The 72089-nt window shown below is 39.0% G+C and overlaps 3 protein-coding genes across 3 annotated transcripts in view; all 3 read right to left on the bottom strand.

Moving 5' to 3' along the window:
• Positions 1-395, bottom strand: part of LOC107806440 (bidirectional sugar transporter SWEET1-like) — a 2458-nt gene extending 2063 nt beyond the window's left edge. The window contains exons 1-2 of the mRNA XM_016630597.2: positions 177-395; positions 18-54 (exon numbers count right to left, since the gene is read on the bottom strand). Of these exons, the coding sequence (XP_016486083.1) occupies positions 18-54; positions 177-219 (80 nt within the window). The 5' untranslated portion in view covers positions 220-395. The remainder of the gene's footprint in view (positions 1-17; positions 55-176) is intronic.
• A 36353-nt stretch (positions 396-36748) lies between these two features.
• LOC142167154 (uncharacterized) lies at positions 36749-63188 on the bottom strand. The gene is made up of 8 exons (XM_075227314.1): positions 63173-63188; positions 62989-63051; positions 62714-62809; positions 48962-49175; positions 47965-48511; positions 47378-47808; positions 47146-47269; positions 36749-37087 (listed from the first exon to the last, which is right to left on the bottom strand). Exons 1-8 carry the CDS (start codon positions 63186-63188, stop codon positions 36749-36751), a joined length of 1830 nt encoding a protein of 609 aa, XP_075083415.1.
• Positions 63189-65615: 2427 nt separating this feature from the next.
• Positions 65616-68733, bottom strand: LOC107806439 (bidirectional sugar transporter SWEET1). The gene is made up of 6 exons (XM_016630596.1): positions 68483-68733; positions 68318-68354; positions 68031-68126; positions 66615-66894; positions 66136-66255; positions 65616-65985 (listed from the first exon to the last, which is right to left on the bottom strand). Exons 1-6 carry the CDS (start codon positions 68523-68525, stop codon positions 65800-65802), a joined length of 762 nt encoding a protein of 253 aa, XP_016486082.1. The 5' UTR covers positions 68526-68733; the 3' UTR covers positions 65616-65799.
• Between the last annotated feature and the right edge of the window lie 3356 nt (positions 68734-72089).

Here is a 72089-nt window from a genome sequence, read left to right as displayed (position 1 = left end):
ATTGAGAATGCTCTCACATTGGTGCCAAGAAGAGAAACAGAGCAGTGGCATTTCCTGCAGAGAAGAGAAACAGAGCAGTGGAAATTGAAAGTCAAAACACAAAGCTGAGAATGTTATACTACAGAAAATGAAAGATAAAGAATGAAAAAGGTTCAAGAAGAGTGAAAAGAACTCACCAAATATCCCAAAAACAAAATGCAGAGTATGAACAACACCCATGGCTTCACTCTTTGCAGTAGTAGTTCACAGCAATTTGTTTGATTCAGAGATCAAAAAGACTGGTTTTTGAAGAAAACCCAAATGAAGAAACCTACAAAACTCTTCAAGAATTTCAACAGAGTGGATACCCAAAAGAGAAAACTGAGCAAGAGTTCGAAAAAAGAGACGTTTCTTTTGGAAAATACAGTCATACTGAAGGGTTTATATAGGGCCCAAACTCCAAAGGAAGGGCGATAACTGCTAAAAGACACTCAATTGTATTTAGTTTTTCTTTTTCTTTTTCCACTCCTTTTTATTTTGTCACTATCTTCCTATCGCTTGACTCATACTGTCGCAGTTGAATCTCTTTCTGGCGATGCAGACCATTTCTGTGTGCGAGAAAATTTATCAGGAATTTTGAGCTTTTATATTTTTCTTATTCTTACTTATGTAACATTAGCCATTTCTTCAATGTGATAAAAGTTTTATTGGATGATAATTGGTTTTTATAAGTTGAGTTATAGTTGGATTTTAGGTTAAAAGTGGAAAAATAATTTCTTCTAGAGGTACATACTTTTTTTGCTAATCATGTCCTGAATTTACTATCCTTGACTAATTTGAATTTCTACTTCTAACGCTGTAGAAAGCTTATTATGAGAGTTCTAACACTTCCTACAAGTAGAAACTCTATTAAGACCGGAATTCGAGATTTCTGGTTAGGAGTAGAAGAATGTATACCAATCTACCATACTCCTTGGGTGTGATGAAATGATCTCCTATCCAATTACTATCCTCTACGGTGTCAAATTTGGCCAAACTCAAATGATCTGTCCAACCCGCTTAACGTTGGGCTAGTTATTGACCCACTCATTTATTAAACTCAGTCTATTTTGATCCAACTCATTTAAAGTTAGGCTAATTTTTAGTCCAAATTGATCCATGAATAACTTTGACAAAATATCTTTAAAATAATTTTTTTTTTTGATATGTTATATATAACAATAACAAAAGAAAAAAAGTCTTATTTAGTAATCAAACAATTCATAAGAAAGCAACATGTATTAATTAAAGAGAAAATGACCCTCTATAGACCCTCAAAATTTTAATAGCCCATATTTTTCTCCATTGACACGAAATATCCCTTCGGCCCAAACATATTACATCTAATATCCCGAAATGTCTATTTTGTATATTTTTTGTATAGTGACAGTCTATTTTGTAAATATTTTATATAGTAACAGTCTATTGTATATAAATTGTATAGTGACAGTCTATTTTGTATAGTTTTTATATAGTGACAGTCTATTTTGTATATATTTTATATAGTGACAGTCTATTGTATATAAATTGTATAGTGACAGTCTATTTAGTATATTTTTTGTATAGTGACAGTCTATTTTGTATATATTTTGTATAGTGACATTCTATTTTATATAAATTATATAGTGACACCCTATTTTGTATATTGTTTGTATAGTGACAATCTATTTTTGTATATATTTTGTATAGGAGAATTTGGTAAGGTAAGATGAAATTTTTTATAAAATAAAAATAGAAGTGGCAGAATAAAAAAAAGTGTTGGCCTGAAAAGAAGCACTGAGAGTTTGTATTATTGATTTTTACTACAATTTCTTTTTCTCATTGGTGAATGATTTGTTTTTCAGAAGAAGATACGAGAGCGAAGATTGGTAGAGCTGTTGTGAACGAGATAAATTGGAAGAAGAGGAAAGAATGTAAGAAAATTTTGGACTTTGGCTACTAAGGAGGACAGGGCGGCATGAGAAATTTTATCATGTGTGAGACATGATACGTAATACTTGTGTGAGAATAATTTTCTTGTGTGAGAAAAAAAAAAAAAAAAAGAAGTTTGCTGGCGAAGTTGACGGAGTAGTGACAAATTTTTGTTGTGGAAGATAAAATGGTTTGAACTTTGAAGTACAAGGAAGAAAGAAGGTGTTTAAATTTTTTTTCAAAGAAGAAAGAAAGTTTTATTTTGAAGTAGGAGATTGCAAAAAGTTAATAAAGTGACACCATAGGACCCACTTTTCCATTTGTTAAAATTTAAGAGGAGTCTCACACATAGACCAAACGTAAAAATTTTCGGGCAGCACAAATATGTTGGTTAACATATTTTATTTATTTTTGGCTACAAGTTGTAATATGGAATTGTAGGCTAGGCGGCTGTTTATAGTTTCTGCCGAGCGGCTAATTTTGTCAAAAGCTCTTAATTAAAGCATGGTAAGAGTTGGGCGGGGTTGGGCTATGACCCAAATTTTAACCCATCTTGATTCAGCCCATCTTGGTCCAAATAACTTTTTGACAGGTCATTGACCCGTCCAATTAATGACTCAGCCTATTTTGACCCGCACAAAATCGGTTCAACCTGCCCATCTGACACCCCTGCTATCCTCCACTTCAATTTATGCAACACCAAAAGAACCAAATCTCAGTTTGATGGTAGAGGTAGATGTATATTATCATTCATTTCAATTTGTGTGACACTATTTTTTTTATTAGTTCGTTCCAAAAAGAACGACACGTGTTTATATTTGGAAACCACACTTTTCATTTACCCATTTTATCCTAAATGAGAAGCTTTTAGAGTCATACAAATTAAAGGCCCCGCAAAATCTATTACCCTTTTAAACTTTTAAGACCACATATTTCAAAAATTATTTTTTCTTAAACTCTATATCAATTCAAACCACGTCACATAAATTGAAAGAGAAAGTACTAGTACTCTTTTGGTAAATAAATGTGAAGGGTACCTTCTTTTCTTTCTTTCTTTTTCTCTTCTTCTCATATTAATGCCATGCCCTTGCTATAGTTTGAAATATTTATGACTTTTTCTGATGCTACTATTTTACTGTACTAGTTTTGGTGACAATTTAGTTCTCTAATAACCCATTCCACTCAATGTTACAAAAGGCCTATCTTTATGAATTTAATTAATATCGTTTATTTGAAAAAACAATATAGTATGTTCTGTTTATAAAACAAGCCCTTCTGTTTTCTTATAAACAAACACTATAAATTTTTTTGTTCGAAAATAAGCTAAATAAGGCAAGAATTTATTCTCACATCCAACCAAAACAGTTCTCATAAGGTTAATCAAAGCACTCAACGAAAGAAGAAATAGGAAGATAGTATTTTTGGTGTTATTATTGTAATGTGCAAGTTAAGCATGTTGCATAACCTCACGATTTGATAAGAGAATATTTTTCAAATTGATAGTATTTTTGGTGTTATTATTGTAATGTGCAAGTTAAGCGATATATGTAGTCATATTTTGTACAATTGCATGTATTGGTGACTGATTAGTCTAAGCCTATCTATTAGTAGTAACAACCTTCTCTTTATTAACTATTTTAGCCATAAATACATCAAAGTATGCAGAACAAATTTGAGATCGATATCATCAATATCACTTTTTCTTTTACCTTTCTGCTCACACTTAGTTAGCTGGTCCATCTACTACCTTCGTATTTGGACATCTACATCCTTCTTCACTTTTCCATTTCTTTACTCCCTTTTTCCCCACTTTTTTCTTGTCATTGTTTTATGTAGTGATCAGGTCTAAAGATTTTGATTTTAACACTTTTTCTTGCTCGTTTGTTTCTCTCCTTTTTTGGTAGGTTGAAATAGTGTTTATTGAAGAAAATATTTCAGTAGCACATTCTCGTGTGCCATCTGTATTAATTTATTAGTAATTGCTTGGACCTTTTTTCCCTCCATTTTATGTAAAAGCACCTAGAAAGACAGTGATTCGAGTGGCTACGATGAAAGAACCAGCTACAGTCATGTCAGAAAACTGTTACTATCATTTATAGCCACGTTTGGCCAATTTTTTAAAATCAACTTATTTTGAGAAATATTTTTCTTAAAAATATTTTTCAAAAAAATACTTTTGGTGAGAAACAGTTTTTGTTTTGCTAATTAATTTAAAAATTACTTTTGAGCAGTAATTAGTGTTTGGCCAAGCTTTTAAAAATTGCGTCTAAGTGTATTTTTCTCAAAAGTGCTTCTCAGAAAAGTGCTTTTGAAAAGAAACTATTTTTTTCTGTTTTTCAAAAACTGTTTCTACTTCTCCTCAAAAGCACTTTTTTCCTTGTAAAAACTTAACCAAACACCTCAATTTTTGAAAAAAATACTTTTGGCCCCAAAACAAGCTTGGCCAAACAGGCTATTAGACTTCATTGATCTCACGGTGCATGCAAAAAAGTTTGAAAATAAAGTTGTAATGTTTCCTTAAAAAATCGGACCTCTTTGCGTTTGCACTCATGTAGACTTTTTATTTGCATAATAAAGGGATAACCCGGTGCATAAGACATGCCGTGTTCATGCAGGATTCGGGGAAGGCCCACGTCCCAAGGGATGTGATGTAGACAGCCTAACCTAATGCAAGCATTAGTGGCTGTTTCTACAGCTCGAACTCGTAACCTATAGATCACACGGAAACAACTTTACCGCTACTTCAAGACTCCCCTTCCTTTATTTTCATCATATTTGTTTATTTTTTAAATAATTTTCACCCTAATCATTTTATTTTCTTACAAACATAAGAAAGACAACTTCTCTTGTTACAACAAAAAAGGAAAAATAAAAATTCATGTTACAACCAAAGGTTGTGAAGAGTGATAAGTACTACTTTATTCGTAATCGGAGGTCTTAGGTTCAAACTCTAGCTATGAAGTCGCGTTTGATAAGGAATACTTTTTTCCAAAAGTGAAACTTCCAGACGCAAATCTAAATTAGTCGAGACTCAAAGCGGATACCAAAAATCAGTTGAAAAAAGAAAAAATATTGTGTGCGGGTAAAATCGAGGGTAAAGTTTTTTTCAATTCCCCGATGAGAGAACGAAGGGAAAGCACGGATATACGTGATTATAATCGAAATTAGGAACCCCTCATATCGAGACCCGGACAGAATGAACGATGTATCCGAGATCAGACACGAAAAAGTGACGTACCCCGAACCAAGTATAGCTTCTGCACCTCGGGGGACATGGTGAACAGTTATGCATGACAGATAGGGCGCCGTAATATTCTCCATCAACCGGATATTACGGTGCTCAATATCAACTATAAATCAACAATTACAGGAAAAGAAAATTTTTACCCTTTTTAGACTTGTACTAGGACTGAAATTCTCCTACTATATAAAAGAAAAGTTTTTATTTGATCTGACACATTGTAACACGTAATTCAAAGCAATAAAAATTTACTTTTGTCTTCTAACTACTGTTCAAGGCATTACTCACTTGTTCTTTTCTTCACTCGCGATCGAGCTTGTACCGAGGATCCAATCGAGGACGAGCTCCCTTGTTCAATTTAAGATCAGGCTTGGTTATTACATTGCGATTGGTTTGATCGTTTATTTTGTCTTTAATTCATCTATCTGTTATTCTTAATTATTCGTATTGAATTAAACCACGTATCCTTTAAACCGTGTACAAATTTAATTGTTACTCATTTTTGGGGTAAATAGTTTGGCGCCCACCGTGAGGCTAAGGATATAGTGGTGATTTGGTAAAAATCTCCATAATATACCCTATTTTACGCTTGTTGCTTAAAATTTTAATTCCAGGTCAGCCTAAGAATGTCAAACTCTCAGTCTACTCACTTGAACATTAACGTTGAGTCAGGCCATCACGACGAAAATAATAATGTGGTGCCCAGTAATGATGTGCCTCTTACCGATCCCAATGGTGTCCCAGTCGCCGATCCGGTCGATGCTAACTCGCAGGTGGCCATCAACATCAATTTGCCAACTAATCCCGAAATTAGTGTTCGGGGGGGGACCCCAGTCAACGGCTCGAGAAGCGCTCGAAGGCGAAGGTGATGAGATGAGCCTACGATTGATTTTCAAAATATTGCAGGCTCAACAAGCGGCATTAGCACAGCTGCAGAACCAAAGCCACGCCCCTAACAGGGTCGAGCCCGAACAATCTCGAGAAAATACTCGGTAAGACGAACAAGTTGCCGTGAGACCGGGTGAAGCCGAGCCCGGAGAAACTTTAGAGGTAATGAAGATGCTCAAAGCATTAACAAAACGGGTGGAGTCAGGCGAGAAAAAGATTGAGGCCAACGACAAGAAGGTGGAAAAATACAACTAAAGAGTCGATCAGATCCCGAGAGTACCTTCGATATTATAGGGACCAAACTCCAAAAGTTTTATCCAGAAGCCCTTCCCCCCGAGCGCGGCACCAAAGCCGATACTAAAGAGGTTTCGAATGCCCGACATTTTCAATTATAATGGGACCACAGATCCAAATAAGCATGTAACCTCCTATACATGCGCAATCAAAGGGAATTACTTGGAAGATGACGAAATCAAGTCAGTGTTGCTGAAAAAGGTTTGGAAAAACTTTGTCCATTGGGACAATAATATGGTACCACAACTTGTCTTCAAATTCTATTGACAAGTTTTCTATGCTTGCAGATACTTTCGTAGAGGCCCATGTCGGAGCCATCGAGGTCGAGACCAGAAAGTCAGATCTTTTCAACGTCAAACAAAGGGATAACGAGATGCTCAGGGAGTTCATGTCAAGATTCCAAATGGAACGGATGGATCTGCCACCAGTTGCAGATGATTGGGCCGTTCAGGCATTTACTCAGGGTCCCAACCCCCGAAGCTCCATGGTCTCTCAAAAACTAAAATAAAATTTAGTGGAGTACCCGACGGTAACCTGGGCCGACGTCCACAACAGGTACCAATCGAAGATCAGGGTTGAAGACGACTAACTCGGGGCCCCTTCTGGCTCTGTTCACCCCATTAGAACCGATGATAGATCTAAGAGGGCCATTGATTAGGAGCTAAGACCGGTACAAAATCGATATCAGCCATACAATGCAAATCGGAGGGGAAACGGATCCGGGCGTCATCCAACTAGGAACGAGAAGAGAAGTGATCGAGGGCCAAACGACTGGGGCTTGATGAGAAAGAGCAGGTTTGACAGGTTACTCGGGAGTAGGGAAGCACCAAGATTATCGGAGTAAAAATTCAACATGGACACTACAAGCATCGTGTCGGCCATAGGGTGCATCCCAAACCATTGTAGTTCGACCCTACCTAGAGAGATCCTAATTTTATGTGTAAGTATCACGGCACTCACAATCATAGGACCGAAGATTACCGACAGTTAAGAGAAGAAGTTGCTCGATTATTCAACAATGGGCACCTCATAAGAATTCCTAAGCGAGTGAGCCAAAAACCACTTCAGAAATAGGGACGCCAACAAGTAGGTCGAACAAGAGGAGCCTCAGCACATAATCAACATGATCATTGGGGGAATCTTTGTCCCCCAAGGGCCGATGATAACACGCACTAAAGTGTCTATTACGAGGAAAACATTTACCCAGGATTACGTCCCGGAGCAAGCTATCTCGTTCAACGACGAAGATGCTGAGGGCGTCGTACAACCTCACAACGATGCACTAGTAATATCTATGCCTATCAATAAATCTTGGGTTAAACGTGTGTTGGTTGATCCAGATAGCTCGGCCAACATCATCAGATCAAGGATCGTAGAGCAACTGGGGTTACAAGATCAAATTGTACCGGTGGACCGGGTATTGAATGGGTTCAACATGGCATGTGAGACCACAAAAGTAGAGATAACTTTGCCGGTAAACACAGCCGGGACAACCCAAAAAATGAAGTTCTACGTGATGGAAGGGGATATGAGGTATAACGCTTTGTTCTGAAGGCCATGGGTCCATAATATGATGGCGGTACCTTCGACCTTACACCGGGCGCTGAAATTTCCCACACCGAGGGGATCAAAATGGTCTACGAAGAATAGTCGGCTGCAAGGAAAATGTTTGTTATCGATGAAGTAATCCCGGTGCCCGCGGGCTCAATATCAAGAAGCGCATAACCGACCAAAAAAGAAGAAACTAAATAGCAATCAATGATACCGGCCCCAGCCGAGCCGAAGAAACAGGAAGATCAAGGAGCGGATGATGAGGACGATTACAGTGACCGGGGATCATTCATAGTGCCCGATGACACCGACGCCACCAGATCAACGGTCGAGGAGTTGGAGCAAGTTATATTAATCGAGCATCTACCAGATCGAAAGGTATAGCTGGGCATGGGGGTTAACCCTCGAGCTCAGGAAAAAACTTATTGATTTTTTTAAAGCTAACGCCGATTGTTTTGCCTGGTCCCATCTAGATATGACAGTGATCCCACTGGAGGTAACCACTCAAAATTCCATCTGGTCAAGCAGAAGAGAAAGCCACAGTCCGAGATCAAACACGCGTTCATCAAGGATGAGGTATCCAAACTTCTAAAAATAGGTTCCATCCGGGAAGTTAAATACTCAGATGGGTTAGCTAACGTAGTGGTGATACCTAAAAAGGAAATAAAATAAGGATGTTTGTAGATTATAAGGATCTAAACAAGGCATGTCCAAAGGATTCTTTTCCTTTTCCTAACATCGATCGAATGATTGACACAATGGCCGGACATGAGATACTCAGTTTTCTCGATGCCTACTCCGAATACAACAAAATTCGGATGGACCCGGACGATCAAGAAAAGACTTCTTTCATAACAAAGTTCGGCACCTACTACTATAATGTAATGTCGTTCGGATTAAAGAACGCCGGTGCGACATACCAACGACTAGTAAATCGGATGTTTGAAGAACAAATAGGAAAATCAATAGAAGTTTATATTGACGATATGTCGGTTAAGTTCCTATAAGTAGAGGGCCATTTGAAACATTTGCAGAAAAGCTTCGACATATTAAGGAAGTACAACATGAAGCTAAACTTGGAGAAGTGTGCATTTGGGATCGGTTTGGGCAAGTTTCTCGGGTTCATGATTTCTAATAGAGGGACAGAGATCAACCCCGACAAAATAAAGGCCATAGAGGATATCGTCGTAGTCGACAATGTCAAGGTAGTTCAAAGACTAACCGGGCGGACACCTGTCGAGCCCCCCTTTGCTGCACACTCCGAAGGTAGACGAACAATTGTACCTCTACTTGGTGGTTTCTGAGGTGGCGGTAAGTGGTGTCCTAGTCCGAGAGGAAGAAGCTACATAATTTCCTATTTATTATGTTAGTAGAACCCTAGGCGATGCCGAAACAAGGTATCCTCACCTAGAAAAGTTAACGCTCGCCTTACTAAGCGCTTCTTGGAAACTAAAACCGTACTTTCAATGCCACCCCATATGTGTCGTGACCTCTTACCCGCTGAGGAACGTCATGTATAAGCCCAAACTCTCAGGCCACCTGGCCAAATGGGCCGTAGAGATCAGCGGGTACGGTATCGAGTGCAAACCCTATACTGCCATAAAGTCTCAAATTTTGGTGAACTTTGGGGCCGATATTATGCCGGCCTTGATACCCAAAGTCGAAAAGGAATTGCTCTCTTCGGGAGCTAATTCGGGGATTTGGACCCTATTCACGGACGGTGCCTCCAAGCGAAGGGGTCCGAGCTCAGTATCGTGTTAAAACTGCCTGCGGGTAGCATAATTAGACAGTCAGCCGAGTATGAAGCTATGATTGCAGGTCTATAACTGGCTAAAAGCCTCGGGTACGAAGTGATCGAAGCCAAATGTGACTCCCTCATCATCGCAAATCAAGTCAACGAAACGTTCAAAGTAAAAGAGGAACAAATTCGGAGGTACTTGCACATATTGCGGGTAACCCTACAGCAATTCATGGAATGGACTCTGCAGTACGTACCTCGGGGATCAAAAGAGTGATGCCGTTGCACTGCCCAACTTTGGGTCGTCTATCGACTCCGATGAATTTAACTCGGGGGCAGTGGTGCAGCTGATGAACTCAATGGTAGGAGAAGGTCACACTGAAGTAAACTCAACACATTTTACTTGGGATTGGAGAAACAAATACATAGACTACCAGAAGTTATGAAAATTACCATCGGATCCCAAGGAATCGAAGGCCCTGCGCACCAAAGCTGCCAGGTTTAGTTTAGTCGAAGGGAAATTGTTCAGAAGGTCATTCTTCGGCCCACTAGCTAGATGCTTAGGTCCGGTAGAAATCGAATACACCATGAGGGAAGTCCACGGGGGCACTTGCGGGAACCATTCGGGGGCAGAATCCTTGGTTCGGAAGCTAATTAGAGCCGGCTACTGGAATGAAATGGAGAAGGATGCAAAAAACTTCATACGAAAATGCAACAAATGCCAAAGACACACCCCGATGATTCATCAACCGAGAGAGATGCTTCACTCGGTCCTGTTGCCATAGCCATTTATGAAGTGAGGAATGGATATCGTCGGTCCCCTGCCATGGGCGCCCGGTAAGGCCCAATACATACTACTCTTGACCGATTATTTTTCCAAATGGGTCGAGGCTCAGGAGTTCGAGAAGGTCCACGAGAAGGAAGTCATCAAATTCATCTGGAATCAAATAATATGTCGATTTGGGATAACGACCAAGATCATTTGCGACAATGAAAAATAATTCGTCGGCAGCAAGGTAAATATATTTTTCGAAGACCACAAGATCAAGAAGATATTATCAACGCCTTACCACCCTAGTGGGAATGGATAAGCGGAATCGACGAACAAAACTATACTCCAAAACCTGAAAAAGAGATTGACCGATTCAAAGGGAAACTGAAAGGAAATCTTGCTCGAAGTCTTGTGGGCATACCGTACGACTTCGAAGTCGAGTACCGGAGCGACCCTATTCTCTTTAGTCTACAGAGCGGAAGCCTTAATACCAGTCGAGGTAGGGGAACCGAGCCTCAAGTTCCAGTATGCTACCAAAGTGTCAAACGGCGAGGCCATGACCACTAGCCTGGAATTATTGGACAAAAGGCGGGAAGCCACCCTGGTCCGATTAGCTGCCCTGAAGCAGCGAGTAGGGAGGTACTACAACCGAAGAGCCAACCTTCGACATTTTCAAATCGGGGACTTTGTACTGAGAAAAGTAACTCTACACACCAGGAACCAAAACGATGGGAAACTGGGCTCGAATTGGGAAGGACCGTATAGAGTTATTCCGGCAAAGGCTCGTATAAACTCTAGTCGGGAAATGGTATACAACTACCGAACAACTAGAACGTGGCACATTTAAAGCGGTACTACTGCTAAGGTATGAACTCAATTCCCTTTTTAATTTCCTTATATTTCAGACTAACTTATGTAAGTACTCGATCAAGGGAAAATGTGACTATTAGGTCTGAAAGCACGTGTTGTACTCTTTTTTCCTTGAACCTATTTTGTCCCGAAGTGGGTTTAAACTCTCGTATCCACATGGATTGGAGCTAAACAGTATTATCATAGTTTGTAGCTAGATTGCTATCCAAGATGATCAACAATTTTGATTTATGTAATTAATACTAAAATTAACTAATAAACTAGATCTAATTGACTAATGACTATCGTAACAAAAGTAAGCAAGGAAGTTATCAATGGGAGAAAATAAGGGTTGATTGGATAGGTACAAGATAATTGTTTGGGATCTAACTCTATATAATTCACTTCTAATGTTTAAGTGAGTCTCTCGAATTCACTCAATTATTAGTTCAAACGTTTAGTAGAAACTCCTCTCTCGATTAAGTCTCAACCTCACAAGATAAACCAATTTAAGCACGTGACGTTATGCAAGAATGCGTAGTGGATTGGTCTTTAGGAGAACCTCTCTCGATTATCCTCCTAACTAGGTTAAATCAACAATTCAACTAGCCTCTTTCGATTACTAAGAAGAATTAATGAACTCAACCAATAATATAATGCAAAGATATCACAAGTTATGCCTCTCTCGATTACATAAACATGTGAATATAGATGCAACAATTAAATCATCCAAAATGATTCAATACATAAAACTTGAGTTATAAGCCACAAACAAATATCAATACACCAAATCCCTCAAATCCTAAAGAGAACTACTCCATAAATATGGAGTAATTCATCACAAATATGTTTAAAGTAAGGAAAAAAATAAAACGATCCAAACTCGTGTCTTGAGTGAGGATTGAACAATAAACTCCTTGTGTTTTCGCTTCTCCAACTCCTCCTTATCCTCCCTAGGTCTCCAATGTGTCAAAAGTCCCAAAAACGTTTTTCATGTATTTATACCAAGTAGGGTCGGGTCCAAACGAAATCACCTTTTCCTACGCGAAATAGGACAATTACTCTGAAAAAATTACACAGGCGTGCCGCCCCATGCGGGGCATTAGTGGGGAAATTTAGAGAGTTGAAATATGTCAGGCAGCAGGAAAATGGGCAGTCGCGGTGCGCCACGTGACGCACTAGTGATGTTTTCTCAGAGCACGAAAGTTTCCTCACTTTTTGACATCCATATGTGATTTTTGACCCCCGAACGTGATCCCGGATTAATCTCTTGGGCTTTTACTCACACTTCAAAGCTCCAAATAGCTCGAATTCATTCCATACATCTACATAGCTTGGAATCACTCCTACAAGGTATAAAACACACGATAAGTACATAACACTAGCAATTAAAGCTCAAACACAATAAAAGTGCAGTAAATTAGAGTGCGATAAAGCGACTAAAACACAAGATTATAGCCTACCATCAGGCAACAGTAAAATGTGTTACCTTAGTTTTGAAGACCGGCCTTAAACCAGAATTATTGATCGTTTGCACCAAACCAATAGTATCCGAGCCCTCACAAGTTCGGACTCAAATACTGAGGGCCATTACCCCTAGGTTAAGATCTTTAGAAAGGGCAAATTTTATATGTCAAAAGCCAAGGCTTGGTGGTTAGGATTCATTGTAAGGGTCAAGTCGTTCCTATATAGCCCACTCTAGCCGCGACACATGGCTTATGCGCCTCCGATTATGTACTTTACATATAAAACAATGAAATAAATCGTTACTTCCTTCATACTTTATAACTACGCATTTCGCTTCGTCGACGCTTTACAATGGTTCCTAGATCCCAAAGCCCATGGGCTACCTCGACTCGGGAGTATCGTGCGATAAAAAAGTCGAACGGCCTAGGAAATCGAATACTAGAGGCACCGAGCCTATAAAACAGTGCCCGAATATGAAAAGCTGTAGCCACCCTAAAATTGCTCGGAGACGTCCGAAGTCCGTACTCAGAAATTAAGTCCCTTACATATAATCAAAACCTATGAAAGGGTTACCCTCGACAAAAACATCATCGTATATGACTAAAACACTTAAGCATCTTAAAGGCTTTCGACTTTATCGAAATTTCAAGCCACGAGTAATCCGGAAGTTTCCATCCAAATCGGGCCCCATTCGGACCTCCGAAGAACGTATGCTGTAGATTTCATTTGATTCTATGCTAGGGCATTAGGAACGATACACAAATAAAAGATTTCAAATAGATGCTGAAAAGTAAAAACATGGTATTACCAACTGAAAAATTTTATATATACTTCAAAATATATTTACAAAGGCACGATAAAACGACCTCAAAATAAACAAGAAAGAAAATATACAAAATGAAAACAAAAAAGAACTAAGGCATCTATGCCTGATCTTCACCGGAGCTCGACTCGGCTCCAAAATCATCAGAACCTTCAGAGCCTTCGGGCGCTCAGGCTCACAAAGCTCCTTTGCTTCAGCCTCAAGCCTCTTGGCTTCTTCGAACTCATCCGACAGGTCGAATCGTCGGGCGTGAACCTCTTCAAGGGTCTCCCTCCGGGACAATCGCTTTACATACTCGATCTTCATTCTTAAACGGGCCTCGACTATCTCCACATCAGCCTTATACTGGGCCAGCATTTCCTCGACTTCAGAGGAATCAATCGAGGTTGCCTCCAATTTGGACTTCAGCGCAGTATATTCCGGGCCAAGGGCATCCCATTTCGAGGCGTTTGAAGCCAGTTGTGCCCGGAGTTCATCATTTAGCCGTGACCACTTGTCGGCCTTGTATTTTGCCACCCGGAGATGGTCCTTGACCAATGCTAGCTCCTTTTTTGTATCCTCCTTTTCCGAAGCCAGCAGGTCCATCCTGCCCTTCAGCGCCTCGGCCGTGGTCTTGACCTCATCCATCTCGGCCTGAAGCAGTTCAATCAAGTCTATCTTCTCTTGGACCTACGAAGTTGCGTCGTTAGTCAGCACGAGTAGCTTCTCATTTTTAGCCTCAAAGATCTTTACCTTCTTGACCAGATCGGCATGCTCCTATTTTATGGATGAGGCCTCCTATTGTGCCTTTTCCAGCTCGGCTATGAGAATTAGGAGGTCCTTGAGATCCTCGTCTTGTTGTTCAATGAGATCCCTGTACATGTCCTTCTTCCAGACCTGCTCTTTGAGCTCGAACTCGAGTTGGCTGATTTCCATTCGTGATCGAAGAAATCTTTCATGGTGGAGCACCGAAGCCTGAAAAACAATAAGGTCATTAGAACATGCTAAAACTAAGCAAAATTTTCAAAGGGTACAAGGAGTAGACATCTTACCTGGTTCAGTGCATGTTGCGCCTCGTTGAAGAGGCTCTATGTGACTACTTCGTTCATCTTTTCCTGGTCCTCCTCGGTCACCAGGCAACAAAGATAGCTGGCCACATCCACCGGAGCGAACAGCACCCGGGCGTCTATTGGGATAGTAAGAACGACCATTCTTTTACAGCCGGGATCCATAATCGGGGCAGGGAACTACCTCACTAGCTTCGGGCTCGAGTTCGGATCACCCGCTCCTGATGGCACATTTTCTTTTGGGACCTCCAGGTGACCAACCCTGGAATAGGCCTCGTGCCATCTTATTTGATTTCTCTTTATCGTCTTAAGCCTCTTCGAACATAGACTCTATGTGGGATGGCATCTCCGCAATACCGATAACATCGGCTGCTTATTTCGGGGTAGGAGCGGCTTCTCGGGAGGCCGTGGCCTTCGATTCTCCTTCTGGTTTTCGAGCTAGAGGGGGATCGACCTCTTGGCCACCTTCTCCGATTACAGCCTGATCTCTCTCGTCGATGGTCGACCCGTGAGCAATGAACTCCACATCATCCTACTCAGTGTAATCCCTGAGCCAGAAGAGGGAATCGGGGTCCAGTACTCTGGCTTTGGTGTTCTTTTTATTGCTTTTTCGGATCCGGACAACTACCCTCTTCTTCTTCACCTCGGCATCCGGGGAGCCAGAGGATTCTTCTTTTTATTCCTTTTCTCCTATTTTGCGGCAGCTCTGGGCTGTCCCAAAGAGGAGGGTTCAGCAAGCAAGGACGGGGCCTCATCCTCATCCAATGGCCGAAGCTCGGTGGTTTTGGGCAAACCTGTAAAAGGGAAAAAGACTTAGCAAAAATAAAAGTTAAGTACGTAAATGTAATAATTCAGGAGGATGACTCACCATGGGAACGGGCCTCCCACTTTCCCTTCGAGATCTTGCGCCATTCGTGCTCGAAGTAAGACATTTATTTGCAAATCGTCTCGACCCATTCCTTGAAGCGGAGGATTGCATTGGGAACTTGGGCGACCGCTGCACAACGGTAGGCACATGCAATTAGAAAAAGAATAAAAGGAAGTACCAAGCACTCGAGAAGGAGAAGACTTACAGGATGAGTTCTACTTTTCAGGGAATGGTAGAAATTCGGGGGGAATGAGGTCTTTGATTTTTACTTGAACGAACCTCTATTACCAACCTCGATCTCGATCTTCATCGATGCTCGAGAATGGAGATTTACTTTCTCAATGAATGAGCTTGATCAACCCCGAGGTGGTCGAGGGTGAACCGAGGTGCTTCGGTGTTATTTACGAAGTGGCGGAGGAGGATTACGATCCTCCAAAAGGACGGGTGAATCTATACAAAGCAGACCTCGTACCTTTTTTGCAGAAGCCGAGGATTATAGGGTCCACCGGGGCGAGTGTGAAGGGGTAAGTGTAAACACTTAGATACCCCTCCACGTGAGTAGTGATGTCTTCGTTGTGCCCGGGAACGACCACCTCTTTTCCCTCCCAGTTGCAGTCCACCCAAACTGTGGGGAGTGTGTCCTCAGCAACGGAGTATATGTACCTCCATACTCCCTAGCCTCGGTCCTGTTGACTGGAGGCCTTCTCAACTTTGAAGTCATTTTTAATGGAATAGCCCCCGGGAAAAAAACTCTTCAAGGGAGGCTCCGGGACCACCTCGGGGATGGCCACCTCGGCATCCGTGGCCAGGTTGGATGTTGATGGGGCGGTTTGCTGAGGCACGGATTTGGAAGTTTTTGCCTTCGGATTCTGGAAAATATAAAGGTTTGAAGAAAAATATGAAGGTTTGAAGATGAGGATGAAGATTTGAAGACGGGGATGAAGGTATGAAGGTCTGGTTCAAAGATTTAAAGAAGGAGTATGAAGATTTGAAGATGAAGATATGAAGATTTAGGAAGCAATGTATGAAGGTTTGAAGGGGTTAGAGTTAAGTGAAGAATTAGAGGGTAAGTCAAAGAGCTCTAGAATCGGAAAGTGAAAAAGTGAAAAAGGGGTTGGGGCTTTTATAGAAGAAGGATAATGAATGCGTGACGTTTCGCATTCGAGGACAATCAACTAGTGGCTGACACGTGTTTGAAGTCAGAACGATGTGACGCAACTGATTGGACATTTCGCTGACCCGTCAACTCGGTTGTAATGTACGAAGGAAGGAACCAGGTTTAATTTATCGCTTCCTATAGCTTCGATAAATCTACTCTCTGAAAAATGAGGGGATTATCTGTGTACGGGTAAAATCGAGGGCAAAGTTTTTCCCGATTCCCCGATGAGAGAATTAAGGGGAAGCACGGTTCGACGTGATTATAATCGAGGCCAGGCACCTCTCATATCGAGACCCGGAAGAATGAACGATGTATCTGAGATCGGACACGGTAAAGCGACGTACCCCGAACCAAGTATAGCTTCTGGACCTCGGGAGATGCGGTGAATGATTATGCGTGATGGATAGGGGGCCGTAATATTTACCCTCAACCGGATATTACGGTGCGAATCCCATTCAGTATCATTTATAGATCAACAATTACCGGAAAAAGAAGATTTTTACCTTTTTAAGACTTGTACTAGGACTGAAATTCTCCTACTATATAAAGGGGAAGTTTTTCTTTGATCTGACACATTATAACACGCCATTCAAAGGAATAAAAATTTACTTTTGTCTTCTAACTATTGTTCAAGGCATTACTCATTTGTTCTTTTCTTCATTCGCGACCGAGCTTGTACCGAGGGCCCAATCGAGGACGAGCTCCACTGTTCAATCTAAGATGAGGCTTGGTCATTACGTTGCGATTGGTTTGATCATTTATTTTGTCTTTAATTCATCTCTCTGTTATTCTTAATTATTCGTATCGAATTAAACCACGAATCTTTTAAACTGCATATAAATTTACTTGTTACTCATTTTTTGGGTAAACAAATATATTGACTCAAAAGAGAACCCAGAAGATTATACTTTCAAAGCTGATCGCGCAAAGTTTATTTCGGGTTAAGTTTTAGATAAACTAACAGTTTTCTTTCTGTGGTTAACTCCAAGTCAATCACCGTGGTACAATGTTGTAGTTTACATGTTTTTAGACCGACATTTACTGGTACTACTTTTGTTTGTGTTAAAAGAGTGATGCTTGAAACCCCACTTAGAAGATTTTAACATGTGAATGGATCCAATTCAGTTATCCAGTAAACTCACATGTGAATGACCAATCTTATACTTGTTTAGAGAAAAATTTCTTGAAATAGATTGCCTTATCAAATAATACTACTTCAATCATTGGACATTATTTTGGCCAGAAATTAATAGTTTCTATTATGTGCTAGCTTTTAGTGAGAAGTTAAAATTCTATTGACAGACAAAATACTTTGCTACTGCTATATATTAAGCTCCTTCTTGGATCGACCTTACGATAAAAATTTATGCTTTTCCTACTTTAAAAATTAGGTGAACAAAGTCATTTTTTTTCATATTAGAAAAGAAGTCACTTATATTTTGTAATTTCGCTCAAAAGAACGCTCAAGCCAAGAAGTAATATGTCAAATTTATATTTTGTTCATGAGTTTACAAAACGAGCCCAAAAGGGTAGAGCACGTTGATGTAAAGTTATGTCCAAATATGGGATGTGCAAGATATGCCGCCAACAAATTCTCCTTCGCAACAAATACCATGATAATTAATGAAACACATCGCCCTAATCTTGACTAAATTCTCCTTTTCCCCATCTTGAAAAAGACTCTGCCCCATTATACGCTGTTAGAGTTGGAGGGTCATGGAATTCATATATTTTACTATATCCTTATCTTTCCCTTGATTGTGAAATTAATTTCATAACAAATTGCTCTTCCCATTACTCCCTATATTATTTATGGATAAGTTCTTCAACTTCAAATTTATGATCTCCCTCAATCCACCGCAAGTAGTTATTGCCTTGTTGACATTTTAGTATATCACTAGTCCTCATCTGTAAGTTACATTAAAATTTAAACACACATCCATGGCCACATAGACAACGATGCTTGATCATAACCTAATAAATAAGAAAAAGACAAAAATAACACTTAAAAGTCTAAAATGAAATCAATGGTGAAAGGTATCACTTAGAAATAAGAATACACAGTTTTCGGATCTTCCGAAGGGACTTCTCTCGTTTGAGTTAAGAGTTTATGGTCGTTTAAGCTTTTAAAATTTAGTTGCGAGATCTGTAAAACATGATTGAGAAAAGTATAATTAGGGGAATTACCTCTAATCCTTTTAATTTTGATGTTTTAATAATTAGGACTTCATGTCAAAAGAAAACGAGAAACCATATAAAACAAATCAAAAGAAAAAAGGACGAAAGTAAGGAAGTAGTTAAAGAAAAGGACGTACATTTGTTGAAGGTTACACTGCCTTAAGGAACAGGACTCTTCAGTATCTACCTAGAATTCCACTGGCTGCAAATGAAGATGGGAATGTCTAGATCAAGGATTGGTCGCAAAATAGAAATACAGGCATTTATATATAGCAACTTGTTATGATAAGAGTTCTAAGTATTGTTCTTATCAATTTCATTCATGAACCTTGGCAGCCATGGGATCCAATATTTTTGAACTTAGTGACTCCAATTCTCGTCGCGTTCAATTTGTGGGGGAAGCATTAGATCTTGTCTACTAATTAATTAGTGCATATCCTATGCCCTTTGACCTACGTAAGTTTTAGTCAACTTTATGTACATGTTTATAATTTTTAGCGTTTTATTTGCGTGCGTTTCTTTTTTTAATTATTCAGAGTTATTTTTACGGCTAAAATTTGAAACGTCTGATTAAAAATGAAAAAATCACATTTACCTCACTATACTTGGTTGGAGTTTATTTTCTCTCTCATTATGGGGAAAATGCTAAATATCACAAGTATTGAAAACTAGAGTAACCTTCACAATTTACCTTGGGAATAAGGAAGCATAATTTGTTACGTACGTGATTTGAAGATGCTACTAACTTTTTTTTTGAGTTCTATGATTTTGCTAGTGGTTATGACAATAGTGACGAGTTGCCTTCTAGCTAGGTGTCTTAAACAGGATAAAAGACATGTCTAATTTGTCATGTTAGTTAAGATTGTTTTGTTGTGCACTTGCAATCATCAATGATGCGAAACTCTTTAAGGTAAAGTTAGTGTAAGTTTGCGAATCAAAAGGTGCTTTAGCGGAAATTAATCATTCCATAATAGTTCCCGACCTTTTCTCTCTACCATAGTGATTCTCTCTCTGTGTTTCTAGACAAAGCTAGCTTAGACAGTAGATGTGTCCGCCTGTGAGACGTGTATAAATCTAGACCTTTCATTCCTTGATGAGTACAAGCCACAAGATGACAGCGTATGCCAGAAAAATTCTCTCTTTTTTTTCTCAATCCTAAATTATATACTTTCCCCGATTTCGTGGGTTCACCAATTAGTATATTAGTACACCTCCCATCTGGTGTGATAAAGCCAGTGTTTATCCGTAAAACGGTATAGTTGAATTTGTAAGACGGTATAGTTGAATTTGTAACATTGTTTATAGATACGTGAATTAATTTGATTTAAGAATATAAAATAGCTAAGAACAAAAATAAATTGATAAAACAAACTTGAAAAACATACAAGCCTGACTGTGGGATGAGCTTTCCAGGAAGCAATAATAAGAGCAATATGTAGAACAGAAAGAGAAAATATTGTTAATAGAATAAGAGCAGGTTTTGCCTTTTTTGCTTACAGATGTTTCATGTCCAAAAATGAATACAATTTCTTCTATTTATAGCTCACTTCATAGAGACAAGATCCCCAAATTAAACTGTTCTTTAAAATGAATAAAATCTCTCTTGATGGCTGCATAATGGTTGGGTATTAATGCAAAGATTTTTCGTAACATCTGCTCATTGAATACTGTCTTTTCCAACCGATATCTTCCTTTCAGATCTTCATCCCCGGTTCCAATGCCTTCAAAACTTATTCAGCACTGGTCACATATTCGTAACCGGTGCCAGCTAATTCCACGTGTCAACTCGTCAAGCATCCACGTGTCGTTCTTCAACTTTACCCCATACAAATAGTCCAATACTTTCCGATGATAAAATTTTATGTTACCAGGAAGTAGATTAGACCTCTTTTTTTAGCGGGAAAAATTCCTGAATAGTTTCTGACACTTGAAAAGACGCACGTCTCTTTGCATTTAATGAGCCGAACACGTGTTATCCCGTTACTCGACAAATATTTTCGCTCGTTTTCTAGGTAATGATGACCATGAATTCTGCGGCTTATAAACTTCTCCATTTCTCAACATTTTTAACTTTCACTTTTACAAACTCTTCTTCTTCAAATTTCCTTAAAGCATTCCTACAAACCTCTTTTTCTTAGTAAAAATTTCTTACTCAAATTTTTCATCGCCATGTGTTCTATTAACTCTGCTCTCAGAAACTCTGGCCTTTACATCGGTGGTGGCCCTTCTAAGAAGAGCAAAACCAAGGAAGTCGATGCCGTCCCTCCTACTACCAACACAATTATCTCCTCTCAACTAAATTATGAGATGGATCTTCAAGTACATAAGGAGCCTCTAAACCCCAAAAATGATAGAAATTAGCCTGTCAGCAGATATCCTTCTTACATTCATCCTGCTAGTATTCCTATTGTGAAGGAAGATTGTGACTAGAAAAATATTGAAATATTAGCCCCTACTAAAGTGAAAAGGGCCACTTTTAGCAAATGGAGTTTCATGTATGTTTGTACGTACCCTTTTACTTTAAGAATGACCCAAGAAATCGATCCCATTATTTTAGAGTTTTGGCACAACTATCAAATTTATTTGCCTCAGGTAAGCCCGTCAATATGGCGTACAGTGGCTTGCCTCCGGGTATTGTGCTCCCGGGCTGCTGAAACCCTCACTCTTGCCCATTTGATTAACCTTTACTCCTCAAAGAATTTTCGTGGCGGCATGATCAAACTTAACAAGCGCGGTCACCATACCACAGTTACCAGTGTCGATGATGATAATGATTGTGGTTGGATGGAACGGTTCATTGTCATTGCCACCAGGAAAATTCTTTCTGCGGTAGCACCTTCTACCCCAGAATCTTGGAACTTTACTCGTGAGTTTTCAGTTATCATTTTTCTATTGTGTTAAAGAAAATCCCCTCTTTTGCTAATTTTGGTTTCTCTTATTTCACCTACCCATTGGGTTCCACCATCGGTTCGAAACCTGACCAAATGGATTCAGAAGATTTTAGATGTTTCCACACCGGACTCCCATAAGTGGAAAGAAATTTTATCCAAATTCAACTAGAATGCCAAGAACCATGGTAAATAAAACTTCTCTTTTACCCTTTTCAATCTCCAACATGACGTAGTACAAATTTGCTGATTCCCTTTCATAATACGCATGACTTCCGAAGGGATTCTACCGTTGTTGAGGTTTTCCATGACCCAACGGTACCCTAACAACAAATTCAAGCAATCATAGATCGGAAAAGGGCTCGTAATGCCGCTCTTTTTTTCGGTGAAGGCCCATCCTCCCTGAGTCCCTAGTCTAAGAAGAAAAAATAAAAAAGAAGACATACCTCCAAAGCTGAGACTCAAGAGAAGCCTTCTGTCATGACCCAAAATCTAACTAGTCGTGATGGCACCTAACCCAACCCGCTAGGTAAGATAATTAACAACTATCCAACTTAATGAGATTGATTAAGAGAAGAAGTGACAATACAACTGCTTTTATACAATAATTTTCCAAGGATTGGTAGTACAAATCATGAGCTTTTAAGATTTAGATTTTTACAAAACTGAATTGAAATAATTACAACATCTGTTTGAAATGTAAATGAACAGAACTCAAATTTCAACAACATGTAAAATATTTAAATCTGAGATGGCATGAAGAAAAATACATCTATATGCCTATATGTCAATATACATGTGAAATCATGAATGTCACCAAAATCAGGTAGCAGAAGGAAATGCATCTCTATGCATGTATCTCAAGTATGCATGTCAAATGCAATGCATCTTAGTGATGAACTCATGTACTCACACTCTCATAGTACACAATCTTACTGTCTCACACTTTCCACTCATCACGCTCAATCACTCGACACACTCAGTCACTCAGTACTATACATGGCAAATCCAGCCCAAACATAATAACTGCTAGCAACTTCGCCCACTATGGATGTGCAGACTCCGGAGGGGCCGATCCAGCCCAAGCGCTATAATAAGCCAAATCCTGGCATGAATCAATAAAGTCTGATCCACACGGATAACTCACGCGCCATAGTATCAATATATGGATCCGCACTGACAACTCACGTGCTATAGTATCAATATCTAGATCTGCACGGACAACTCACGTGTTGCACGGATAACTCACGTACTAATATCTTCACAATCAGGCCCTCGGTCTCGCTCAGTCATCAATCTCTCAAGTCTCTCGGGATCACAATGTCATGAAAAACCAATCCAAAATGATGATGTGGTGTATCAATAAATGGTAACATAGACTGAGATATGATATACAAAGGAATGCGTATGACTGAGTACGTAATTGCAATATAAACAAATAACTAAACAACATAAATGACCTCAGTGGACCCCAATAAGATAAGCATATAACCTAGACATGATTTCTAGCATAAATTACATCTTGAGTGCTCTAACACATAGAGTTCAGTAAAAATGTTCAGATAAGATAGCTACATAGTTCCATGGAATCGACTAAATCACAATCCACACGGTGCACGCCCACACGCCCTTTACCTAGCATGCGCGTCACCTCGACATCAATCACATAACACGTAATTTGGGATTTCATACCCTCAACACCAAGTTTAGAAGTGTTACTTACCTCGAACAAGCCAAATCCAATATCGAACAAGACAAACGATGCTCAAAAAATGCCATCTCGCGCGTACCGCCCTCTGGATGACTCAAAACTAGCCAAAAGTAACTCAAATGTATCAAATGAAGCCCAAGGAAATAATTCCAAATGATAAAGGTCGAATCTTTAATCAAAAGTCCAAAGTCAACCAAAAGGTCAAACCCGGGCCTACACCTGGAAAACTGACAAAACTCATAAAATCTAACAAATGGTTTGACTTTTTGAAAACTAGACACCAAAGTCTACAACTTTCATTTTTGGATCATCTCCAAATTCTTTATAGATTGCAAGATATAAGCTTCCAAAGTCAGCCTTGTGCAGCAGAAATTTCTTCTTCGCGAACGCGATTCACAGACCCCTTTCTCCCATTTTGCGCTTCGTGAATGCAATCCAATGTCCGCAATCGCGATGCACACTGCTATAGCCAAAAACCAATAGTTAAAAATGGCCTAGAAATGATCTGAAACCACCCCAAAACTCACCTGAGCCCCTCGGGGTTCCGTACGAACATACCAACAAGTATCACAACATAGCACAAACCTACTCGAGGTCTCAAATCATGAGTAACAACATCGAAACGACGAATCGTGCCTCAAATTGAACTTGAATGAACTTTGAACTTTTAACTTTCGAAACTCGCGCCGCAACATATCAAATCAACCCGGAATAGACTCAAATTTTGCAAACAAGTCCCAAATAACATAACGAAGCTATTCCAATTCCCGAAACCACAATTTGAATCCGATATCTTTAAATTCAACTCCCGGTCAAACCTATGAACTTTCCAAACCTTCTAATTTCAAACTTTCGCCAATTAGCACCGAAACCTTCTAGAAATAGCCAAATGCAAATACGGGCATACGCCTGAGTCAAAAATTACCATTTGGACCTAACATAACCATCAAAACTCTGTTCCAGGGTCAAATACTCAATAGTCAAACTTGGTCAACTCTTCCAACTTAAAGCTTCAAACATGAGATTCCTTCTCCCAAATCACTTCTGAATAACCTGAAAACTAAAATCGACGATTCACACAAGTCATAATATATCATACGGAGCTACTCATACCCTCAAATTACCGAGCAAAGTGCAATTTCTCAAAACGACCGGTCAGGTCGTTATGCCTTCGGTAAAAGAAACTCCAAATAGACCAACCACAATGGTCCTTGATGAAGACGAAATCGAGGATGACGAATAAGCGATTTCTCTTCAAAGAAGAAGAAAAAGATCTCCCCCTGCTCAACCGGATGCTCAGCCGGGAGAAATTCAAGAACTCTTCATGGAAATGGATACAATTGAAAATGTTGAGTCTCGTTTTCGGGCTCCCGTTGTTGCTTCCTGTCAGAGGAGTTCTATCTCTGATACTCTTTTACCTCCTACTTCAACACCAGCCGCAACACCAATAGCTCTTGTCTCACCACTGGCCCCAACTGAACAAATGAAAGACGTTCGTTCTCCTCAATCACCCGATCATGGGAATATAGAGAACACTTTCCCCACACATATTAGAAACCATGATGGTAAATGTAGTGTTATTCTTTCGGTTTCAAATGAGTGTCACTTACTCTCCAAGCCGGTGGGAGTTGCCAACTACTTGAAGCCTTTGCATTCGAACAAGGATCATCGGAAGATGGAAGCCCTTTCTGCAGAATGCCTGATTAATAATAGCATGCACTTCTCTTCTTATGTATCATCGTATACTTATTTATTATTTTTCTCTTGCTAGATATAATCCTTAATAACTTCAATCTTTGACTCTTTAGGCTAACCTCCTTGCCTCTGAGGGCTTGCAAAAGATGATCCAAGCTAAAGATGAACTTGCTGTTGAACGGGATCGGATCGCCGTTGAACGATATCAACTTGCTAAGCATCTCCCAACTTTTATAGAAAGACTTGCTACAATAGGCGAGCTTGAAGCACGGTTAGAGCAATCTGAGCAAGAAAAGATAATTCACAGCTGAGATGCCGCTCAACTGCATGAAGAGCTTGAGAAGTTGAAGGCCAAGTGGGTTGAACTACAGGATGTTGTGACTGTAGCATCGAAACATGAGTCTGGTTCCATAGAACAAACTAATAATCTGGAAGCAAGCTTACGTTCCAAAACCGAGGAGGCTACTGCTGACGAGGAGAAGAGAGCTAGAATGGAATAAAGGTTCAAAAAGGTCATGAAGCAGAACCGTGAATACGCAAGGACAAATACCAACCTTTGCCAGACCTATGGCATCGTGAGGGCTGAAAATGAACAACTGCAGTCCAAAATCAAGAAGGTTCAATCCAAACTCCAAGATGAAAAAGACTCTTTCCTCCTTGAGAAAACCTATATGATCTTTTACATAAAGAGGAAGACTTTGGAGGAGGCCAAATAAGGCATTGCAAACATGGATGGCTGCATCACTAAAGCTCTAAAATTGGAGACAACTGCCTTTGATAACATTCTTTGCCGGCCCACTGCTTCAATAAAACACTCCGAAAAATTTCGAAGTGTTTTAAGACCATTAGGAAGATTGATGGTTGCTAATTATATTAATTCGGGTATGAATATAACTAATAATATGAAGGATATCAATTGATCATGGTAATATATGTACGAGGCATATTAATAATGATTTATGGTCTAAGAAGAGCCCTAAGGCTAAGTCAAGTTGGAAACTATATGATGGGCTAAGATTTTTTAAATGTGTTTGCACTGATGGTAGGCTAGAATCTAGAGTTTTAGTCATACTTTGAATTCAAATTACTGCATTTTACTCGTGTTTGAGCTTAAATTTTAGTGAATTGCACTAATTGTGTGTTTTATACATTGCAGGAGGTGATTCCAAGTTAAAAAGATAACCGAGAGCTAAATCGAACAACTTAGAGCTTTGAAGTCTGAGTAAAAGCCTAAGGGATTAAACCGAGATCGCGTTCGGGGGAGCCAAGTCTGGATATCAAAAATCAAAGAAAATAAGTTACTCTGTAAAACTTGCATAGCTGTGGCGCATGGGGTGGCGCAACAATGCTTTTGTGTTGCTGCCCGTCAGAAGTTGCCCTCTGAACATTCCCACTAGTGCGGCGCATGGGGAGGCGCATGAGGCGGTGCACGTGTGTGATTTTCTCCGAGTACTTTCCTGTTTCGACTTGGAAAAGGTAGTTTCGTTCGGGCCCACTTTTACATGGTATAAATACACCAAAAAGATATTTTTGAAGGAAATTTTGACCTTCGAAGCTTTGGGAGAGCAATGGAGGCTACAAGACACGAGATTTTATCATCTTTCCATCAATTTAATACGAGAGTTTGGATTGTAAAGTTTGATTAATGCTTTCTTATTCTTTAACTCTTTTTGTGATGACTTACCCCATAATTATGGAGTAGTTTACCTTTGGGTTTGACGTGATTTGATGACTTGATTATTGTTTATGGATTTGATTACTGCTTAATTGCTTGAATTTATTGGAAGAGCTTTAATTCTACTTGTGATTTTATTCATTATCTTGTTTAATCAGAAGAGGAGCATAATATTGAATATTGTTGCAACTCATTCCTTGATTTATTTTGGTACTTCTTTAAAGTAATTGAAAGAGCTTTGTGATCTACCTCTTAAATTAAAATTGATAAATATTCGAGATTTAGATTTATTTGAAAGATTTAGATTTAAGTGAGAGAGGAGTCTGAATCGAAAGCATAAGCTAATCACCTATTAAATTTGTGAGAATCGATAGAACCCTAAGAGTGAAATATAATAGTATCATATCCAAAATAAAAGCCTTACACCTATCACGTCAAAACCCTTGTCCCTCACATTGATAAAAAACTGACTTTGCTAATCTCTGGTTTGTTGCAGTCAATCGTCAATTGCTTTGCTCTAGTAGTTAATCCTAGTTGTTAACCATTACAAATCGTGTTTTGATCATCCTAAATAGCGTTAAGCTAGAAATTACTTGAGCATTATTTAAATTCAATCCCTTTGGAGATGATCATTAATCTATACTATCTTTGGCTAGCAAGCATTAATCTTTTGTTGTATTTTGCGCTCGTAAAATTTTGGCGTTGTTGCCGGGGATTGACAATCAATAGTGTTCAAATTAGTTTTTGGTGACAATTTAGGAATTTATTTTATTTTATTCTTCATAGGTTTCCTCTTCCGTGTCCAGGCAACAGATTGATGTCTCTGGTGTATGAATCGATCTTCTTCAAAGGAATTGATTCCATACAATCCAGAGATGGAAAAGAGTTTGCGATAGTCGAGGAAAAAGAAGGAACTCACCAAAATATTCTTGGGGCAACCTTCAACCCTAGAACACATGGCTAAGAATAGTGACGACAAAGTAGATTTAGCTGCAAGAGAGGCAGCACAACATAGAGAAGAAGCTGCATGGATAGCAACTGAGGCAGCCCATAGAGCTGTTGATGAGACCGTCGATGATGATGGGGGTCGAAGATTCAATTTAAATTGACCCCTGGTTGAAGACCAGTTCGAGAATGCGGTACCCAGGCCTGGTAGAGCATTTGGTGATTATGCCAGACCAGTCTACAACTAGGGACTGTCCAGTGTCAGACTTCCACCAGTAGCAGCGAATAATTTCAAGTTGAAGAAAGGCTTGCTTCAAACTATCCAGAATATTTGTGTATTCAGAGGGAAGGTGAATGAAGATCCAAAATCTCACTTGATGGATTTTGAGGAAATCATTAACACCTTCCAGTACAACGGAGTGTCAAAAGATGCAGTATACTTAATGTGAAGCACTGGCTTCATAGTTTATCAATGGGGTCGATCAAGACATGGGAAGATATGACTAAAAGGTTTCTTGACAAATACTTCTCAGCTGCTAAAACAGTGAAATTCAGAAGGGAAATTTACAACTTCTGTTAGACGGACACTGAAACAGTTTTTGAGGCCTGGGAAAGATTCAAGGAGATAGTAAGGAAGTGTCAGCATAATGGGATTGAATCGTGGATGCAACTCCAGGACTTTTGGGATGGACTGATACTTCCCTTACAACGAACTCTGAACACTGCAGTTGGAGGTCCTTTAACGAAGAAGACTCCTGAGGAGATTGTGGAAATTCTTGATGAGCTCTCTGAAGATGCTAACCAGTGTCCTGCTGAGAGTAATGATAGAAGAAAATCAGCTGGGGTTCATCAAGTAGATTCCAACACATCAGTGCAAGCCCAACTACACGCCATGGCCAAAGAGATAAGAAAGTTGACCTTAGCCAAGGTCTAGAGCCAACCATCATTTGTTTGTGATTTCTGTGGAATGGGTCATCCAACACATGAGTGTCAGGCCTCAGCTGTAGATGAAGTGGTAAATGTTGTGGAAAGCTTTGACACAGGCCACTATTAGAGTGGTAATAATTTTAACTCTATGAGACAGAGGCATCCGTGTTTTTTCTTGGAGTTCACCAAGTGGTAGCCTGAACTCATGGCAGCAGAATAATCCGAGACCCCAGGGACAAGGAGATATAGGATTTTAGAATCAGTAATACCAGCCTCCACATTCTAATCAGTCTAGAATGGAAGATTTAATGAAGGCCTTCATTATTAAGACAGATGAGAGACTTGAAACTCATGGTGCAGCTATTCGAAACTTAGAGAGGCAAGTGGCGCAGATTGCTAGTCTGTTGTCTGAGAAGACTCCAAGAACCCTCCCTGCGGATACCGAAAGGAATCTAAAGGAAATAATAAATGCAGTGTCTTTGAGGAATGGCAAAGTATTGCAAGATCCATTGGTAACTGAGAAGAATGCGTTGAGGGGAAATCAAGTTCAAAATGAAGTGAGGGCAGAGCAAAATGATGATCTGAAGGAGAAGAATAAATCTGAAGTTCCAACAAGGAAAAAGAAAGACAAACAAAGAATGAATGAGGATACCGAGGAGAGAAAATACATGCCTGTTCTACCATTCCCCCAGAAGCAAAGAAGAGAAAAGTTGGACAAACAATTCGGGCGCTTTCTAGAAGTGCTCAAGCAGGTGCATGTGAATATACCTTTCACAGAGTTGCTTTCACACATGCTAGCTTATGATAAATTTTTGAAGGATATATTGTCCAAGAAGAGGAAAGTGGAAGATACATCGGTGGTCAGGCTCACAGAGCATTGTAGTGCCATTTTGCAAAATAAGCTGCCTCAAAAATGTGAAGATCCAAGGAGTTTTGCTATACCTTGCTCTTTAGGAACTATTAAATTTAAAACAACTTTGTGTGATTTAGGTTCTTCTATTAATATTATGCCTTTTTCTATTTCTAGGAACTTAGAGGGAGAGATCGGATAAATCAGGTAGATACCTGTGTCCTTGTGGCTGGCGGATCGGACCACAATCATTCTTGAAGGAATAGTGGAAGATGTGTTGGTTCGGGTGGACAAATTTGTGTTTCCTGTGGACTTCATTATGGTGAACATGGAGAAGAATATGGAGATCCCTATGGGTGGCTACGGGCAGAGCAATTCTGGATATTCAGGAAAGGTAACTCATGCTCAGAGTGGGGGGAAGAAAGGCTGATCTTCAAGATGGAAGGAGAAGATGGGGCCCTAAAGGAGAAACTTTGAGAGAGTCAAATGAATAAGTGTGGGGCGTACCCAAAGAAGGCTAAAAAAAACTCTCATCATGGATGTGTGCACTGGGTTGGGCGTGTAAAGGAAATCCCGACTTCAATTCAGACCCCGACTAGATGAATGAGTGAAGTTTCCTTTACCTCTTGCTTTTTAATTGTGTTTTATGGGGACATGCCACAATTTAAAGTGTGGTGTGGGGATGTAAATATGTATATGTGTGTTTGTTTTTGTTTCTTCTAATTGAAAAAAAAAATTGACTTTTCCCGACGATGGATTTCCTCGTCTCTCTTCTTGAGGGATTAAAGTCGAAGAAAAACTTTTTAGCCGTTTATTTTGTTTTATTTGCTTAGGTAGTGTAACAATTCCCCCTTGGTTTTTATTTGTGTCGCGGTTCTTTTTCAAGGATTTTGTTTGAATCGGGTGTAGTTAGTTTTTTATATTAGGAATAGTGAAGTCTGGTGCTATGTATTAAGTGGAGATGACTTTTTTTGACGTTGTTGAACCTTGAGAGTAGTGAGTTCCTTAGTTGTGACGTCAAGGCTCAGTTCTTGACTCATAGATAAGTGCCTTCAATTGGTTTATTGTGACTTTTCTCAACTACTTTAACTAGAGAGTCGGGATAGATCCGATCCTGAGTGAATTATGTGCCAATGTGTTTGTAAAATTTTGTGGATATTCTGTGCATGTCAGTGATGTCTAGAACTTGCCTCGTGTATTTGCAAAGAGAAATAGTAGTGTTGTTCAGTCTAGGAAGTGATATAGGCATTTTCTTTGTTGAGCCAATCATATGCTTATACCCACCTAATTAATGGATATCTTAGTTAGCCTCGTTGAGCCTATATTCCTGTTTCTTGGCAACCACACTACAAGCTTGACCCCTTTGTTTGAATTGTCTACATGTTTGAATCGTTTACCTCTCGTGAGTACTTGAGTTTGTATGATCTTGTAAAAGCTAAGTGGAGGTATGGTCAGGTTTTTGTGTGGAACTATTGAAAAAGGAGAAAGGTGCATGGTTTGAAAAATTATGAGAGCCATAGGTAAGGAATTGGAAAACAAAGAGAAATAAAAATCAATCAGAACTTTGAAAGTATGAAAACAAAAGTGGGTATGTGGTAAAAAAGAGAAAGAATTGATCCCTTGCTAGTGGTAGTTCTCGTCTTGTTTGTGCTTAAAGATATGTTGAGCTTAATATTGTAAAGGTTGGAATTTGGTTCAAAATAAGTGTGGGGTTTAAATTATGAAATTGTATGTATTAAAGTGTCCAGGGAGGTGTAGCCACTATATCCATATGTATTCTACCTGTCCCGCAGCCTACATTACAACTAAAATAAAGTCCTACTTGATCCTTGACTGAATGAGCTCAATTAGTAGAATATTACACTAGGGGCAAGCCTATGGTACGTCTTTTATGTCGCATGAATTTTATTTCTGAGAGTGAGTTAATTCTGTCTATCTTGAGTTCTTAATTGTTATTGAATTTTATTGTGTGTGGAACTACTCTCTATTAATTGTGTGAGGGTACATGATTTGTGAAGGAAAGGTAAAGTCTTTGACCTTTGAGTTAGAGAAAGTGAGATGGTTGTGAAAAAGGCGTGGTGCTTTTGAGTCGAGTATTGAGGCTAGGATGTTATGATATGGTTCTTAGTATATTTTAAATATTCTTGGCATGATGCATTAGGGAAGTTGTCTGATAAGAAGTTCGTCTCTATGTGAAGTGCAGTTTGATTGTTCGAGGACGAGCAATGGTTTAAGTATAGGGTGTTGACGGTAGGCTAGTATCCCATATTTTAGTCATAATTTGCACTCAAATTACTGCATTTTACTTGTGTTTGAGCTTAAATATTAGTGAATTGCACTTATTGTGTGTTTTATGCCTTGTAGGAGGTGATTCCAAGTTAAAAAGATAATCGAGAGCTAAATCGAACAAGTTGGAGCTTTGAAGTTTGAGTAAAAGCCCAAAGGATTAAATCGGGATCGCGTTCGGGGGTCGGGAGCCAAGTCTGGATGTCAAAAATTGAAGAAAACAAGTTACTCTGTAAAACTTGCATAGTCACGCCGCATGGAGGGGAACGGTAGTGCTTTTGTATTGTTGCCCATTAGAAGTTGCTCTCTGAACTTTTCCACTATCGCCCTGCATGGGGTGGCACATGGGGTGGCGCGCGCGTGTGAATTTCTCAGAGTACGTTCCTGTTTCGGCTTGGAAAAGGTAATTTCGCCCGGGGCCACTTCTACATAGTATAAATACACCAAAAGATATTTTTTAAGGGATTTTTGACCTTGCAAGTTTTGGGAGAGCATTGGAGGCTACAAGACACAAGATTTCATTATCTTTCTGTCAATTCAATATGGGAGTTTGGATTATAAAGTTAGATTGATGCTTTATTATTATTTAACTCTTTTTATGATGACTTTCCCATAATTATGGAGTAGTTTACCTTATGGTTTGACATGATTTGGTGACTTGGTTATTGTTTATGGATTTGATTACTGCTTAATTGCTTGAATTTATTGGAAGAGCTTTGTTGTGATTTTATTCATTATCTTGTTTAATCGGAAGATGAGCATAATATTGAATATTGTTGCAACGCATATATTGATTTATTTGGTACTTCTTTAAAGTAATCGAAAGAGCTTTGTGATGTACCTCTTAAATTAAGATTAAGAAATATTCGAGAGAAGTTTCTCTCAGACCATTCTTACCAATAGATTCTTGCAAGTTTCACTGCACTTTACATTAGTTTATTTGAAAGATTTAGATTTAAGTGAGAGAGGAGTCTGAATAGGAAGCATAAACTAATCATCTTTTGAATTTGTGAGAATCGATAGAACCCCAAGAATGAAATATAATAGTATCATATCCAGAATCAAAATCTTGCACCTATCACGTCAAAACCCTTGTCCCTCACATTGATAAGAAACCGACTTTGCTAATCTCTGATTTGTTGCAGTCAATCATCAATTGCTTTGCTCTAGTAGTTAATCGTAGTTGTTAACCATTACAAATCAAGTTTTGATCATCCTGAATAGCGTTAAGCTAGAAATTACTTGAGCATTGTTTAAATCCAATCCCTGTGGAGACGATCATTAATCTATAACATCTTTAGCTAGTGAGCATTAATCTTGTGTTGGGTTTTGCGCTCGTTATGCACAATACCCAACTTTGGACGAGTATAACTCCCAATATATGAAGATTTATGTGGTGTACGACCTGTCAAATTAAAGGTCTATGAGTCTAGTTTTGAATTCTTCAAACTGCTTGTCACTTGGCTATTGCTACAAGAAGTTATGATCTTTTTACTAAAAGGTAAATCAGCAGCCATGTAGCTACGCGAGCTTTGTGTAGCTACGCTACCTTGAGCGTAGCTGATTCCAGCAAACTTGTCAAAGGAAGGGGAGCTGAAGAAGAAGTGAGCGTAGCTACGCTGGAGGAGGGTGTAGCTACGCATGTAATCAAAATTATTAAAAAATGGCCATTTGGAGGAGAGAGAATGAAATTTCATTTTTGAGCCAGGTCTTGATTCTAGAGAGAAGGAGGAGAACATCCCTCATCAATACACATAAATGTAAGTGTTTAAGATGTATTTGTGGCTATATAACACCATTTAATGATAGTTTTAACATCATTCATGGATCAAAATCCATAGGAAATGTATTGAATCTTCAAGGACACGAAAAAGAGGAAAAGTGAGATTCTTTCACCAAGAGGTAATCTCTTCACTTGAGCTTTACTTATATGATATATTGAAGTATGGGTAGCATGTTTATGAGTTTTATTTGAAGTTGTAACGGGATATTGTCTGAACCCTAAGGGTGGGTCTTGGAAATGATATTTGGGCAAAGAAGAAGATGAATAGTGATGAATTGTTATAAATAGATATGTCTTGAGTTTCTAATGATTCCTATAGACTTGATAACTTAATTGAGGAACGAATTGAATCAAGAATCACCATTGGATAAGATACAACACTAGTTCTTGAAATGGGTGTTCTTGAACCTAGGGTTTTGTTGGAGAAGACAATGAATAGTGATTTGATGATGTTGGATAATAACATAGTATTATTAATGGCTCCAAATGAGTATTAAATGATAAGAATAGAATTGAATAGGCTAATGGGTGAACCTATTGGATAATTTGGGATGGTTGAAGGCTTGTTGCCGAATTGTGAAGCCTAAATGGATAGTTTTGAATCTTTTCGTATTATTTTGATGTAATTAGGATATCTAATGGTAGATATTGAATTGTGGGCGATATTTGAGAATTTTAATCAATTGGAGAATTGTAGTATTTTTGGAACTTGAAGGTTGAGATAAGTTGATTATGACTTACTCTTCGTGAGGGAATCTCCCTAAAGGTATGATTTGTTAATAAATGATATTACTTATTAATGTGCATCCATACTTGTGGGGACAAGCGGGAAGGATGTCACCATATGTTTCTAAGTTTGTTGATTTTGAAGTGTCATGTGATGATAAAAATCTTATTTTTTAAAACTTATATTCAAGATGACACTTAAGGAAAATGTTATAACTTTTATTAAAACTTATTTGTTGATAAGAGTATAAAATGCTTGAGTGCTAAATATATGTTTTCATGAAAAAAAGTTTGTCTTTTGAAATTTCAACAAAGGAAGCACTTGTTGTATCTTTAGATTGATGTTAATTGCTAAAGGCTTTAACATGAAAAAGGTTATTTATTTGATTTTGTTCAAATGGTTTGAATTGGCTATGAAAATTATGATTTGATAAAAATAGATCATTTGAGGCAATTATGGTATGAATCTATTTTTGATATTCAAATATTTTGGGAGTTACTAGTGGAGATGATCGAGATTCGTTCGAATATTAAGTTCGTTACCATCAAACTACACGTGTCGGTGTAGGGACGCATTCCAAGGCTAAGCCGAGGTTTTGGGATGAAGTCACCCATTGAGAGAGCAAATGATCACTACTTAAAGTAATGAGGTTAAGTCGACTCGTACGGCATTACGGGAAGCCGTCCAGACAAGTAGGGTCAAATACTTATTTCTAGGACGGTCACCTAGTGGTTGTTTATTATGTCGGTATCGGTATAGTACTCCCGGTGAAAGATAAAGAAGAATTTCTTATGTTTAGGCCTAAGGAGCCAAAAGTGATTTCAATGACTTAATGAAATTGAAATGGTTTTGTATGATTTTTATTCAAAATCTTGGATTGATATAAATGTTCTAAGAATCTATATCATGGTTTATACTTCACTTGTCTTTTCATTTGAAATGATAAAGAGCATGATTTATATAAGTATTTATCACTTTATATCAAATAATTGTTGCATAGTTTTTGTAGAATCTTGTCCCAGGAATTTGAGTTAGAGAGAGTCTATGATACTTATTGAGTATCGTTGTGGTGTACTCAACCCTTAGGGGCCCCCTCTAGGGCCCCACTTACTTTACATGTTCCAGGATGAGGTATGATATATTGCATGTGGACATGACTAGGATGACTCTCTTCCTGAGGTATATGGTGAGGCACCACACCTATTTCGTGATAGCTATCAAGTTGTTTTCTTAATTTATGCTAGTCGGGTTTTAGCCCAAGTGTTTAATTCTATTCTTTAGAGGCTCCATAGATAGTTATTAAAAGTTGTAGTAATGGGGTTGTACACGATATACATGAAAATATATTTATTTTACTTAGTCTCATTGTTATTATTATTAAAGACTTCATGTATAATTCTGAATTTGGAAACTTTTCATTGTTTAACTTAAAAATATATATGTTTTTCAAAGAGCTTCCGCAGTTAAATAGATTTTCATGCATATGGTTTGGGTGCATCATATGGGTTAGTTCGCTCGGATCGGATAGTGTGCAGGATACCGGTCACGTGGATTTGGGGCTTGACATTCAAGCTCCTCAAGCACAAGTTTTGAGACCTCGGGAATCGAAGAGGAAGTTGAAGAAGAAGATAGAGACAAGGATGAAGTTACTGAACCGGATGCGGAACAACCTTCATCTTTTAAAGATGTAGCAGAGGCTTCACTTCCTCCGGACTCCGCTATATATATATATATATATATATATATTCGAAACTTCTATTGAGCTTGACATTTTAAGAAATAAAAGACATTTTTTGCTTAATTTCTATGCAAAACATTTTTTTATTTGATAAAGTTCAAATTTCTTTTACATATGATAACTTTAATCCCGAGCATTCATACTTCCGGTGTTTACCTTTTAACTATGAGGGTTTCATAAGAGAGGTCACTTATATTTATGGTGCTCTTGAAGAGGACGTCTCCCATTTATTCCGGTACAAACATTTTAAGTTTAACTAACTTTCTAATGAAAAAGATTTTAACATATCACTTGGACAAGAATTAAGATAAAAATAAAAGGAATTTATTCCTTGCATTAAAAGAATATTTACATGAGCAAAACTTCGCTTATGTAAATAAAGCTACCAATATATGTGGCTAACTTATACTATGCAGTCCCCGGTCCCGATAAGATATAACTTTCGATTATAACAGTCTCCTTCATGACACTTTTAGTGCTATGATATATAATAGTTTCTCCCCTAGTGTTGGGATGCTATGTATGATAAATAGAACACAAAAGTTCTTGATATCGTCAATGATCCTTCTTCGTAGTATGATTTATGTTGTTGCCTCAATAAAAACCTTGCCAAAAAATACAATTGGGCCAAAAACTAGACGTAGGAAAAACGAGTGCAACACATACTTTCAGTATCAACAACGATCTTTAGTAATAATACCTTTTAAGGCGAGTCACATTCTAATTGCTTGGTAATTCTACTCCATCTTGATTTTCCAACTTATATGAATCTTTACTGGTGATAACTGAAATTTGGTAAGGTCCTTCCCACGTTGGTCCTAGCTTTCCAGCATTAACCTCTCGGGTACTTTGAGTCACTTTCCGCAAAATCAAATCTCTGACATTGAAATGACGAAGATTAGCTCTGCGGTTATAATATCTTTTCATCCTTTGCTTTTGTGCCATCATCCTCACATATGCTAAATTCCGATGTTCTTCAAGCAAATTCAACTTAATCAGCATTGCTTCATTCTTCGCCTCCTCGTTTGCCCGAGAGTACCTTATGGCCGGTTCCCCAATCTACACCGGAATCAAAGCTTCAGCGCCTTACATAAGGGAAAAGAGGGTGTTTCTCCCGTTCTTGACTTCACCGTTATTCGATATGCCCATACACTCCCGGTAACTCTTCTGGTCAATTACCTTTTACATCCAAATTCTTTTTGAGGTTTTGAATTAACATCTTGTTGATTGACTCTGCTTGTCCGTTATTACTCGGATGATATGGAAAAGATGTGATCCTTTGATCTTCAATCTATCACGACCCAAATTCCATTAGAGGTTGTGATGGCGCCTAACACCGCTGTCATCTCGTGCGTACGTAGCCCCCACAAATACAAGCACATTTTAATTCAATTCGCCTATGGGGTTAATTCCCTCTTACAAGGTTAAAAAAGAGACTTACCTCGCTCCGAAATTCCATAACCGGTTCCAAAGCCTTTCAAACAACTCAAACCGATGTCCATCACTCCAAAACTAGTCAATAAATGTGCAAATATGTAAATACATTCTCTAATACTCATTATAATCCAATTTACAACAATACCCAACTCCGCTCGAAAAGTCGATAAAAATCACCCTCGATCCCACGTGCCTAGATTCCGAAATTTTTTGAAGATAAACATTACCCATAGCCTCACAAACTCAAATATATAGATTATTATCAATTTCATGCCCAAATTCGTGGTCGAAATCCAAAATACCATTTCTAGGTTTTCCACCAAAACCCCAAATTTCTACAATTTTTCATGAATTTCCATCTTAAAATCTATGTATAATCCAAGTATTTAACTCAAAATAAACGGGAGTCACTTACCTCTTTGATGTTGATGGAACCCCTCTCAAGATGCTCTCAAAAATCGCCAAATTCCAAGTGGGAAATGAGGGAAATGAGCTAAGTCCCGGAATAAAAGCCCTTGCTCCAGTCGCAGACGTCGCATATGCGACATCTAGTTCGCAAATACGATGGTTGCAATTGCGAATAAAGCATCGTAAATGCGAAGGAGAGCCACCCCTGCCAAGGTCGCATTTGCGACCAATATCTTCGCAAATGCGAAGAGAGCAGATTCGCAAAAGCGATAAAATGTTCGCAAATGCGAACCCCTCAGAAATTTCCCACCCTCGCAAATGCAAACTCCATCCTCGCAAATGCGAGTTCGTAAATGCGATGAAAACCTTGCATTTGCGAAACCTGCAGCCCAGACCCAAAAACCAGCAGAACCAGCAATAACCTTTTCATCAAAAAATTGATCTGAAACCACCCGGAACACAACTGACGCCCCCGAGACCCCGTCCAATCACATCAACCTGTCCCAAAACATGACACGAACTAGCTCGAGGCCTCAAATCACGTCAAACAACGTCGAAATCATGAGTCACACCCCAATTCGATCTTAATGAACTTTAGAACTTCAAACTTCTACATTCGATGTTGAAACCTATCAAATCACGTCCGATTGACCAGAAATTTTGCACACAAGTCACATTGGACACTACAGACCCACTCTAACTTCCGAAATCGGAATCCGACCCCGATATCAAAAACTCCACTCCCAGTCAAACTTCTCAAAATTATCCAAATTTCCAACTTTCATCAATTGACGTCGAAATAACCTATGGACCTCCAAATCCACTTTCGGACGCGCCCCTAAGTCCAGAATCACCATACGGAGCTATTCCCAAGCTCAGAATCTCAAAGGGACATCGATAACATTGAAATTCACTTCAACCCAAATTTATAAAATCCTTCCAAAATGCCAACTTTCCAAAATAAGCGCCCAAACGCTCCCAGGTCATCCAAAACTCGATCCGGACATACGCCCAAGTCCAAAATCATCATACAAATCTATTGGAATCTTTAAATCCCGATTCCGAGGTCGTTTACTCAAAAGTCAAATATTAGTCAATTACTCCAACTTAAAGCTTCCGAATTTAGAATTTTCTTTCCAAATCGACTCCGAACTTCCCGAAACTCATTTCCGACCACACGTACAAGTCATAATACCTGAAGTGAAGCTGCCCATGGCCTCAAACCGCCGAACGATGCGCTAGAGCTCAAAACAAATGGTCTGGTCATTACATTCTCTCCCACTTAAACATATGTTAGTCCTCGAACGTGCTAAGAACTGTTCTGGAGTTGTCTGAAATCATCGTTTAACACCTCGTGCACCTACCTGTGTTACCACAACACAGTTGAGCACATTAGCTCGAGCAAATCTGAAAATCTACCCCTTTATTTAGTCAAGTAAGCCTTAGAGTCAAATTCCAACATACAAAATTCTCAATCAGGCCTGTTTCTAACATACGAACACCATATCAATCACTACACACTGCACCAAACACGATTGTATACCCTTACTGAATTCTTACCATGCACCGCGTAACTCATTTGCCCAAGGCAATCTTTCCAAAGCACAAAGCTAAAATTTCCACCAATTAAGCCTTGCTTTAACTCCCGCAATACAGCCAAGGCAAAGAAGATGTGTAGAACTCATAACCACCTGCCGAATCATAATTTATGGAGTCTCTCTTCCCGAAAAGAACCATTACCTCATTCTGGACTGAATAACAATATTTACTCTTTAATATGCCTTATATAAATCTGATCGCACTGATACAAGGTTCAATAATATCATTTCACCCAGTACAAGTTGCTCAGGCAATAGGCCACCTCAGATACTACAAAAGCCTCATATGATGCCACATTGTTCTAACAAGCTACAAACTAAAATGTGATACATAAGGAAAACGAACTCTAGAATGAACTACTAAATCCACATAACTAATTTAATAACCGAAAAGATGTTATGAACCTTCCTCAGAAATGAAACACAAAACACACAAGAATAGCTATGGGAAAATGTACTCAATGTCACACTGTTGTGACGTGCAACCCGATCCACATATGATACCGTTGTGGCGTGCAACCCGATCCAACCATAATACCCGTGGCGGCGTGCCACCCGATCCAAACAACATATCTGTGGCGGTGTGCCACCCGATCCACACATAATAATAAATAGGGAAATACCCATCAAGCCAGAAATGTTTATACCTACGAAATACCCGAATATCAACCACAAGCATGCAAAGTGCATAATACAAATCCTGGGGAGATGGATAGCGCCATACGTTATGAAACTCAAGCACAACTAAGGTGCAATAAATGACTTGCATCTTGAGAGCCATCCTACTCTCACAACACCACAAGCTACATGGGATCTCAATACAAGTGCGAATAATCAAACCGCCTCACAACTCACATGGCACGATAGAGATTACACTAAATAGCTAACGACGAAAATAACATCTCAGGCCCAAAGACTCTTCCACAAGCAGCGCTATGCTGAAATGAACAAATCCGGCCCGATATAGAGTACACACTCACATTTAGATCCATTCACGGACCTCAAGCCGATTCGGATCGTACTGTACTAACCTAATAACCTTTAAAGGATCCACCTCCAAGAATAGTCGTCAAATCCGGAACAAATTTCCATAATTCACAACCAATTGAACAGAGTGCCCTTCAGGCCCAAATTCTCACATTAGCGATAGTGCCACAATCTCCATACTTGGTTCCAATCTTTAATCAATCAAGTGACTACATGTCACACTTATACAATCCTCTCGTGGGAAAAGCTCCCACGGTCTTCCGCACCAGGTAACAAGTTTGCACATCCATACCACCGGTCATACTAATGTCGTAAAGCGAATCAAGGATTTGCAAATCAGTACATAAAGCCTCTTACACATGACACCGATCTAAGGTGACGCTAAAGATAATACCAACTGATTCTAACTATCTGAATTCTTTCCTGCTCATCCGAGCTCATGACATTCTTGTCGACACCAAACTGCAACCTTGATCCTCAACTTTAAATTCCCAAGATGCTCACTGCACCTAACATGCCAATACGTGAGAGTATAAGAATTTCATCATAACTCCTGAACGACTAGTAGGATACACACTTCATCATATATGAACCTTTCATTTAACTTATTTCAGGAGAACCATAGCAACACGCGACCGAATTCACATAACTGCAGAAGTTACAATCCTCTAGTAGTGGTCTAAAATGCCATAACTCTTCTGGGATCCATCTATACATAACAGTCCATAATACTCGAATGCCTCCAAATAAAATTAATTACGGTGGCCATCAAGCCTCGCATGTACCGCCACAAATCACGTGCATAACATAACACGCTAAAGGAACTGATCGTTGCCACCACCTTGCCAATTCAACCATTGTTAATCGATCTGACTTCTTCTAATTTACTCCGGACTTGCCTTAGGAATAATAACAGCTCCATTCAAAACATGACAAACCCAATTTGCACTCATCCAAAAGGACCCTATTTCACGAGACCACGCTGTCTCAAAACCCACAAACCATCTCATACCCTCCTTGTGCGCACATTCGCATCTTCAACTGGTACACCCATTCTGATATTTCCTTTATGAATCAGAAGTTATTTTCTCCCATTCCTCCGTGCTACACCGCAGACCGATGATAACATAGAACACTCTCCAAGACCCTTTTTGTAATCCGCAGCAATGCTGAATACTTAACCATACTACGGAATCGAAATCCTTAAGCACCGCCACTTTAATTTATTTTTTTTGAATCCACTAGGACCGTTGTTGAGAGTCACCCACTCTGACTTGTTCCCAAATATGATCAAACTCCAAGGCTCTGGTAGCACATGAACACCCTCTCAAAGAAACACCCGGCTGAATCACCTTTCTTATACATCACATCTACACGAAGCATAAATCCTGAGTCTTCCCAAAGCCTGAACATGAATCGATAAGGCCAATTGTAGCACACATTCCTCAAATCCTTTGCTTAAATCACCACTAATATTCTCTTTCTTTAGTCGTAATAACCCATCAATATGTTGATAACCAGAAACCTCACAAGTAGACAACTATGCAATCCAATCATAGGCGGTGGGGCTCTCCCACTTAGCTTGAAGCTACCATTACATAACCCTGGAACCTATCAAGATTCCTTCTTCCTTACTGACATGACCTCGCACAATTGACCCAGCAAATTCCTCGAAATTTTCCGATTAACTATTTCATGAACGCTCAGAATTCCCTAGCCACATTCACATGTTCGACCTCTTACCGGGTAGCCAGTAGAATTCTTCACAGAAGCTTCGTCACGCAACCGTTAACCTGCTCACCAGAAATAACCCACCTGTGGAAATTCCATGGTGACATCTTCCAACAATGATGCACCGAGAACAATTACCACGAAACCAATAAACCATCCTGAGCCCGTGCTCATTCACCAGATGTACAAGTCCGTTCACTCCTCATGGACATCAACTAAAGGTGCGACGATACATTCTAATACAAAGTCATGTTGTATCCTTCTTCATATCAAGCAACTCTTTTCCGTCGTATCCAACCTTTCTCCGTATAGCAGCCCATATTCCAAATTATGTTCGTAGACTTAGTCACTGTCCACATGAGTTCCAAATCACTCTAAACTTTCCCCAACGCGTGTAGCTATCCTATCACTGAACCCATATGCTACCCGACCACTCTCCCACTTTGGTCAAACCCTCTCCTTTAAGCAACTACTCGACTTTTGTTTTCTTACACTTGGCCTTCTAGAAGTTTAACCACCGCAAGACGCCTCCCACATATCCTTCCTCATCCTTCGCTGTCCAGTTGTTGCCTTAAATAAAAATTCATCTTTGTAGCACCTGAACCAACAGATCGCCTCCAACTCTAAACCTCCCCGAATATCATCTTCCTTGAGCCAACAACATTAAGATCACCGACTCGATCCGGAACCACAACACAGTGCGACCTCTGACAGTCGCTTCCCCTGTACCATTCACAATACTCTGCCCCAAAGGCGATTTTGAAGATGGCCATAACACCGGCGAGCTTAACACATTCAATCAAGGACGACGACACCATATCACGGATGAAGATTCCACCACGCTAAAAAATACCAAGTCTCGTTACTCCATCCACCCAAACCTAACCATTCTTAGTCCGATTGCCTCTCCTCTGTTGGAAATAAAGCACTGAACCTCTGAATCATGCATCTAGAAAAACCTTCTTTCAAATCATTCGCTGCCTCGACACATAGATAAGTATCCTACCATTACATCAATGTTGTGCTATAATAACTCATAGATATAGTAGCAACCCGTGCATAGTCTCGAAACCATAGAAAATACCGATACTGAGCTGGAACAAAAAAATATCCTTTCGCAAGGCGACGACATTAGCCCAATCGAATATGTAGGGAGAAACATCTTGCACTGCATCTGTAGTGCTATTAAAATTCCTCAATTCCCAATTGATAACAAGCACTTCACGTCACATAAGATTGAATTGGAAAGAAACAAAGGAATAAGTCTCAAAAGAATCAAATCGCATGATGAGGAATCAAAAAAAGGAAGTGCTCCTAACAGCCCTGTAGCCTCTTGAAGATAAGTACAGACGTCTCTGTACCGATCCACAAGACTCTACTAGACTTGCTCATGACTCGTGAGACCTAAGTGAACCTAGTACTCTGATACCAAGTTATCACAACCCAAATTCCATCAGAGGTCGTGATGGCGCCTAACACCGCTGTCAGGCCAGCCAACAATAATTGATTAATTTAATTACTCATTTTAGTATTATTGAAATTATAATTTCCTTCAATTAAATAATAGGAGATAACATTTACAAAGTAAATGGAAATGTCTCCACAACTACCATACTGAACAACCCATAAGTACGCCCAAAATCCGGTGTCACAAGTGCATGAGCATCAACTAGGAAGTAAAATAAAATATAGCATCTGTCCGAAATACAAATTGGATAGGAAGAATATATAAATAACTTTGAAGGAGATTCTGCTGGATCCGGATCGTAACATGGGATGCAGCTCACCTAAGTCCCCGCAATAACCGCACGTTTGCGCTCACAAGGCCACTAGACATATATGTACTTGCACAAAAATATGCAGCAAGTGTAGTATGAGTACGTAAATCAACGCGTACCCAGTAAGTATCTAGTCTAACCTCAAAGAAGTAGTGACGATGGGTCGACTCCGACACTTACTATGGGCTAACAATAAATACTGATATTATACTTAAGCATGGATTGTATGAAACAGTTGTAAACTCAATAACAAGAAGTGAGTGGACAATACTTTTATTAATAGGAAATTGTTCCAAATTTATTCTCGTCCTTTAACAATTTATATCTCAAGCCAAAGAAGCAACATCAATTATAATTGGTTCCAAAGATTTATCATGCGCAAATTATGCCGAGGTCGTACAGCCTGATCCAACATAATATTTAAATTGTGCACTGACGAGGGTCGAATGACACGAATCATAGATACATCTATCTGCTACCAAGGCGTTCGACCCGCTCCACAAAAGAGAAAATACATTTACAACAACCAATTCAAAATTTAGTAAGGGGCAATTATTCAAGGGAATACCAAATTCTCATTAACGGTCAAATTAACCTTTTTAAATTTCTTTATCAAGTTTCAATATGATTTAAGCAATTAAATTAACAAGTAGGGTACAACATTGTATGTATAGCATGGTTTGGGTTCTAGACTACCCGAACAATAGAATAATTAGTAACTACATACGGACTCTCGTCACCTCGTGCGTACGTAGCCCTCACAAATAGAAGCACATTTTAATTCAATTCGCCTAAGGGGTTAATTCCCTCTTAAAAGGTTAGAAAAGAGACTTACCTCGCTCCGAAATTTCATAACCGGTTCCAAAGCCTTTCCAACAACTCAATCCGATGTCCATCGCTCCAAAACTAGTCAATAAATGTGCAAATCCGTAAATATATTCTCTAATACTCATTATAATCCAATTTACAACAATTCCCAACTCCGCTCGAAAAGTCGATAAAAATCACCCTCGGTCCCACATGCCTGGATTCCGAATATTTTTGAAGATAAACATTACCCATAGCCTCACAAACTCAAATATATAGATTATTCTCAATTTCATGCCCTAAGTCGTTGTCGAAAACCAAAAATACCAATTTCTAGGTTTTCCACCAAAACCCCAAATTTCTACAAATTTTCATGAATTTTCATGTTAAAATCTATCTATAATCCAAGTATTTAACTCAAAATACACTGGAGTCACTTACCTCATTGATGTTGATTGAACCTCTCTCAAGATGCTCTCAAAAATGCCTAAGTCCAAGTGGGAAATGAGCTAAGTCACCGAAATAAAAGCCCTTGCTCCAGTCGCAGACGTCGCATTTGCGATATCTGGTTCGCAAATGCGACGGTCGAAATTGCGATAAAAATATCGCAAATGCGAAGGAGAGCCACCCCTACCAAGGTCGCATTTGCGACAAAAATCTTCGCAAATGCGAAGAAGGCAGATTCGCAAAAGCGATAAAATATTCGCAAATGCAAATCCTTTAGAAATTTCCCACCCTCGCAAATGCGAACTCCATCCTCGCAAATGCGAGTTTGCAAAACCTCGCATTTGCGAAACCTGCAGCCCAGACCCCAAAACTAGCAGAACTAGCAACAACTTTTTCATCCAACATTTGATCCGAAACCACTCCGGAACACACCCGACGCCCCCTGGACCCTGTCCAATCACATCAGCCTGTCCCAAAATATGACACGAACTAGCTCAAGGCCTTAAATCAAGTCAAACAACGTCGAAATCACGAGTCACGCCCCAATTCGATCTTAATGAACTTTAGAACTTCAAACTTCTACATTCGATGCCGAAACATATCAAATCACGTCTGATTGAACTCAAATTTTGCACACAAGTCACATTTGACAGTACAGACCTACTCCAACTTTTGGAATGGTAATCCGACCCCGATATCAAAAAGTCCACTCCCAGTCAAACTTCTCAAAATCATCAAAAATTCCAACTTTCGCCAATTGACGCTGAAATGACCTACGGACCTCCATATCCACTTCCAGATGCGCCCCTAAGTTCAGAATCACCATACAGAGCTATTCCCAGGCTTGGAATTCCAAACGGACATCGATAAAATTGAAATTCACTTCAACCCAAATTTATGAAATCCTTCCAAAATGCCAACTTTCCACAATAGGCGACGAAACACTCTCGGGTCATCCAAAACCCGATCCGGACATACGCCCAAGTCCAAAATCATCATACGATCCTGTTGGAACTTCAAATCCTGATTCCGAGGTTGTTTACGCAAAATTCAAATATTAGTCAATTCCTCCAACTTAAAGCTTCCGAATTTAGAATTTTCTTGCCAAATCGACTCTGAATTTCCCGAAACTCAATTCCGACCACACGTACAAGTCATAATACCTGAAGTGAAGCTGCTCATGGCCTCAAACCACCGAACGATGTGCTAGAGCTCAAAATGACCGGTCGGGTCGTTACACAATCCTTCCAGAAACGTTGTTACTTAGGAACTTATAAATTGTGGCCCATTATTAAAAGTAATTTCTTTTGGTACTCCAAACCGACAAATGATATGATCCCAAATAAAATCAATCACTTCTCTCTCTCCAATATTTTTGTAAGCACTGCTTTAACCCATTTAGTGAAATAGTCAGTTAAAACTAAAAGAAATTTTACCTGTCGGGCCCTTGAGATAAAGGACCAACTATGTCCATCCCATATTTCATGAAAGGCCACGGTGACACCACCAAATGCAGAAGCTCTGCAGGCCGATGCACTAATTGTGCATGACGCTAACACTTATCATATTTTTGTACAAATGCCTTCGTGTCATGTTCCATCTGAGGCCAATAGTAACCAGCCCTTATCAATTTAAGAACCAACAAGTCTATACCGAAATGATTTCCACAAACCCTTTCATGAATTTCTCTCATCACATAAACAGCCTCTGATGTTCCTAAACATCGAGCCAATGGTCCTTGAAAATATCTTCACTATAGTTGATCATCAACAAGGGAATAACGAGCAACTTTAGTTCGTAGCGCCAGGGACGCTTTAGGATCTTTAGGCAATTTTCCATGCCTTAAATATTCTATAAACTCATTTCTCCAATCCAGATTACGTTGGTTGAGTTAATTTCGCAATACTCATCCACATCCAAATACTGAGTGCAACAGCTGAACAACTGCACCGGAGTCGGCTCCTTTCATTTCCGTGGACGACCATAAAAATGCCAACATGTCTGCCTCCACATTCTCTTCCCTTGGGATGTGAATTACTGACAATTCCCTGAACCGGGAAAGTAAAAGCAGAACTTTATTCAAATATTGTTGCATGCGCTCCTCTTTGGTGTCAAAGATTCCGTATATCTAATTTACTACCAGCTGGGAGTCACACTTTATCTCAATCACCACGGAGCCTAGTCCTCGGGCTAATTCAAGTCTTGCAAACAAAGCCTCATACTTGGCTTCATTGTTAGTCAAAGGAACACTTCTAATGGCCTGTCTTAGGGTCTTTCCCGAAGGAGTGATTAGTACTATCCCGAGATCGGACCCTTTTACATTGGAGGCTCCATCCGTAAACAAGGTCCATACACCGGAGATAATTCCCGATACTAGAACTGCTTCTTTAGCAGCTAGAGGCATCATTTTCGGACTAAAATCAACCATAAAGTCGGCCAAAACTTGTGACTTGGTAGCTGTTTGAGTTTTGTATTCCATATCAAATTCACTAATTGCCACCGTCCATTTAGCCAATCGACCCGATAATTCAGGTTTATGAAGGACGTTCCTCAAGAGAAAAGTCGTCACAATGGTTATTGGGTGACACTGAAAGTAGGGTCTAAGTTATCGAGAGGCAACTATGAGAGCTAGAGCCAACTTTTCCAGGTGCGAATAACGTGTCTCCACTACCGACATTATTTTACTAATGTAATAAATAGGTAATTGCGTACCTTCATCCCCCCGAACCAAGAATGTACTCACCGCAACTTTTGAAACCGCTAAATAAATTAACAATTCTTCACCCTCCTTCTGTTTGGACATTAGAAGAGGACTGGAGAAGTACCTTATTAGGTCTTTCATTGCTTGTTGGAATTCCGCAGTCCACATAAAATCATTCTTCTTTTTCAAAATTGAAAAGAAATAGTGACATTTTTTCGATGATCTTGATATGAATCTGCTAAGGGCCGGCAACCTGCCGATCAATCTTTGCACATCCTTTAGACATGTCGATTGGTCATGGATGTCCTCTATGGCCTTAATCTTGTCGGGATTCAGTTCAATTCTTCTTTGAGAAACCAATAAGCCAAGAAACGTTCCGGACCCAACTCCAAAAGCGCATTTTTCTGGGTTGAGCTTTATGTTGTATTTTCTCAAAATATCGAATGTCTCTTGTAAATGAGTCAAATGACTTCCTGCACTAAGATACTTAACCAACATATCATCAATATAAACTTCCATAGATTTACCAATTTGATGTCTGAACATCTTGTTAACGAGCCTCTGATAAGTGGCTCCGTCATTCTTTAGCCTGAAAGGCATCATATTGTAGCAATAAGTGCCAAAATTTGTGATGAATGAGGTTTGTTCTTGATCCTACGGGTACATCCTAATTTGATTATACCCGGAATACGCATAAAAAAAACTTATCAATTCATGCCCAGCCATAGCATCGATCATTTGGTCAATGTTTGGCAACGGGAAAGAATCTTTAGGGAATGCCTTATTTAAATCTTTATAATCTATATATATATTCTAAATTTATTAATCTTTTTAGGAACAACAACTATGTTAGCTAGCCAATCAGGATAGTTCACCTTATGAATTGAACTTATATTTAATAACTGGGTTACCTCTTCTTCAATATGTTCCTGATCTCAACTATTGGTCTTTTTTATGCTTCACTGGCGGAAAATTGGGGTCTTAACTTAAATTATGGACAACCATGTCTAGTGGAATACCTGTCATATCAGAATGAGACCATGCAAAGCAATCAAAGTTAGCTTTTAAGATCTCAATAATTTTAAGCCTAAGAACGGGGCTTAATCTCGTTCCCAGGTAAACCTTTTTATCCGGGAACTCCGCGAATAAAGCAATTTGTTCCAGTTCCTCTGCGATAAACTTTGTAGCAACTATTTCATCCGACACCTGATAATAATCTGATGTCTCCTCTTCTCCAACACCATCTACCAGATCTGGAAGGGCAGCAAATATCAGTTCCTTTAATTTCTATTTGCTTATTCCCTCTGCCTTACTGCTGGATAAAGTGACTATTTATTTCCCTCGCGGCAGGTTGATCACCTTAAATCTTCTTGATCCCATCTGGTGTAGGGAACTTCAGCAGCCAATGATAAGTCGATGGAACAACCCTCATCTCATGAATCCATGGCCTATTAAGGATCACGTTGTATCCCATATCGCCATCCACCACCTCGAACAAAGTGGTCTTCGTTATGCCTTCGGCATGTGTGGGAAGTAAAATCTCCCCTCAAGTTGCTACACTTTTTAGGTTGAACCCGACCATAAGCTTTATTAACTATATTTCTACTTAACTTTGCTTGTTCCAGAACTCTCGACTGAAAGATATTGGTTGAACTACCTGGATCAACCAACATAAATTGAAATTTAAAATCTAAAATGTTAAGTGATATTACCAGAGCGTCGTTGTGTGGTAAAGTAAGGTCATCAGCGTCTTCATCTATGAAGTAATTCCATCATCTTCAATTGCTTCTCGGATTCTCTCGCCATGAGTTACTGATATCTTTGTCTTCTTTGCTACTGAAAACGTCATTCCATTTACATCAACTCCACCAAAAATCATGTTTATTGTTAAAATGGGGTGATCCTACGACCGGTTTGGCTGGTTCTGTAGCATCTTGATTTATCCCATAATTGATCTTGGCCCGGGCACTCAGAAATTCTCTAAGATGACCATTCTTCAATAACGTTGCAATCTCTTCACGTAGATGTCGGTAGTCCCCAGTCTTGTGGCTATGTGTTCCTTAAATTTCACACCATAGATTGGGATTTCTTTGACTAGGATCTGACCGAATTGGTTTCGGAAATCTTGTCTCCTTGATGTTTCTCATAGCTGAAACCAGTTCTACCAAACCAATATAAAAATTGTAATCTGACAACCGGGGATATGTTGAATCTTTGTACCCCGATGGTTCTTTCTCCTGCAAGCTCTGCTACTCTGACCATGTTCCGTCCTTCTATCAAACATTTTCAAAAACTACAAACCTTTAATTCCTCTCCTTTTAGCTCTTTCATATGGCTGGAAAATGATTCCTAGAAGACCTTCGATCTGCATCAAAATCACTTCTAAACTTCTCCTGATTCCGATCGCGATTGCGAACCTTGGATGACACGGAAAAGCTCAGTTGATCATCTTCAATTCTGATTTTTGATTCATAACGATTATGGACATCTGCCCATATAGTTTCCAGAAACTACAACAAGCTTTCCTTCAATTTTTTGGAGGCATCAAAACATAATGGATTGAGGCCTTTAGTGAATGCTTCAGCTGCCCACTCATCTTATACTGCCGACAACATCATCCTCTCCTTTTGAAATCAGATTATGAACTCCCGTAATAATTCAGATTCTCCTTAAGCAATTTTGAATATATCTACTTTCCTATCTTGGTCTTTCCTCTCCCTAGCATGAACTTTAATAAAGGAATCGGCAAGCATTTCAAAAGAGTCAATCGAGTGCTCAGGTAAAAGAGAATACCATGTTAGAGCTTCCTTCCTTAGAGTTTCGCCGAATTTCTTCAGCAGGACAAATTTGATATCATGTGGTGCCAAATCTTTTTCCTTTACAACTGTTATATAAGTTGTGATATGCTCTTGTGGATCTGAAGTTCCATCATACTTTGGAATATCGGGCATCTTGAATCTTTTTCGGGATCAACTCCGGGGCCGCACTTTGTTAACTGTGTATACTTCTTCGAATACATCCCCTTCAATATCAGTAGTGCTCCCGAGATCTAATCCATCCGAGCGTGAAATTCTTTAGCATTTTGATCCATTCGATATTCATTTCCTTCATGAATCTTATGAGCTCGATTCTAAAGGGATCTTTTGCGTTATTGGCGTTCCACTAACTGCACCACCTGCTTGATTTTCATTAAAATCAAACTCCTCCCTCGAAGCGACCTTACTAGTTCCTTGCGTTGTTTGATTTGTAGGCACACTAGGAGGGGTTCTAACTCCTCCATTTGAATTATTGTAGACAAATGAAGGTGCTTGCTGGAGCTCCATCATTATCTAGTCTTGACTTGAGAGATGGTTTCCTTTGTTGCGCTCTTAGAACTTTTAGTGTTTCAACAACAGGTTTGTCGTCCATATCATCAGTAGTTGGACTTCTCACATGCCGAGGATTCTATTCTTGGCGAACTAGAGTTGTCTCATTTCCTTTGTTGTGAATTTCACTAGTTGAATCATCACGCTGGAACATATCCTCACGCTTGTTATTTGTTCCAACATTGAAAGAGTTGTTAACATCGTTAGCTACCATATCTCATTTTACTTTGACTAAAGAAATGCATCAAAATGCGTTAATAACATATAAAAGGATCAAAATAATAACACAATTGTCTATACCCAATGGTGGGCACTGTAAAATAATACAAATGAATTTGTAATGTGGTTTATAGATGCGTGAATTAATTTGATCCAAGATTATAAAATAGCTAAAAACAGAAATAAATTGATTAAACAAACTTGAAGAAAATACAAGTCTGGCTGTGGGATGAGCTTCCCCGGAAGCAATAACAAGAGCAATATGTAGACAGAAAGAGAGAATATTGTTAATAGAATAAGAGCAGGTTTTGCCTTTTTTGCATATAGATGTTTCGTATCTAACAATGAATACAAATTCTTCTATTTATATCTCAATTCAGGGAGACAAGTTCCCCAAGTCAAGCTCTTCTTTAATATGAATAAAACCTTCTTGATGGCTGCATAACGGTCGGGTATTAATGTAAATATTTTTTAATGGATGCTCATTGAATGCTGTTATTTCCAACAGGTATCTTCCTTTCAGATCTTCATCCTCGGTTCCAATACCTTCGAAACCTATTCAACACCGGTCACATGTTCGTAAATGGTGCTAGCTATTTTCACCTGTCAACTTGTCGAGCATCCACATGTCGTTCATCAATTTTACCCCATACAACGGGGATCGTGGTCGTTCGTCTTTGCTTTTGTGGCCGATAAAATTTCCCAGATTATTTGGCCGATTGGGTTGGTTTGATTATTATTTCTCATGGAAATGGAGTCTGCTTACCTTCTTCGAATGTCATATCCTTTTTATAACACCATATCATGAAGGATAAAATTAAGATTTTAAGATAAAAGAGTTTCTAAGTGTAGAACGTGTGCCATATTTCTCTTCTTACTAACTAAAACCCCAAGTCAAGCTCTTCTTTAATATGAATAAAACCTTCTTGATGGCTGCATAACGGTCGGGTATTAATGTAAATATTTTTTAATGGATGCTCATTGAATGCTGTTATTTCCAACAGGTATCTTCCTTTCAGATCTTCATCCTCGGTTCCAATACCTTCGAAACCTATTCAACACCGGTCACATGTTCGTAAATGGTGCTAGCTATTTTCACCTGTCAACTTGTCGAGCATCCACATGTCGTTCATCAATTTTACCCCATACAACGGGGATCGTGGTCGTTCGTCTTTGCTTTTGTGGCCGATAAAATTTCCCAGATTATTTGGCCGATTGGGTTGGTTTGATTATTATTTCTCATGGAAATGGAGTCTGCTTACCTTCTTCGAATGTCATATCCTTTTTATAACACCATATCATGAAGGATAAAATTAAGATTTTAAGATAAAAGAGTTTCTAAGTGTAGAACGTGTGCCATATTTCTCTTCTTACTAACTAAAACCCCAAGTCAAGCTCTTCTTTAATATGAATAAAACCTTCTTGATGGCTGCATAACGGTCGGGTATTAATGTAAATATTTTTTAATGGATGCTCATTGAATGCTGTTATTTCCAACAGGTATCTTCCTTTCAGATCTTCATCCTCGGTTCCAATACCTTCGAAACCTATTCAACACCGGTCACATGTTCGTAAATGGTGCTAGCTATTTTCACCTGTCAACTTGTCGAGCATCCACATGTCGTTCATCAATTTTACCCCATACAACGGGGATCGTGGTCGTTCGTCTTTGCTTTTGTGGCCGATAAAATTTCCCAGATTATTTGGCCGATTGGGTTGGTTTGATTATTATTTCTCATGGAAATGGAGTCTGCTTACCTTCTTCGAATGTCATATCCTTTTTATAACACCATATCATGAAGGATAAAATTAAGATTTTAAGATAAAAGAGTTTCTAAGTGTAGAACGTGTGCCATATTTCTCTTCTTACTAACTAAAATGGAAAGATTTTTTATTTTTTCTTATTTCTTTTTTTAATCTTTGCTGAACACATGACCAAATACAAGTTTGCCATCTCTACTCCCAATCATCTTATTTCCTCTTCCTACGATTTCCGTACAATGGAGTATCAGATCAGTAAATACTTATCCTATCAGTATATTTACACCAAATCAATTCAACTTATTATGGTAAAGTAGTTTAATGAAGTAAAATATGCGTTAATAACCATGGTTAAGCAATAGAAGTAAATGTCTATGTGCAAACACATATCATATTTCTATTGATTTGCTATAAACAACTGGTGTGAGTAAATTATTATCGATCAGTATATACGAAGGTGTAGATGTAAAAAAAGTAAATTATTCATATGGTATATGTATAGGGTAAAATATGCTATGACATGTGGCCGTCCAAAAAAGGGACACGTGGAATCCAAGACGGAGGGATGGCCAAAGACCGAAGGCAACTATTTCGTTTGTCACCGGAAAGAACAACGATCATTAAGATGTGATAAATACTCTTCGCCCAGTAGTATTTAAGAGAGAATATTTCATGGCATTAGGAGCAATTACCCGTTACAGGGAATTTGGCATTTATGTACACCGTTACATTTGCATCAATGTCACTCATAATTGACATTAAAGAAGGGCACGATCCTAGGACCTCCTTTATAGCTATAAATAGTGAGCACAATTATCATTGTAAGGAGAGAAATTTTCTGGAAAACTGACACTACATTCTATACAAAGCTCAATACAATCTTGTTTTCTGATTCTTTTGATTTCGCTGTTGTTGCGCTCGGAAATTCTGTTTTCGGAATTGTTATTTATGTTGTTTCATCTATATCCTAAGTCTAAGTATTGTATAATTTTTCGATTATTTTATTATTTCTGGATCAAATTAATTTACTTGTCTAAAAACCACGTATAAATTCAACAGTACCGTTTTACGGGTAAACAGTTTAGCGCTTACCGTGGGGCTTAGACAGTTGTATAATTAAATTGATCCGTGCCTTTTACACTAACATGTTTTGATTATTTTGTCTTAGGAAAAATCATAAGAAATGGCAGATAACACTGTTAACGACATGCACAACCCCGAGATTTGAGGGGATCACCCTTATTTCGAGGACTCAATCAATGACACCCATAATAAGGGGAATGGCGCTACACCGGTGCATGTCAGGCAATATCCTCGATATGCTTGGGAGACCACTCCCGATGATACTGATGAGGAACATGTTATCGACGCGGTAAGGGTCTTGCAAGAGCAACAGATGATCATTCTAGGTCATCTCACGCGACAGGATAAAGTTATGATGGAATTGAAGTAGGCGTTTTTGAGAGCCTCAAATAATGCAAACATACGTGATTCGATTCCTCCCAGGGTTCCCATGAATCAAACGACGCCGAGGGTCGACAACAACACTCTTAGGGGTAAAATTGGCTCCGATAGGGAGGGGGAAACGGATTCAGCCTCAACAACGAGAATGATCCTTTCAAGAATGAACTTTTACGGTTCATGAGGGAAGTAAACGCCCGCATGGACCAGATCCCGGGCATGCCACCAGTGCTGAAAGGTCCGAACTCGAAAAAGTATACTCAATTATCGTACAAGCCAAGTGCGACACGAGAGTTAATCCCGAAGCGGTTCAAAATGCCTGAAATTCCAAAGTATGACGGAACTTCGGACCCCCAGGAGTATATTACCACCTACACAACAGCGATAAAGGGAAATGATTTAGCTCCTCACAAATTTGAATATGTGTTGCTGAAGAAATTTGGAGAAACCCTCACGAGGGGGGGCCTTGATGTGGTATTCACTATTACTCGAGCATTCCATAGACTCCTTTGAAATGCTCGCGGATTCTTTCATCAAGTCTTATGCCGGGGCTAGAAAAGTATAGGCCCGAAAGGCTGACATATTCAGGATTGCGCAAGGAGAATCCAAGTTACTACGGGAGTTCGTTACCCGATTCTAGAAAGAGAGAATATTGATCCCGGCTGTCCCGGATGAATGGGCGGCTGAAGTATTCACCAAGGTATTGATTCTGAGGAGTTCAGATGCTTCCCGGAAATTGAAGGAAAGCCTAATCGAATTTCAAGCAATGACCTGGGTGGATGAACACAATCGGTATGAATTAAAAATAAGGATCAAAGATGACCAGGTTGGTTTTCCATCATCGACCAGAGGACGAGAGATTAACAGAGAAAAATTGAAGGGCCAATTTTTGCCCTACGAACGGACCGAAGACCGCAGCAGAGGTTTCCGGATAGCAGACAGGCTCGCCGTCAATAGAAGGACTGATCGCGGATGGAAGAATCGATCGATGCAGGATAAACAAGCGTTAGGATCGCGGGATCCTTCCTACCCCAAGTTATCGGAATATAACTTTTACATCAGTATAGTAGAGTTAGGCCATGAGAAACATCAAAGAAGCACGGTTTCCAAAACCGATAAGATCTGATCCCAGCCAGAGGGATCCCAGCTTGTGGTGTGAATACCACGGGACGAATGGCCACTGGACAGGGGACTGTCGACACCTCCAGGAAGAAGTGGCAATATTATTGAAGAATGGTCACCTCATAGACTTCTTGAGTGACCGAGTTAAGAACAATTATGGTTATAACCGAGAAAATGCGGAACCCTCGAAAGCAGGAGAAGATCCCCCGCATCAAACAATCAACATGATCTTCGGAGGGAACGAGATTAACGGGGTCACCGTTTCAGCAGCAAAGAAGATGAAAGTATCAATAACGCATAGTAAAAGGCTCTGGGAAGACGATATCACTTTTACGGAAGAGGATGCAGACTAATTGCTGCTACCACACAACGATGCACTGGTAATTTCTTTAAATATGCTAGATTTTAATATTAAACGTGTTCTAGTGGATCAAGGGAGTTCAGCTAATATCATACAATGGAGAGTATTGGAACAAGCTAAACTCACAGGAAGCATTATTCCGACTACAAAGCTCCTCATCAGATTCAACCTCGCAAGTGTGATAACTCGGGAAAATTTTTTATTACTCACGAACGCTGAAAGAGTAATGAAAACCACTCTTTTCGAAGTAGTAGATGGTGATATGGGATACAACATCATTTTGGGAAGGCCGTGGTTGCACGATATGAAAGATGTACCATAAACGTATCATCAATTGATGAAGTTTCCAACGCCCAAAAGAAATAAGCAGATAAAGGGTGATCAACCGGCGGCAAGGGAGATGAATGCAATTTCGGTCTCCAGTAGCAAAGGAAAGGAACACGCATCATAGCAACTACATGGACTGGCACCTACTCCCAAACTAGATGAAGTTAGCCCGGGGGTAGAGGCGTCGGAATATTATCATGTGCCAGATATTTCCAAGTTCAAGAAGAGACTGATGCAACGAAGTCCACAGCGGAAGAGTTGGAGCAAGTGGCATTATTCGAAGAATTCCTAGAAAAGGAAATTCCACTTGGAGACATGATTACATATATAAGTCACGTCCGACTTTATTAAATTCTTTAAATCTAACGCTGATTGTTTTGCATGGTCACATGAGGATATGACAGGCATCCTGATAGAGGTAGTCGAACAAAAATTAATCCCGGATCCCAGCATACCTCCGATAAGATAAAAGAAATGCCCGATTGCCGAAGCCAGGAATAAATTCGTCAAAGAAGAGGTAAACCGCTTACTTAATATCAGTTCGATCCGAGAGGTAAGATATCCGGACTGGCTAGCTAATGTAGTAGTAGTTCCAGGTACAACCAAATTAAAATGAACCCGGAGGATCAGGAAAATACTTCGTTTATAATGATTTTCTATATATATTGCTACAATGTGATGCCCTTCGGGTTGAAAAATGCCAGAGCCACTTATCAACGGCTCGTGAACAAAATGTTTGAAAATCAAATAGGAAAAACAATGGAAGTTTATATAGATGATATGCTCGTTAAATTTTTAAATACAGGTGATCATATTAAACATCTACAAGAAACTTTTGACATCCTAAAGAAGCATAATATGAAACTTAATCCCGATAAATGCACGTTCGGGTTCAGCTCTAGTAAGTTTCTGGGATTTTTAGTTTCACAAGGGGGAATTGAAGTAAACCCCGATAAGATCAAGGCCATAGAAGATATCCCGGATCAACTACCAAATGTGAAGGAAATCCAAAGGCTTACGGGGAGATTGGCAGCTTTGAGCAGGTTCATTTCCCGATCATCAGAGAAGTGTCATCGTTTCTTCGCACTGCTCAAAAAGAAAAATAATTTCGAATGGACCCCGGAGTGCCAGCATACTTTGAGGGATTTAAAGAAGTACTTGTAAAGCCCTCCATTGCTTTCAAAACCAAAAGAAGGTGAAACGTTGTTGGTTTATCTCGCTGTCTCGGAAGTTGCGGTAAGTGCTGTTTTAGTCCGAGAGGACGAAGGTACAAAATCTCCCATTTATTATATTAGTAAAATTTAATGGGAGCAGAAACGCATTACCCACATTTGGAAAAACTGGCCTTAGCTCTCGTAGTCGCCGCTCGAAAGCTGAGGCCCTACTTTTAATGCCACCCGATAGATGTGGTGTCTACTTTCCCTTTATGGAACATCCTCCATAAACCTGAACTCTAGGGTAGATTGACCAAATGGGTTGTAAAAATGAGTGAATTCGACATAGAATATAAACCATGAACTACAATTAAATAGCAAGTCTTGCCTGACTTTATGGCTGGTTTCAGCCCGGAATTACTGCCTCTGGCAACCAAAGAGGATAATGGTGTCGGAATCTACATAAGGGGTTTGGACCTTATTTACGGACGGAGCTTCCAACGTAAAAGGGTCCGGACTCGGTATAGTCTTAATCACGCCTTCGGGGGAAACCCTAAGGCAAGCCATCAGGACGGTCCATTTAACTAACAACAAACCCGAGTATGAAGCTTTGATTGCAAGGCTCGAATTGGCCCCGGGGCTTGACTCCGAGGTCATCGAAATAAAATGCGACTCACAGCTAGTGGTAAATCAAGTCTACGGGATCTTCGAGACCAAAGAAGAGCGCATGTAACAATACATGGTAAAGGTTCAAGCTCTGTTAGCGTGATTCCGGGAATGGTCAATTACTCATATCCTACAAAAGTAGACGCATTGGCAAACCTAGGATCATCAACAAAAATAAAGAGATCGGAGCATAGAACGGTAGTGCAACTAATGAACTTAGTCCTGGATACAGATGGTTACTATGAGGTAATTTCGACTAGTCTGGTCTGGGACTGGAGGAATGAAATCATCGATTATCTCGAACATGGGAAGCTACCTGAAGACCCTAAGATATCCCGGGTGTTGCACGCTAAAACAGCGCGATACAGCTTCAAGAGAGGCCAATTGTATAGAAAATCTTTTCAAGGCCTGATGCTTAGGAGCATCCGAAGCTAACTATGTCATGAGAGAAGTTCACGAAGGGATATGCGGCAACCATTCAGGCGTAGATTCCTTAGTCCTGAGGTTGGTAAGGGCGGGATATTATTGGCCCCGCATGGAATGAAACACCAAAGATTTCGTACGAAAATATGATAAGTGTCAACGCTACGCACCACTGGTGCATCAACCGGCATAACTCTTACATTCGGTTCTATCCCCGTGGCTGTTCATGAAATAGGGGATGGATGGACAGCGTCGGATCATTGCCACCGGCTCCTGGGAAGGTAGGATTTCTTTTAATTTTGACTGACTATTTTCTAAGTGGGTGGAAGCAGGTCCTTATCAGATGATCGGAGAACGTGGAGTGGTAGATTTCTTATGGAAAAATATAATTTGCAGGTTCTGAATACCAAAGAGATAGCATGCGACAATGGGCCACAGTTTATCGTCAAAAATATTACAAAGTTCCTCCAAGATTTAAAAATAAAGAGGATCACACCTTCACTCGATCATCCGAGCGCAAACGGTCAGGCCGAGTCGATGAACAAAGTAATTATTCAAAACCTCAAGAAAAGGTTGGAAGCAACTAAGGATAACTGGCCCGAGGAATTACCCGGAGTTCTGTTGGCATACCGAACTACGGCCAAGTCAACCACAAGGGAAACCCCATATTCCCTCATGTACGGTGTAGAAGCTTTAATCCTGGTGGAAGTAGGGGAGCCCACCTTGAGATATTTCCAGGCAGATGGAGAATCAAACAATGAAGCAATGTTAGTCAACTTGGAACTGCTCGATGAACGTAGGAACTTGGCGCATGTATGAAAGGTAGCTCAAAAGTAGAGAATTGAGCGGTATTATAATCGAAGAGCCAACCTCCATTATTTCAAAGTAGGAGACTTGGTCCTAAGGAAAGAAACTCAAAACACCCGCGAAATCAACGCGAAGAAGCTAGGTCCAACGTGGAAAGGCCCCTATCGGGTTTCAGCTATCACTGGGAAAGATTCATATGAGTTGGAAAACCAAAGAAGAAAAAAGTTGCCCAACAATTGGAATGTGGCACACCTTTAAAGATATTATAGTTGATGAACATTATCCGATCAGAAAGTATGTGTTGTACTCGTTTTCCCTTCGTTCAGATTTTGTCCCAATTGGGTTTTTCTGGCAAAGTTTTTAACAAGGCAGCAACAAAAAGCATACTATGGACAACAACAATAAGACCTTTAATAGCAAGGCATATAAGCGAAGATCCACTCAAGGATGGTTAGATAATCTTTTGCTTTATAGAAAATTCCCACCAGGAATTTAAGTTTGCTATTGAGCAAAGATTACCTGATCGTTCACGAGCACAAAACACTAGAGGATTATCTAGCAATGCATTAGTGGAATCTTCGAAGATACAAGACTTCCAGTGTTCCAATTTGCATTCTTCGCATTCGAACACTGGGGGGAATGATATGAGGATACGACATCAATGACTACCAAGTCAACCGGGAAATGAAAAACTAGAAATATAATTGCATCATCGGGACCGGAGACTGTCGTCCAGCCCCGTAGAAATAAGTTATACAAGTTAGCCACGAGTAATGACAATGTATTTACAGCATAGAAAATGCTTATGTATTGTTTGAGAATAGAATGAATAAAATGAAATACTTTTGTTTTTAGCTTGTTTCTTGTCTGAACGATGAATTAACTTTGTCATTTGAAAGTTAAACAAGTACTTCAAATGCTAGTGCCATAATGAATAGGAGACGTCCTCTTCAAGAGCACCGTAAACATAAGAGGGCCCTCTCTTATAAAAACCCTCACGTTAAAGGATTGGTTCCGGAAGAACTTATGCCCGGAATCGAAAATGCCTTCGGGGAAAGATACACCCGAAGTCGTATACGAAAGGATGCAAAAAGTAAACGTGCGCAAATACTTATCAAAGCCCTCACAAAAAAAGGTTGGTGCCTAGAGCCAAAAATGCTTTTGGGGAAAATACACCCAAAGCTTCACATAATAAGACGTAAAAATTCTTAAAAGGAAGAAAATGCAAAGATTAAAGACTTACAAGAATATTCAAACGAAAAGAAGACTCAAACAATACGTGAGAAAAAGATGTTTTTTATAATTTAAAGCATTTCAAAATGGCATACATACAAGAATCGGAAAAATAAAAGAAAAGCTAAACTGCAGTGTCTCCGGAACCAGAAGGAAGAAAAGTGTCTGCGCCCCCCGGGAGAAGTAGATGGACCCACCAATGGCTCAACATTTTCACCAGTTTTGCCTTCAGCATCATCATCCTCCAATTCTTCTTCAGTTTTCGAAAACTCGAAACCGGAACCAGAAGGACTGGGTGCATCAGGCCTCGCTGGGAGTCCACTTTTAGCAGCTAACTCGAGCTCGCGGGCCTTAGCAATTTCGGCATCAAAATCAACGACACCAGCTTTGACCTCTTCCAAAGTTTTTCTCCTCATGTTATACATGGCGTAAGTTTTCTCAACAATGAGGGAAGCCTCTCGGCACTTGAGTTCTTATTTGAGTTGGGTCACCTCGGCATAAAGGTTTTCCTGGGCGGATCTAGCAGATTTGAGGCTAACATCAAGGTCGCGGATAGTTGAACTAAAAAGCCTATTATGCTCGATAGTTTCCCTATAATTCTCTTCCAGTTGGGCATGTTGCGCTCCCATAGCAGCAAGCTCTTCAATTTTGGAATTCAAGGCTGCCTCTAAGTTGATCAATCTTTCAGCGGAGGCAGCCTCGCATTCGGTTGCAGCAAGAACGACGCTATGGACTTCAACCTATTTGGCCCTGGCTTCGTCAAATCTAACCCTCAACTGGCCAATTTCTTGGCTAAGGGTTACCACTTCTTGCTCACTTTGCCGCAAACGAGCTTCCAATATAACAGCATCAACAACTTTTGCTTCCAGTTCCGAAAGGCGAGCGACATGTTGCTCCTACTCTGCCAAAAGTTGATCCTGAGAGGAGGTAATTTCTTCCTTTTCATGAATCAACCTCTGAAGGCTCTCGGAAGCAAGAAAATTAGCCTATAAGGTAAGAAGGGTGAAATTCAGGATATGTTCACACCCAAAAGTAGAAGGAATAATAAAGGAAGAAAGGAACGTACTGCTGCAGCGTTGTGCATAGCGTTGTTCAACAAACACTCTCCTGAGAGTGCCTGAATCTTTTTCCAGTCTTTCTCTGAAGCCAAAAGCTTTAGAAAATTAGCAACCTCCACCGGCCGGGATAGCAAGTTGCACCCGGTAGAGTCTGAAAGAGTAACATTCCTCCTCCTTTGTGGATCTTCAAAAGGGGCAGCATAATTTTGCCCCACTGTGAAAGAGGAAAACCTTCTTCGTGGTCAGAATTGACCGGAAGAGGAGGTGTAGCAATTGATGGTAGAAGAATGGATGAAGATGGAAGTGATGTAGTAATTGCTGGTGTTGGTGAAGATGGAGATGAAGCTGATAAAGTTGAAGAGTGAGAAGCAATTGCATCAAATGCATTGCTGGTTGTTGGATGCTCGCCAACCAAAGACGAAACGGATCTGGTACTCAGCCCCGCAGTACCAGACACAACAATTGGGGCCCAAAAATGGGAGTTGACATTATCTAACAAATCAAACTCTCCCCAAAGTGTCAAGGCACCGTCCTCGGTTGGTGTAACTATCTCAACAGGTCGAGCATCCTGTTGAGATGATGAGGATCCTCATCTTCTATGTAGAGAAGCTCCCCTATCACTAGCTTCTTCATCATCATCGATCATCACAGTGTCTATGACTGGCCCGGAAGGAGGGCTAGTCACAATCACTATCGGAGATGACTTGGGGGCATTAGTCCCCGCCCTCTTATTCTTTTTCTCTGGTACGGAGGAGTGTCTTCTCTTTGGTTGTTTGTCTTCCGGCCGAGGACTCCGTAAAGAAATTTTTGCTCCCAAAGCAGGCCCGGAGCAACCTGTTCGAGTAAGCGCCTCCTGAAGCAGCCTCGCTGTATCAGCAGGATCAGTCAAAACATCTTCCTCGGGAACAGCAACAGAGCCCGCGGGTAGACCTAATTTTATATATAAGTTAGAAGGGATCAATCAAGTTCTTCGCATAAAAAATTGAAACAAGGTGAGTTTGAATTACCATGATTCTTGGCCTTCCACCCGTATTTAGGGGCCAGTTCTTTCCACAAGCGAGTCTCAGACATCATAACGTCTAAGATCTTTTGTACCCACCGGTCCAAACCTTCAACCGCCAGTGGGATCCATCGAGTTGCTGAAACAGGTGAAGGATGGAGGATCAATACGGCTATAGAAAAGTATTTAGTAAAAGGAAATACCAAACAAAGAGCTTACGAGTGCGGTTCCAAACGGCCGGAAAGGATGGAGCCATCGCTAGAATGATATCGTCGGTGGCAGGTGCAACGAACCGTTCCATCCATCCATGGTCGTTGTCATCATCCATGCTAGACAACAGAGCATGGTGGCCACGTTTGCAGAGGTTTATCATTCCCCCGCGGAAGATTTTGGGAGAATACAGATTCATCATATGAGCTAAAGTTAACTCCTCTCCAGTCTCCTGGCACAAACGCCGAAGGAAAGTAACTGTCCTCCACACACAAGGACTTACTTGTGCCAAACACACTTGGTAGCGGAGACAAAACTACGCAATCACGGGGTCAAGCTCTCCGCTCAAAGAGAACGCACCCAAAGTAAAGGGATACATGTAAAAATATGTAAAACCCTCCTTGGGTAGGGTGACTCACTCCGATAGATCAGGAGAAATAATATCCAAGTCATGGCAACGACAGTCTTCCTTCACATCAGGAATGCTAGAAGGACGTATGGAAGAAGGATACCTACAGACGGCCCATGTACGAGAGTTAGCAGTAGGGAATTTCTCTTCGAAGTCTTTTGTGGTAATAAGACTTCTAGGGATGATTGGAGGAGCAAAGTCCTCGGATTTGTTCTTGCTTTTTGAAAAATCGGTGCGCTTTGAGGAAGAAGCCATTGTATGGAAGAAGTAGAAGGTTTTTTGGTTAAAGAGAATTAGAGAAAAAATAAAGAGCAAGATGCAAGTTAGATAAGGGAAGTTTGAAAAATTATGAAGTATAAGGGAGAAAGTTGATACATATAAGTAAAAGCTTTTGGCGGCTAAATTTATGGCCATGATTACCTCGATAATCGAAAAAAGTTGTGCTGAATCATAGGATGACGCGTGTTCGGGCATTAAATACGGAAATACGTGCGTCTAATCAACCGAATGCGAAGAGAGGCGTACTTTTAATACGGAGTACAAAATTTATATATAAAAATTTATTAAAATTATAATAAATAGAAGATATGAACTCATCAGGTCATAACTTTAAATGAGTTTAACCTTAAAAATCTAAAAAAATTAAACTCATAAATTTTGAAATCTGAATAGTAAGGATAGTTTCTTCAACAATATATTGAACTCACAGGTAAGTACTGTCATTCTTGGAAACTAAGGAGACATCTAGCATTTTACTAATTTTTTTAAGAACTCAGATTCCAATATCTGTGGTAGGGTTGCAATATTCTGAATCAGTTCCAGAACGTCAGATAATCACGGCATTACTTGTATGGTCTGGACTCTGGAGGCATGAACCGGACAATGTTTCACTCGTCACAAAATCATGTGATCTTTTTCATCATTTATAGGAAAATCGGGGTAAGCCAAAAAAAAAGGTTTAAAGTTCCAAGAAAATATCAACTTGTACAAAATTTCTTGGCATCTTGTGCGTAACTAAATCATGATATTTGGATATACGTGGTCATTCAAACTTATTTTCGGTTTAAGTTTTTTTTTTTTTTTTCCAAAATGAAAGGCACAATGACTAGAATTCGTTATTTAGTTCTTGGGTAATCATATTAAATATTTGATGATATATTTTATATCTTGTTAAAAATATTAATTTGTTACACATGGTCTATGGATGGATTCTTTTCAACTAATGAAGAGAATTTTGCAAAATTATCAAATATAGAACAGAGAACAATTAGATACAATTTGTCTAATTCTCAATATCATTATCAGTTAAATGTTTATTACTAGTAAATTTTGGATAGCTATTTTTTTTTTTCCTTGCAAAAGGATAGCCACGATCTCTACTTTATTTATTTATTTATTTATATTACTATACCTATATAATTGTAGAACCTATTTCATAAACACATATATACGTCGGACGTACATGTACTAAGACGATTCGTATATAAAACGGTGACTGTTTGTGGGTTACGATCCAGTCTGCAACTGGATATAAGGGAGTTGTCACTTTTTCGTCATTTTCTATTTTCTTTTTAAAATTTAAAAGTTGGTAATCGGTTGCCAATGAAACGACCGCCGTTTTAAACTTTTCCACAAGTGCAATGACATAACGTTGTGGATGGAAAAAATAAAATAATTTTATTTTTAGGATTTTCTAAAAACATAATAGTCGATAAATATATATAATTTATATATTAAATATAAATATTAGTCCAATTTATTTCAATTTAAATAATAAATATTTTTTATTAGTCCGTTCAAAAAAGAATATAACACGTACAAAATCATCATTTCTCTTTTACGTAGTTAAAGTGGAAAGAACCATCAAAAGAAAAAGAAGAAAAAATATCAATCGGTCAAAGTGTCCAGAAGGTTATTTTATTCCAACTTAAAATATTGCTATACAAATGACGTAGCAGCATAACTACTGAACTGTTTTCGCGGGAACCACATAATTCCCACTTTATTTAATGATGTCTCTGTATCAATTTTACTAGTACTGTGATGGTTGCATTCTACTGTACTTGAAATTTTTTGTTCGAAGCGAACATACATAAAACTAAAATACAAATGGAAAATTATTGAAAAAGACTTTCATTTCTTAAAGAACTTTCACGATAATAAGGGAAATAACGGTTATAGCTTTAAGTAACTACCAGTACAACTTGATTCGTTGAGAATTACCCCTTCCAATTAGGGAAAAAAAATGAGCATCATAAAGTTTGGGAACATTTTATTTTTTGATTGAACTAATCCTAAATATCATGCTTTTGCATCTCCATTTTGGGTGTTAGGTAGTTCCTTATTCTCTTTGGGCTTCCCTAATTCCATCTCTGCAGTTGTATTTTCCTCGCCTTTCTTGCCTTTCCCTTTCCCTTTGTTGTCTCTGTAGATTGCGTACAATATCAGTTGTGTTGTTCCTAGCAAACCTCCGACCCCGTTTGGTACCTGCAAATATTCATCGCATAGTTAGATTTATCCCGAAAATACTTCTTCATACTCGGTGTTTACAATTAATCAAACAATTTAAACCTAATAATTACTGTATGAAAATGATAGAAGAGGTTTTTCAAATTAAAAGTATCATATAGTGCTTACAGCAATGAAAGGGTCCTTCCCAAGCAATCCATAGACGAACCATGAGGTACCACAGAGAAAGACAAACAAGGACAAGAAGAATGGCATGTACTCCACGCTTTTAGTCTTAATCACTAGCCTCTGCCAAAACAAGATAAAAATCAATTAGAATAAACTCCATGACAAATACTTGACAAGTTATTTAACCAACCAAAAAAGATGAGCACTCCCATAAAAGTAGTTTGGAATGATTAATTAGGACAACATGACTAGTCTATTCAATTAAAAAGCAAAGATTATTCAAGATAAGTATTGATTAACCATTTTCAGGGCTCGAACATAACTTCTCCCGTTAAAGATAGAGGAATCTCAACATTTCCCACAACATTCTTTACAGTTTTCTATTTATATGATAATTTCTTAGTCTACACGTTTGTCATCGGTTAATTTGTTTTGTCACGCATTACATGTTCGAGGAGTAGGGTAAAAAAATTACATACCATAATTGACAAAGGAGAACCATACATAATGATAGAGAAAATTGCAGCAGCAAAGCCACAAAAGATCTTCCTTTTATTGCCATGGAGGGCTAACATGGAGACCAATGCCACAGTTGAGAATATGGAAAGGACTACAAATAGAATTCCAGAGATTTTTGCCTTCTCCCTTTTGGGTGCAAATGTGAGGAATGTCAACACATAGAATGCCTCAAGTCCTGCACCTGTGCCATTGATTATTGATACCAGTATGTTGTTTGGTGACACAAATGGCAGACCATACCTGTTTTATAATAATCCATAAATATTTGAATTAATCGTGAATTAACAATGTTGTAAATTAATCAATTTTCTCTTTTGTGGAAACAAAATTTAGAGAGTAAAACCTACAAGATGACTAAAATGTTACTTCATAAAATCCCAAGGCTAATAACAAGCTGATTTCTAGGATAAATATATACTTTGACAGTTTATGTGAAACACATTAGGTATTAGCCTCTTCCTAAACCACGTATAATAATAATGTTATATTTTTTCAAATTTAGTTAAATATATGTGCGTGCACCCATGTTTAAGGACTCCTATGGTGCAATAATTAATGTGTTCACCTATAGAAGTGAAATTAACGGTTCAAATCCCACTTTGGACAGTCGACACAGTGTGTGTGTGAGAAAATCAGTAAGTTTCAAAAAGAATATAATTTTGAACCTATAATTTCAAAAGTGTAGTGGGTTTAGGATAAGAGACAAAAGTTAAACTCTTTAAATGTAAATTCTAGATCCACCTCTTTACAATAGTGCACCAATCCTCTTGAAATCCTTGATTCGCCTCTAGTGAAACATATTTTTTCTCTTTTACTAAAAAAATGTTTTGCCTTAATTAAGTCTTTTCTAAAGAATATGAAAGAAATTCACTAATGATATTTTACATTAAACCTTAGCCATTGACAAAATGAAGCGTATCCAGCTTTACGAATTAAGGGGCCGTTTGGCCATAAAATTTTCAATTTTCACTTGAATATGAATTTCAGAATTTTTTAAAAATTTGAAAAACTCCGAAAAGGCTGTTTTTCAAAATTTTCACATCAAATCACTCACAAAAATTCAAAAACAGCCCAAAACTATATTCATGTCCAAACACAACTCTAACTTTCAAAAACTTTCAAATACCATTTTCACTTTTAAGAACATTTCATTCTTTTTTTTTCCGGAAATTTACAATTCTTATGTCCAAACGGCCACTTAATACCCACACCTCATTTAGAACTCTGCTTTTGTCTATTCAACAGGGGAAGTTTGTTTCAACTAGGAAGCAAAGAGTACAAGGTCAAGAGTAAGTCAAACTCCCAAAAAGAAAGAAACAGATGAAAAATGAACAAAACAAACATATAATTGAGATAGCTTAATTCAAGAAACTTACCAAGTAGAGAGTAAGCAGTTGAGCAGAGTCATTACATATGGTATGCCTGAAAATTGTTCTGTTGATTTATTCATAATGACCCTCTTAAATGTAATCCTTCACCATCAAGAAAAAAGAAGAAGAGTTAAATGAAATAATTTTTCACAATTGTGGTATTCGAATCAATTTGCATGCATCTCGGCCTCGTTATTTTGAGTAACGCTTCATTTAAAAGTTAAGAAAATGTTACCTAAAAGTGAAAAGAAAAGAAGGAAAAATGACAAGAAAAATTTCAAGAGGCTGCTTACATGGGGGCCAAAAAGAGAAACAAACCAGTAACATTGCCTGTTCCAAGAAACAAGTACAAGAAAAACAAGCAATTAATTAAGTCATGAACCACACTCAAAATCCAAGAAAACTAAAGGGAAATTTAAATGGAAGGAGCACAAGTGAATGGAAATGAAAAATCCTACCAAAAATCCCAAATAAAGTGTGGAGAATTTTGATGATTGCCATGGCAGAGGTTTTTAGTTTTTTTTAAGAAAGTTGGAAAGAGCTTAGAAAGGAAAGGAAAAATGAAGAGGATATTGTGAAGCAAAAGATTATGTTGAGAAGGAAAACGGTGCTGTAGAATGGTGGTTTATGGGGAAAAGTGGTAATAGAGATATATGTATAAATAGCGCCAAAACAAACAGGTTGGCTAAAAGAAACAATTTTTTTGCTTTCTTGTTTTTCCAGCAGTATACGTGTTTGTATACTCGTAGTATGAGGTGAGGTCCATATCCTTTCTACTTTTTTAAAAAAAAAAAACAGTCCAGTACACAAAGTATTTCACGTTCAGGATTCGAAAAAGAATCATACTCTATGTTTTAAGAGTGCGATGTAAGTAGTCTAATTAAAGTATCAATGACTGATTTTACGGCTCATACTCCTAACATATAGATCACTCGAGACAACTTTACCGATACTCCACGTACTCCTTATCCTTTCGGCTCTTCTTTGGTAATCCAGTGTTGTCTTCTTCTCTCCTTACTTCGTTTCGATTTTCACTATATCCTTTAATCCTTGTGTCTATATTTTATACGCACACAACACAAGCAGGGCAAAGGCAGGATTAGACAAAAGTAGATTAAAAAATAAAAAGTTTAAAATGTCACAACTGAAAGTCGAACTCATGAACTATTTTCTTAACCTCTTAGCCGTAATTTAGTGATGTCTTCTTCTCCCCATACAACTCATTATATGACCGCAGAAGTAAACTTAAATAATTATAACTCGACCCGACATGTTAGGTGATTTTGGCACTTCATACATTTTTGCAAATAAACTGTCCAACAATAACTAGTTTAGATGTCACTTCACTATTATTGAGATGGAGAAAATGCAGTTCAAAGAGGAGCTGTACCGTGTACTCGATGGATTAAATCACATAACGAATTAGAGAACTTGTTGATTGCAATCTGAACCAACCGCTTCAAAAATTATTGGAAACAAGATTTTTCTCATAGTAATTTGTTTCAGAAAACTTTTGAAAATATAAAATGTTTCACCCTACTGAAAATGGGGACCTATCGATGGTCCTATTCTACTTAAAGTAAAATGTATCCATGAAAAGTACGTCGTCCTACTCTTTGTGTTTTCTTCTTCATATTCCATTCCAATTACCAATCAAAATACCCAATTTTAGTTAAAATTTGTCTATTTTGAAGGATGCTTATCATAATGGATTTTTCTTTTTCTTAAAAGGAAATAATTTATCTCTCATATTTGACTAATTATTTTTCTTAGAGAAAAATATTTTAGACTTATATAATTGAGGATACTTCCGTCTGACTTAGTAGTCGTTAAGGGGTTTGAGACAAGTGTTATCTTACCATTTGTGTGAACCTCTTTACCTCCTTTAAAAGTAAATTTTGCAAGGTTATTCTCTCGATATTTTGTACCTTCTTAAATATAGTGGATTGCCCATTTTCGCATGTAAACGTAGGTCAATGGACCGAACCACGTTAATTTCTTTTGTCTCTTTTGATATATTTCTTTCCTTAGTCTAATTTATCGTCATTGAAGATATGTTTTACTAGCTTTCGCATGAATTCTGATTATTTCAATCTTAATAATTTATTTGATGTTTTATGCTTCAATACCACACAAGAAGGGGAGGGAATGGGTGATTTGTGTGGTGTCCAATTTTTCTCGTGCACTGATTATAGAAGGACATGGTTCTTCTATGCATTCCTTAATCTACTGTTGCGGAATAAATAATGCAGAGAGTAAAGAACACAAGTATTTTTACGTGAAAAATACCTGGCTCAAAAGGTAAAAAAAAAACACGACTTGTTTCCCTGTCACGACCCAATTTTCCCTTCGTATGACGTCGTGACGGCACCTAGTCTCTATGACTAGGTAAGCCTAACATTTTGCGGAATAAATGAAATAAAAACATAAATTTAACAACTAACTGTAGTAATAACACTATAACTGAGTACCATGCCACTTGGTATGTACAATAACCAACTCCTCAATATACTACACATCATTCCCAAAATCCGAAACATTCATGAATTACAAACTACACGAAGAAAATCTAGTGTCTCTATACATCAGAGTCTATCAAAAGAAAATACAGAAGATAATGGGCATGGGGAAGAGTAGAAGGGGACTCTGAGGTCTGCGGACGCGACAGATATACCTTGAAGTCTCCAAAGCTATCCCGGCTCACAGTGCAGCTGATAAGGAGTACCTGGATCTGTACACGAAAAAATATACAGAAGAGTAGCATGAGTACACCACAATCGGTACCCAATAAGTGTCAAGCCTAACCTCGGTCGAGTAGTGACGAGGTCAGGTCAGGGCCCTACTGGTATATATATAATAACACAATATAGAATAAAATACCGCAGTAAAATAAAGACTGAAATTTAACAAGAATGAAATCATAGAAGACAACAGCTCAGTACACAGAGATAACAACAGGGGATTTTTCGAGATACTGTCTCGTAGTCCTAACGTAAATGTGCAAAATAGGGGGATCTTCCGGAATACTGTTTCGTAATCCTAAAGTAAATATGCAGTACAGGGGATCTCCCGGAATACCGTTCCGTAGTCCCAAAGTAAATATGCAGTACAAGGGGATCTCCTGGAATACCGTTTCGTAGTCCCAAAGTAAATATGCAGTACATGGGGATCTCCCGGAATACCGTTCCGTAGTCCCAAAGTAAATATGCAGCCAAACAATAGAATCAATAGTTACGACACGAAATTCTACAATTCAACCTAAGTACCAGTTAAGGAAAGACACGTAAATTCACTAAACATGTTGCACGTAGTTCAAGTAAATAGTTAAGGCAAGTAGGCATGCTATTCTAGTCTAGCCGGATACCACAAATGCTGATGGAACTCAAATAAGAAGGAAATCAGGTTATTACTTAGTAGAAAAATTGGGTTTTTACACAATTAGCCCGTGTACGTACTCGTCACCTCACGTACACGGCCCTCATATATCAAAAACAGTACAAATCCTACGGGAAGTTCCCCCACACAAAGTTAGGCAAGCCACTTACCTCGAACAAAGCTCAATCAATCGGTAAGAATGCCTTTTCCATGAATATCCCACTCTGAATGGCTCGAATCTAGCCAAAATAATTCGATACAGTCAACAAAAATTATATGAATCAATTTGATAAGAAAATACTATATTTTTCAATTAAAAGCTGAAATTAACTCAAAAATTGCCTGTGAGACCCACGTCTCGGAATCCAGCGAAACTCACAAAATTCGATAACCCATTCGATTACGAGTCCAACCATACCAGTTTCACTCAAATTCGACTCTGAATCGATACCAAAATCTCAAAAATTCATTTCTATGAATTTTCTAAAATTTTCCCAAATTTCAATCTCAAAACACTAATTAAATGGTGAAAACAAATGATGGATTTGGGTAATCTTACCATAATTGAGTTAAGAACATTTACCCCGATGTTTTCTCTGAAAATCTCCCAAAAATCGCTTCTTCCCAAACTCCAATTGGTCAAAAATGGCACATGGGACGAAGTCCCCTGTTTTATAATTATGACCAGGT

Source organism: Nicotiana tabacum, chromosome 12, assembly GCF_000715075.1.
Source record: "Nicotiana tabacum cultivar K326 chromosome 12, ASM71507v2, whole genome shotgun sequence".
In the NCBI taxonomy this organism is placed as follows: Eukaryota; Viridiplantae; Streptophyta; class Magnoliopsida; order Solanales; family Solanaceae; genus Nicotiana; species Nicotiana tabacum.
The sequence above is the reverse complement of the archived record's forward strand: the minus strand, read 5'-3'. Positions and strand labels throughout refer to the sequence as shown.

What these genes read in the sequence shown, in the direction of transcription:
- LOC142167154 (XM_075227314.1), bottom strand. An exon ending in GATCCCACTGGCGGTTGAAG is followed by an intron (nt 62,810 to 62,988) that starts GTTTGGACCGGT and finishes ATATAAAATTAG; the next exon opens with GTCTACCCGCGGGCTCTGTT. An exon ending in TAGCGGTTTCAAAAGTTGCG is followed by an intron (nt 47,809 to 47,964) that starts GTGAGTACATTC and finishes CCCTACTTTCAG; the next exon opens with TGTCACCCAATAACCATTGT.
- LOC107806439 (XM_016630596.1), bottom strand. Translation starts at nt 68,525, where the DNA reads ATGGCAATCATCAAAATTCTCCACACTTTATTTGGGATTTTTG. An exon ending in GTTCTCCTTTGTCAATTATG is followed by an intron (nt 66,256 to 66,614) that starts GTATGTAATTTT and finishes TTGTTTTGGCAG; the next exon opens with AGGCTAGTGATTAAGACTAA. An exon ending in GGAAGGACCCTTTCATTGCT is followed by an intron (nt 65,986 to 66,135) that starts GTAAGCACTATA and finishes GAATATTTGCAG; the next exon opens with GTACCAAACGGGGTCGGAGG.